This window comes from Phytophthora infestans, genomic scaffold (assembly GCF_000142945.1).
Source record: "Phytophthora infestans T30-4 supercont1.14 genomic scaffold, whole genome shotgun sequence".
NCBI lineage: Eukaryota > Oomycota > Peronosporomycetes > Peronosporales > Peronosporaceae > Phytophthora > Phytophthora infestans.
In genome coordinates, this window is record NW_003303745.1 from 474,193 (window position 1) to 544,127 (window position 69,935).

Genomic DNA, 69,935 nt, shown 5'->3' on the forward strand with positions numbered 1-69,935 from the left:
CCGCACGTAGCCGCTACAAAGGTTATACACACATTGGTCCACAATACAATGCATGATAACTCACGTTGAAAAGCATCCCAGTTCAGCTACCACGTAAGTTGCGGCCACAATGTCGTCAAGGTCATCGCCTACCAGATCGTAGTCCCTCTCCTGGTCTCGGGATTTAGCGTACTCAACTAGAGCAGCGTTTACGCGCAGCAGCAGCTTACGTGTGATCACGTAGCTGGCATCAGTAATGACAGCGCTCCTAGAGCGCTGCAAGACAGTAGGTGCCCTCGCCAGCATGTAGCTCTTTTCGTAACGCACAATATATTTTGATGTCGTCCTACCGATGACATCCAGGTCATAGGTATGCATCATCCACGTGAGGAAAGCTCCCAAATCTATAGGACAGTCGCCATGACGCTCTTCAATAGACCACCTCACCGAAAAGTCAGAGATGCAGCGTCTTGAGGAGGGTGACGACGGTGTTCGACGCAAGGATAACCAACCGTACATTCCGGCGGAGACCACAGACCTGCTTCGTCGCTTGTGTATCATTGTACACTGCGGCCCCCAAAGACATCGAGGCAGAGATGCAATGCTAGCACACCCCCATTCGCATTTGCCAGTGTGTTGACAGGTTCCTGGTAAGCTGACTCATGTGACATTATGTTAAAGGGAGGAAGGTAGTTGCCAAGGCCCTGGAGCAAAACCTACCGATGTAGTGAACGAAATCAAGCTCTCCATTGGGACGTTCTGTATTTAGAGGAAGCCTACGGTGACATGCAGTACATACTTGCGCTCAATGATGATGCTAGTCACTACTGCGAGCTCGTCAAATGTGAGACCCCTACAAGTACAGTGGTTGCTGATGCTATTATGGATTGGCACAGCTGATTTGGAGCTCCTAAAGACTGGATTAGTAACCAAGGGTTCCATTTCAAAAATGAAGGGATCAACGATCTATGCAGCAGGTTGAAGTGCAAACAGTGTTTTTGACCAGCTGCCTATGGATCAGCAGGTCTGTGGAACGAGTGAATGGAGTCGTCCTGCAAGTTCTACGTGTACTCATTCAAGACTACATGCTCAGCTACAGAAATTGGTCAAGGCTCATTCCAATCATACAGGTCAGTCTAAACCACGCGGATGCACCGTCGTTGGCAGACAAGACGCCGGGCGAGCTCTTCGCCGGACTTGAGCCTCCGTCGCCACTGCAAGCTGTATACACGGGACCAGAGGCGGCTCCTTGTATACAGCCAGCTCGTAATACGACCGAGATCGAGTCGTGTTTGACTGAACTACGCACTAGTGTCAGCGACATGCTCCGGGTGATTGCAAGGCGCACGCCTCAAGCAGACCTTGCTGAACAAGAAGAAGGAGCGAGATAACAACGTGGTCAGCTTCAACGTGGGCGACTATGTAATTCGATCACGTGTGGATGAGAAAGGACAGAGCAAACTAATCGTTACATGGATGGAGCCCTACGCTGTCACTGGAGTACCGTACAATGTCTTCAAGGTGAAGCAGCTTGTAGCTGGCGTTGAGCTTGAGGTACATCCCTCGCGGCTCAATCTCTTTGCCGCCAAGGATCTCGAGGTGACTGATGAACCCCTTGAACACGTGGCTGCTCAGGGTATTATTATTCGCGTGAGTTTCTGCGGCACCAGTAGGATGACAAGAGCCGATCATACGAGATCCTTATGGCTTGGAGGCAATAGAGGACTCGTGAGAGCCTCTAGCAGCACCGCACAACGACGTGAGTACGTTGGGGGCAAGGGTACGTTGCTGCAGCTAAATACTCTAAGCTTGAACGCCATCTCAAAGTGTCAGAAGTGCCAGTAAAAAGGCGCTAAAATTAAAGTGTAAACATGTATATATCTCAGTATAATGACTATACATCACTGATTAATGTTTACCCTTCGTACTGGGGTTGTTTCTGTCAATTTCCGTCGGTTTTGCATAGTAAGGTATACTTCAACTCCAACGTGTTGAAGTTGGTCGCATAAAGCGGACCGAATGATTAGTTCAGTGATTCTGCATGCTGAAACAATCGATTACCGAGTGGTGAGTCATTTGTATTAAAAGGTCTACAAGCATAATATGTCCGAGTGGTCGGATTGGGCTTGAGAGGGGGCTGTAGTGGGTGGCGGCTTGAAAGCCACCCCCGACCACGCTTTACAGTCAGAAATGACGAATGATCGGATTACCAGCAGGTGGTTGCAGTCAGCCACCAGCGTGCCAGGTTGTTGCAGTCTACAACCGCAAGTTGCAGCTTCGTCATCTCAAGCTGGCGAAGGTTCTGGCAGGGGGAGCTTCTACTAGAGGCAGAGCTATCACTGGGACGCTGGTGATAGCTATGTAGATCTGTGAGCCGTATGCATGTTTCTTTATCACTTTTATATTTACTACGATGAGCACAAAACATTCGGCCAAAACGTCAGGAAGTGCCAACTTTATTCAACTGTGCTGTGTTTTCAGCTGCGACCTACTACAAGCTCTTCCATTTCGTTTCTTAAACGCGGACTCCCTTGGAATGGGGGTGGGGATCTTAACAGTCATAATAGCGAAATCTAGACGGTATTCTTGACGGAGAAGTCGCTTAACAGGAATTTGCTAATCTTATTAATATTTCATCGCATAAATCGGTGTTCGACTAATGTGTTTCTCTGCAGCAGTAATCTTCACCGATTTCCATATTCTTAATATTTTGGCTTGCCTCTAGATTTTCATCTTCGAAGTATGTTGGTTTGCCTCTGGTTTGCAGAGCTAAACATGAGCCTGACAAGGCTGAGAGTGTACGATGACGACGTGTGCCGTGAAGCACGAGAAGGTCACCGTGGAGACGGGTGACACGTCGTCGTTGACAATCCAAGAAAAGAAGGGAAACGGAGCCGGCGAACGGCTGTGAGTCCAGCACGATAGTGCCAGAGGTTTGGCGATCCGCAACGTGAGTGGGACTGTGCGTCTGAACAGGTTCTGGCGACCGATGAGGCGGATGTCGAGAGTGTGCCGAAGTTCGATGAGCGCCGATCAGTGGCGGAAACCACAGGAGGGTGACCTGCTGACCACGGACTCTGAAATCTGCTCAGTGAGAAGCAAGCTCACTTTAATATTTCCTTGGAGGGAAGGAAGCAACAGAGGGAGAGCGAGTGCAGACGGGACCGGCTTAGATGATGGAGTTGACTACTGCGGGTGACGAGAACGAGGCGAATGAGACGGTGGTAGACGTACTACCGGGTGACGATGGACACCGGAAGGGCGTGCAGTACAGTGGGCTGGGGTGGGTTTCAAGGCGGCGTGTGGTGTCTTGCGGTGGTGAATCTAGTGCTGTGTGGATCTGGAGTTGTGACCGAGGAGAGGGCATCGCGCGTGGGACCTTGGAGGTGGTCGACGGCGGATTCATGCGGACAGTGGTTGTTGTGGAGAGAACTCCGTAGAGGATCAATGATAACAAGAAGAAGTGCGCATTTTAGCGCTTTAGTTGAGGTTTTTATAATAGGATGAGAGTCCGATTACTTTGCGGTGGCGTACAGCTGTGTTGGTTCGACGAATAGCTTAGACGAACTGGGGCAAGATCGTGCACCAAGCACAGTCGCTCACGCTCCGCTTGCAAGCAGGCGTTACGAAAACCTGCCAATAACATGTCAGATATCTGATGAGAGCTTACATGTATCAAATTGATTTTGTCGGTATTGCTGTGTTGCTGAAGGTCAATTAAGGAAGGACATCGATTAGGAAAATATGGATTGGGTGTATATCGCAGCTAGTTACTGAACGGCTGCTTATTAGGTAATGGCAGTAACCGCAATTGTTCTGTAATTTACGGAGAAGAACGAGTGACTTACACCCAACAGTACGGCCTTCTCACACCAAAAACGGGTGGGCACCCATAGACTGTGCAAACAAAACACGCTGTGCAGGAATCCCAAATAGATTTGCATTTCTTTGCACGCTGCCACTTCTGCGCAGACGCGCCACAGGGTCAAATAAAACCCAATCAGAACACAACTAGAGATGTGGAAGATAGCCCAATCATAGCCAGACACTGCAGCCCAATCAAAGTTCCCGCATTTTCTTGATTCAAAAAAATTGAAATTCATCGTGCACTTCACCAGCTACTCGACCCCGCTTGGCAGGATGCCGAAGCGGATCGACTGAAAGGACGTGGCGCTTGGCATCTCTGCCCTGGACGCGGAGGGGGCGCTGAGCGCCTTGAAGACGTACGAGGTGACCAAGTGCAACCAACTGGCGTGCATGGTGTGCCCAGAAGACGCCACATACAAGATGCGCTACCGCCTACTGAAGTGTGCGTCGGAATCGTGTGCTACGTCGATTTCCTCGCATGAACAGGCTTGCTTGTGGCGAGGATAGACTTTATCGTGCATGACGAACGACATGGTGTCGATTTTCCAGGTGGGGGAGCACGTTACAGCAGCCGGATCCCCTAGAAAGAAGCGTTTGACGCCCAGCCAGAAGCCTATGTTAGGGAGCTGACTATACACGCTTCGACCAATGAGAATTTGGCACGCTATGACGCCGAAGTTTGATATGGTGCTCCAGGGCCGTACAAAACTTCGTGTAGCACTACTCGCGAACGCACTTGACGCGAAACGATCGCGTGGATGGTCTACGTAAGTGGATCCACGAGCGTGTATTCACTGGGAACGAAGCCTTGAATCAGTCTTTCACTTATGCGTGGGACCCTGACGTCGATGGTAAGCCTGTGGTAGGCAACGGTTCTGAGGAGCGGCCTTTCATCGTCGGCTAGCAGAAGACCAGTAGGGAGGATCTGAGCTCGCGGAGCGGGCATCGTGGTGGCCGCCAACTGGTATTGTCCCTGCGTTGACATCTTGAGATCCAGCACTTGCGCGCGAGCTATTAAACTAGCGCCGGGGCGCCATTTGCACTGTATGAGCTCATTCAGTAATTGGCCATCCGAGGACTTTCATATCATTGACGAAATAGTGTATGTTTTTCGCTTTGACACTATGTCAAATAAAAATACCGATCTTTAAGAAGAACCCTTCGATGGTATTCATACCCAACCTCGTCAGCAAGACGATCACCCACGAAATTTGAGCGATCTCGCAATTTTGTAACTGCTGGGCCTTCTTTTCAGCATGACGAACTTTGATAATCGAATCTTTCCAGACTGTCTTCCATTTTGAAGACTTGTTTAGAGAAAATCCGCGCATGTAAAGTATATGAACAAGATATCACTACACGATACCGTTGAGGTACAAAGTCGTACTTTTTTTTTAAGCGCTGGATATATATTCGGTACTTCTTTTTGAACCAGATCTTGTTACCGTACGAGACCGGGATCTGGGCTCCAGCGTCGACTGTAGCTATCATACGGCACAGCACCTTTACCTGCGTCTTATTCTGTATTTCCACGAATTCTACGTTGGGGCGGCACGAAAGCTGCAAGAATCTTGTGGTAGCTTCAGCAGCCAACGCATTGATATACACAAAGTTTCCACGCGTGGTTTTTTCGTTCAACATCGTGGTGAAGCCGCTATCTACTTCATGGCCTCATCGGGTTGGCCCCGGGTTTATTTTTGCGCCCTTCGCCAACTTCGTTCTCATGCCAAGGATTCACTTCAGGTCCTTCATTGTCTTCGCCTTCTAGGTGTGCGCAGGATAGATGCTGGCGCCGCTGCGAGTTGGGGCACGTATATTCTAATAGCGTTTCTTTCTTGATTTACTAACGTGGTAGTCAGCTTTTCTCAACTTGCGTCTGTGATACTGTGCCTCGCGCTGTGCGAGCGTCGGGACCGCCAAAATCTCACGTAGAGATATAAGCTGAGATGGAGTGGGCTGACTAGATTCTTCCTGTCGCTCTGTCTGCTCAAGTTGGTCTGGAGAGTCTGGTTCGCTGTCTTTAGCCTTTTCCTCGGATTCCAAGTGTTCATCCACCACATCCACCTCACCTCCACCTTCTTCGACTTGTTTAACTTCGGAATTAAGACCGCTAGCCTTCTTTTTGTAAAACTTTGTCGTGTTCATAGAAATGAGAACGACGGTGTTCATCCTGTACAAGTCACCCGAAGCGTCATCTTCCACACTAGCTCGCTGCAAGATTTCCTCCGATGGATGGCCTTGCGCAGGGGTGGCATCCGCCTTGTGTGGAGCGCTAGGAGCCACCAAACAGCCAGAGGGAGTCGTGGGTCGCTTACTGAGTGCGGCCATCTTGGTGCTCGTCTTATTCTTGGTTTTAGCGGCTGCTACGGTGACTGGCGCATTTTCCTCGTATGATTCTTCTTCCTCGGACTCGTGGGCATCGGTGAAACCGTGATCAACGGCCGCAGCAACCGTGATCAACCGTAGTGACAGCGATCGGGGCCACCGCCTTGTCGGGCGAATCGCTTACGCGCGTAGCAAAGCAGTCCGGTAGCCACTGGGGTCGCCGGCTACGTACATTTGAGTGTAGTAGGTGATCGTGTCCCCAGCGTACAGCTTTATAGGCGGAAGCTGCGCGGAGGACAGCCCGAACATGGCGGTGTGTAGGGTGCGGTGACTGGAGTCTTGAGGCCAGGAGCCAGTATTTGCTTCCAAACAACAAGCAAGTTTTGGGTCACATTCAAGTAGCACACATCCTCCGAGCACGTACTGCATTTGGCTGACGCGGGTGCGTCAGCCCCATTAGCCCCAGGGTCTGGGTCTATCAGAAAGGCCCGGTAGGTTGCCCCGCCCCTGTTTTTTTGTGTTGGAATCTTATGTGTTGGTCAAATCGGTTCGTGTGAAAATAAGGTTTTCTCTTTACGGTGGTCTGTGCGTAATACGAGCCCTTCCTATAGGTACGGTATAGACAGCCAATGATTTGGCTGGAACGGAGCAGGTGATATTTTGGGAGTGTTGTAGGCCATCGAGATCCACTCCACGTCCAGCTCCACGAGAAGCGGCAATAGAATCGTCTCGATAATGATCACGTCCAGACTCACAAGAAGTACCACCAACTCGGGGATGTTCAAGTCCAGGGGCAACAGCAGCAACACCCCTATGTATACTACCACGATCAGATGTAGGAGCGACACAATTCGAAGTACTAGAAGCGATGTCACCCCTCTCCGAATCGCCATGGCCAGGTTCTCCCGCTGAGGCGCCACCCCCAAGTCCACCAGAAGAACAATCAGGGTCTCCGCAAATGACACCCTCACCACATCCAGCCACAATAGCCATCCCAAATATGATCTGCTGCAGGAGCAGCGCTTTTGTTAAAGGTGGCAACAGCACAACTACTGTTTCCAGGTCTTCTATCACATCCAACAGCACAATTCGCACCGGTAACACTCTCGAATGCTTTGGTGGCGCCAGCGTTATGACGGGCTGTACCAAATGCGCCATGGTCGTGCACGGCAACATCGCCATTATATATAAACTTTTATCAGCCGCCTCCCCAGCTGTAACGCTTCTTCCAATCTCCTCCTCGGCTTAAATACTAACGCCAGATTCAGTACTGACTGGTGTGTGATGTACAGACTCCTGGCGCTCTCCACAAAGATCAGCTTCAGCGGACGGCAGCAAGGTCATATACTCCGCAATAACACCCTCCTCTCCCAATACGTAGTCAACCTCATCATACCAGTCCCTCCTGGGCGAGCATACCTTTAGCGGCTATCAAGACATCACCCGGAGGGCGGCTTCTCGTGCCATCCTGCAGCACGAAACATACGCCAAGCTTCCTTGAACAAGTAATTACTGTAATATCCACCATCAGCATGTTTCTCGTCTCGCTGGCGCTTCGGGAGACTTCGCTGGGGTAGTTCCGGATTACGCTTCACGTCGCGCGCCATTATCCTGGTTTCGCGGAATGGAAAAGAGAGAGGGAATGCAAACGGGTGCGGGGAAGGGGGCCACAAATTCAATATCGAGGAAAGAGGGACACAGCCTTGTTTGTCATATTCATTGACAATAGTTTGTTATATGCAACAGTTGAGGTAATCAAGTTTTACAATTTAGCAATTTGTTTAATAAAAACAAGACATTTACCCGTACTGTAATTCTGTAAATATGGGTAAATATCTCGAAGTTTCTTTGAAGTATACTAAGCTAGTAGCACTCAAGGGATCCACACGTAAACTTGCTGTTTGAGTTCTTTACCTGGTCGTTTCGCGGACGGCGCAATACTTGGCCGTGTGGTGGACAGCTGCCCTGGAAAGGTGGTCCACATAAAGAGGTGTTTATTTACACGCACACAGAAGAGCACTTCCACGGAATTAGCCATTATAATAGCAACCATGAATTGAAGCTTTGGGACCAGTCTTTGTTCAAATTTTGAATTTCAGCCAATCGATCTACTACGTAGATCGGGGTATTGTTTTGAAAACAATTTTGTTTGTTTGTGACTCTGTCGACTTCCGAAAGAGAGCACCGTGGTTTTTAGAATCGGGCCTTCTGCTCCCTTCTGCACACAAACAACTTCATGTGTATGCAATACAAAACTCAACTGGTTTGCGAACGAGTTATTGTGCTTTCTACTCAAAACTTGACTGCCTGATTTATTAATCACCCGCGCTGAATGGCCTATGAATCGTTCATCCTACCATACATCATACGGAAACATTACATGCGACAGGTTTCCACACACTGCATGGTCAGAGCAGAGCGCATCGGCAACGTTTCCCGTGTCAGCAAACGGTAATGGATCTCCGATCTAACGTCTCGCCTGGTAGCGCAAGAGGACCCCCACCAGCGGGTGCTGCATCAGCTGATGGTGCACGCTGTGGTGGTCGAACACGTATATCGCCACATTCGGCCCGTGTATCTCCATATCCTGAGCGTATTCGGACGCCAACGGAGACTACACCGCCCCACCCAGGTCCAATACGACGGCGTACACCTCCAGACCGAGAAGCACTGCCAGCGACCACGACTAGAGCATACTCAACCCCGGGTCCAGTGTCATCTGCAGCCCAACGAGCATCACTTCTTGGAGCAGCAAGATCACCTGGTGAATCAGCTCAAGCTCGACCTTCTCCAGCCCCTGGTACAGCTAGACAGCCGCGGACTCCACGTTTCACACGACGTCGAGCATCACCCCGAGCTGCATCTCCTGTTGGTTAACCTGAGCAGCAGATACCAGCATCCCCAGCGGACGCTACTTCGCATCAATATCAGGTTGTGGTTCAACCTAAGTTGCAGCTGGTGAGGTTTGACCAATCCTATCTAAGTGTTGATTTTTCAGACTATCCGTCAATCACCCTCGGTATCCAATTTTCACTGGAATTGACAATAATGGGTCGCGATAACGCCTAGCCATAGATCTTAGCAGGCGCTAGAGGTTACAGACCACGTATCGCTGTTCGCAAAGATGAACCATTGGCAAGCTACGTGGTACGCGTCGTCATGTAGCTACAGGAAGTATGGTTTCCTCGTACACGAGCTTACGAGTTTCGTTTAATAACGTGTTTTAGATTGCAGTCATACGAGCTCGACTGCCCATATCGAAATAATGTACTCGAATCTTCGCTGCATAGGGTAAATCAGCAGCTGATGACCAGCTTCGCTAACGAGCTGCAAACTGCGCTAGGGTTTCTTCACACGAGCTCACACTTTAGACATGGCGGCCTCCAAATTCGATGCTAACTCCTGCGTACGAGGATTTTTGCGCGCCGTATCGAGCAGTTTCTTTAGCGCCTCGTCAGTGTAGAATGTTTGCAGAATCTTGAGCATAGACGCTTGGTTGTCGGGGTACATGGTGTTGAAATCATCGAAATACTGCTTCCAAAACGTGAAATCTGCACTGGAAAGGAGGTCGTCTGATACATTGTCGATTCGCTCCAGGTGCATGGTGTCGTCAGGATGTTTGACAAACCGAATAGCATTACTCTTTCCAGGCCTTTTTAAAACTGACACATAGAAAGCGCTTTGAGGAGTCTTCTTGCCGATCAACCAAAGATTCAAAGTCGTTCTGCCTGCAACTCCTTCGCAAGCGTTTCTGTTCTCGGGTTCTTCATCGCTTCGTCAACTATCTTCGCCACACCATTATCTTGATCATAATATCTATGAATTGAAGTCAGCATACTCTCTTTTTTCCGGGGGTTTTGGTCGTTGAATGACTTCATGTAGTTGAGCCAAGTCTTAAACAACGGGCTGTCTAGAACTGTGTCTCCTGTCTTGTCAAGATTGAACGCTTTGAAGACATACGTGGGAGATTCATTGCTGCTCAGCAGCTTTTTTATCTGCTCCACCTGCAGCTTTGACGCTAGTTCTTTAGTCGATTGAACTTTCTTCGCAGCTTCCAGTACTCCAAACAAAGCATCGTCGCCGTAATGAGCTGCAATCGGAAATACCATCGAAGTTTCCTTTCCCGGATGCTTGACATTAAAGTGATTTATGTACTTGGTCCAAGCGACAAACTGCGGATTCGTCAGTAGATCATCCACTTTCTCGTCGAGCATAAACAATTTGAAAACAGTCTCTGGGGTTTTGTCGTCTTTCAGCCACCACTGAATGTGTTCCTTCCTTAGTTTAGTGGCGAGAGCCTTAGTGGTCGAGACTTTTTTCGCCAGCGCAAGGGCTTCTGACAGGCCTGCGTCGCTGTAAACAGTCAATAAAGACGGGTTCATCGATTCTTGCTTCGTAGGGTTCTTTGCGTTGAAATCGTCCACGTACTGCACCCAAGTGTGAAAGCTTGGTTGATCGAACAGCGTGCCTTCAACTTTTAGGAAGATTAAGAGCTTAACTTTGTTCAATTCAAGCAGCTTAAACACTTTTCCTGTTGATTTCCCTTTGTTGAGCCACCTTCGGATATCGGGAGTTTGATGCTTGGTATTCTTTAGTGGGCTGCACATGTGATAGCGTTTCGTCGGGAATATTATCCTGGGTCGGCTTTGGGTTCTCGGTTATTTTCCTCACGAGAGAATTAATCCATTCCTGTGTTTTCTTGAGGCCGAGAGAGCTGAAATATCCTCTTTCGTCGTCACTCACAACCCTCAGGTAGCGGTTGATCTGATTTTTCGACACTGCGCGATTCAAGCTTCGGACCTTCGATGCAGCATCAACATTTAAGAAGAAGGAAGCTGCAAACAGCGGCATAGCCTGGTGTAGCAAATGCATGATGAAGACACTGTCGAGGCTTGCTGGCAAATTAAAAAGTGACAAGCCCCACTTCAAGTGACAGACCAATGGTCAACACTGTTCGTCCAACAGTGAAGTACCCAAGATTAGTCACGTGGAGCTTCAAGTGCGCGATCTTATCTTGTGACAAATCAATTGCCGTGTCCAGTTAATAAAAGTAGGCACTGGATCAGAACCGAAAATATATTAACTTACTCATTTTATTATCCTAACTCTGCACCGGATATCTTGTCCACGATGTGATCATGTTAAATATGTAGCTAAAGCTGGTAGTGTATGTCCAATGATTTGACAAAATCACTCCGTGAATGAAAAGATATCCATTTTAATATACCATGGTTTTCGATTATTATCCAGATGTACGATCTCAGCCCTAGGCGACTTCGGTTACGGTCCGTAAGTGAAAAATTAACGGGGCTCTATCACCCAGTTTAAAGAAGGGTAAAGCCCAAACCAGCTCTTTTCCTGGGCTTTAACCTCACAAGTTCGAGTGCGCCTTTGCTGTGCTTATTCCAGTGAAGTCTTCGTCCTCTGCACACAGCCCGGTATATGATTCGGACGAAAATCAAAAATCACCATAAAAAGGACGTACCTCGGACGAAGTTCCAGTGTCAATAATCTCACTCGTCTATTTTAAGGAAACTGACTCCATTATTAAAAGCTCGCCTAAAAGAAAACTTTTAAGGCATTATTCTATTTTTTAGCACTGACTGACGGACTTACTGTCCCCATTTTCGCGGATGCATTGGAAGTGCACTGTTTTGTGCTACAGAATTGAAGTGGGCTGATAAGTGCCCATCATCTAGTTTAGTAAAAACGGACATGAAACTGTTCTAAAATGCACTAACTGCTATAATAAATAACATAGTTTTCTATCCTGTTAGCCCCTTTCTCTTATGTTGTAGGGTACAGCATAAGCGAAATATACCCTAGTTGACTTCGTGTCGTATCATATATACGTCCAAAACATTAACCGAATCCGTGCATGAACAGTATTTTAATACACTTGCTATTTATATTAAAATACTGTTCATGCACGGATTTAGTAAATTAAGATATGTTGTAAGGTATAAAACGTCCAAATGCAGGTTTATCTCGAGGGGGTTCGGTTAAACTAGATATAAAAAGATTACCAAATGAGTGGCCGGTAGCCACCAAAGTGTTCATTCTTCAAAACGACGGCTACACCAAAGATGGCTGCTCCGGCTGGAGAATCCCCCCCCGGCATAAGCTCACAAAAGAAGAGCGGCGACGATGCCTCGAGAGGCACATGCGACAAATTCGGCGGGCAGATGGAATTACAATTGCGAAGGATGAGGGTCCTCAGAAGAAGGCTCCCAGAAAGAAGACAACAAAGCGCACAGCATCTGCCATGGGGTAGCCTAGAACAAAGGATCTTTACCGGACCGTGGTCCATCTGGTGGGGAGCTGGAGTGTGTGGGGGATGCCGAAGAGAGGGCAAGAGCTTCTGGAGAAGCTCCTGACGCCATGGAGACAGCACCAGCAGCGCAGATAGCGTCCCATTTGTCAGACGATCGTGTTGACTACGCCGTGGTTGCTGCCGTATTTGATGACATCGTCGACTATGTTGAAACTACGGAGGCTGCGACACTAGTGAGGCCAATGGCAAGTGCTGAGGATGCTTCTCGTCCAGGCAGGACCAGGTCGCCACCTGAACCTGCGTCAAGAAAGTGGTGCCGTGCTATACTGTAGGAAGACAGCGACGGTGACGGCGACATCGACAGCGAGGTGAGTTATGTTGGCATCGACAGTATAAGGATGCACATGAAGAGTAATATCCAACATATCACTAGCCCAAGAACGGCTGCATGCACAAATTGTGTGTAGGTTCTTGCCATTGAAGAAAACGCGACAGACGGAGGCGCTGCCTACGCGATTCGAGGCCGATCCAAATTTGATGGAAGGTGGAGCAGATAGGTGTACTGGTCTCAATTTAGACGAGGACGCTGAATTACAGGAAGAACCGGTATGCACAGGACGAGTCCTTGAACGGAGACTGGGATCTCAGCGATCTCAGTGACGGAGAGGGCGAGATGGTGCACGAAGAACTCCCCGACTCAAGTTGGGCGTCAGTTGCGAGGACAATGATCTCATGAAGGAAATGCGGCACATTGGCCCTGTTCAGCAAATCCTGGAACCTGAAACATGGAGAAAAGGTTCCAAGGGTCGGCCAAGGGTCCAGTTTAGCTCCGTGTTCAGTATATTTCTCGTTGGAATCTGCAGCTTTCGAGACGGCCAGTTCGCGATAAGATCTTGCAGTAGCGACCCTTCGCCAGTCCTCGTTTGGCCTCGTGCTTGTGAGGCCAACTCCGAGGTAAGTGCACTGAGACCAAGCTGCTGCTGCCAAAGAATGACGCTATTGTGCTTTATGTTTCTTCCTTGTGTGTAGCCACCATGGATACAGATATAATAGTAATGCTCTTCGTGTTGGTCAACACGATGACCAAGACGACGGCTCCGTTTGACTTTCCAAAGTGGAGAGCAGCTGCTGTTCAGCACGACATGGAGACGGAGAATCTAGTGTTGATGGAGCTTCTCACTCGTGCGTATCGTGACTGTGTTGCTAAGCCGCGTAGTCGTCACTGGGCTACGATGCTATTTTCGTCACGGCTGTACTTTGACACTAGCGTGAAAGGTCTTTTTCGGATGGATAGCAGCAGTTTCGCGGCTTTGCATCAAGCGATCTGCCCGCACTTAGTTGTTCACAGAGATGCTTCTGACGTCGTTGATCCGCCCATGCGTCTGTCGGTTTTCCTGTACTTAAGTGCGCAAGCCGCATCCGTGCGTGCAACAGCGGACAAATTTGCTATCGGTCCCTCGACTGTATCAGGAATCGTGAAGGAGGTGGCTGGAGTCATATGCCGCGTGTTAGGTGGCCTGATCGCATTCCCAGCACTACGTTTGTGTGCTTCACATTTTGCACAGTCTTGTGGGGTTCCGCAGAGCGCCGGGTGTATTGAAGGATCACACATACCGGTTAGTAAGCCAGCTGAACATGGAGAGATGTATTTCAATAGGAAATGCTGGTACAGTATTGTGCTACAAGCAGTAGTCGACTGGCGTGGTCGATTCTGTGACCTCGATTGCAAGTGGCCCGGTCGAGATGGGAATAGCCGTGTATTCAGGCGCAGTTATTTGGCTGGAGCATTCCCAATAGTTTCGGCAGCTTCCGAGACTGTTTCAATACCTACTGGCGTTGAAGCTCTTGCACAAGTGCCGTATTTTTTACTTGGTGATTCTGGATACCAAAACACGCAGTACATGGTGACTACATTTGAAATTGCTGAAACCGAGAGCAGTGACGTATGCAAGTCGCTCAACAAAAAGCTAGCCCATGCGCGATATCGAGTAGAGTGCGCTTTCGGGCGGCTTAAATGCCGCTGGCGTATTTTGCTGAAAGGCATTGGACAAGACATTGAAGGCGCCCCTGATATTGTCGATGCACTTTGTATCGTACAGAACGTTTTAATGGAACATTTACCTTTACGGATGAAGAGGAGAAAAAAATACTAGCGAAATATGAGAGCCGCTTCCCCCAGCCGCGGGTCGTAGTTGAAAGCGAAGTCAGTGGAAATTTGCGAGATGAATTAAAAAAGTGGCACGCATTTGAAAAACAGAGATAGCAGTATCCCCGAACTCAATTAAGACAGCTTCATCACACTAGTTGTTAGTCTTGGCAAGTGTTAAAATAAGAGCCTTCATTAGTTGCATGGTCTCGTTGTGTTGCTCACGACGCTCGCGCATTTCTTCACGCTGCAGCTTCTCTGTTTGGACCAGGAACGCCTTGGATCTCTCCTCCAGCATGCTGCGTACTTCATCCAGCTTCGTATCTCGCTTCCGTTTGTTTGTTGATTTGCCAGTGTTGTGCGGGTCGTTATTATCGCTAGCACATTTCTCAAACAAATCACCTGCCTCGCCGCTCGCTGTCGCAGGTAAGGCATCGGCCTCTGCGAATCGAGGGCGGGCAATAAAGGTGGCCGGTAAGGGTACCGTGTCGGGCTTCTCGCTCAAGAACATGTTTAACTTTTCGTAAACCTCTTGGGCTACGTTAGGACTTTTTACACGATGCCGAGTACTAAACATTAGTGCAAACAGCTGCATAGTTAGAAGGTTTATATGTTATGTAGCTAGATCGCACGTACCGTAATTCCCGCTTCTCCTTTTTAGACAGCTCAAACCAGGCTTGCCGGTTCTCCCGACTATGCGGTTTGCGTTGACGTCGCTGATGAAGCGATACATCTCGCGCAACGCCTGAAACTTGTCTTCCACTGCCTTTATAGAGCGCTTTGTACTAGTGCCCCCCCCCCGCCTTGAGCGCTTCATAGATCCGGCTGTTGTACAGCGCCGTCTTCTCGTCCTTACGGCGCCCTTCCTTGCGCACTTCGTGCCAAGCCTGCGCTAGCGCAAGCGTGTCTGCGTCAGTACACTTCCGCTTCGTGAATACTACAGGCTCTACAGGACGCGTCTCGGTCTCTGCTGGTTCAGCGGGATCCGCACTTGGCTGGCGGGTGGCCGATTTCTTCTGCATGCTTAAAGCTAAGAGGGATGCTTGGGGGGCTGGAGAAAATCTGGTTGTGAGGAAGGATCGCGATATTTACTTTTGGAAGTTCCAGATTCCAGTGAGCTCCTTTGGTCCCTGGGAAAATGTCATTCAAGTGAGGAATACTTGGAACTTTTTGTGTTTTTTTCGCTGTTCCAGAGGTTTGCTGAGCACGTTTTGCCTGGAATCTGGAACAATGTCAATATTTTTTTTTCAGATACCAGATTCCAGGCGTTGTGTGAACAGCACCATTGGATGGGAGTATGGTTAGTTTTGCTGTTCATATGCAACATATGAGCGATACATTTTCCATTCGGTCAACATACGAGCTAACATAACTACTGTTTATTGTATTTGTGTGTGTAGATCCGAGTAAATTTGGATCTGACCCGACCTACAACGATCGTTTTGATGGTGAATTCGGTCCAAGTGAGAGTATTCTCAGCGTTGCCGAAGATCCACTTGCTCTCCTGTTCTATTTTATTCCACCAAAGCTATGGTCTCAGATGGCTGTAGAAAGTAACTATTATCGGGAGAAGGCGGTACCTGCACGAGCGCCAGCAGCTCGGACGCAACAGCGACAACGTGGAGGCGACGTTGAAGACCTTGGAGACATCCGTCGTCGCTTGGCACGCGCCACTGATATCGAATTACGTGAGATTCTACGCGTCAAGGCTCTCCTCATCGCGAGGATGTTGGTGTCGATTCGGAAAGGTGTTGTTGCACATTGGTCCACGAGCCAAGTCGGCGCACTGTCTTTCCACCGTTTCGGGCTGTTCATGGCCAAGCACCGCTTCTTCCACATTATGGGGCACTTACATTTTTCAAACAACAAGTCGCCTCAAGCCCGCCAAGCCCGGATGTGGAAAACTCGACCTGTTGTGAACGTGCTACAACATACATTTGCGTGTGGATACAAACTACCGCCAGTGATTTGCTTTGACGAGGCCACGCTTCCGCTGCGTTCTCGGTGCAACCCTACACGTCAGTTCAACAAGAACAAGCTTCATCGATGGGGGATGAAGGTATTCGTCGCTGCATGCGCGAAAACGGCTTACTGCATGAGGTGGGTGTACAATGTATCGTGGCAATCTTCGGCTCGTCACATTTTTTTTGTTTTGGCTTATGTGGTTATGTTAACATAACTAACTCCCACTTACTGCTGATCCAACATAAAGTAACGTATGTTATTATTCGGTAGGCTCGAAATTTTCTGCGGAGCCAAGACTAATCTACGCGCACATGTACTACCAGACAACAATACCGGCAAAGCAGCGGCTATTCGGAATATGTACGCACTGATACCACCGTCGCCAACGGCTTCGTGGCGTCTAGTAGTGCCTGGCAGGTTTACACGTCCGTCAAAGTGGCACTAAAGCTGCGGCGCCGCCGCATGTACATCACGGGCATAATTTAGACTGACCGAGCGGGTTACGCTAAGGAAATGGTCACCGCGAAGAAGTACAAAACGGTGAACAAGCGCTGGATCATGCAGCTAGCCCAGGGCACTATCAAACTGGTACAAAATAAGCAATTCTCTCAGCTTACAGTCGCTATGTGGATGGATCATAACTCTGGCCACCTCCTTTCCAGCGGTGGCAGCCGAATGGCGGCTACAGTCGGTGAGTATTGTTTTATTGGTGGTCTATTCATTGACTTTGACTAAGATGATATTATGCATGTATTTCAGTGAGGCGTATTGAAGGCTAAATAAAGCCCCTGCCAGCGATAGATCTGGTCCGTGACTACCATCGATGAATGGGGGGGGGTCGACGTTCACGACCAGTTCCGGATACAGCTCTACAGTGTACAGTGCGTACAAGTCGCGCAAATACTACCGAACCTTGTTCCCGGGGCTGTTCGACATGGCCCTCGTAAACGCCTTCAACGTGTATCGCTACCTCACAAAGATGAGCGACAAGAGGCCGCCGAATCCCTTTTCTTTTTTTGAAGAGCTGATGAGGCAGTTGGTGGCGATCGATCCGCCGAGGCTTTAGCGTCATCGAGGTAAGAGCTTATGGTGACTACCTAGTTAACATAAGCAGAACGATCACCCAACTTATGTTGTTACTTATGTTGCTACTATGTGCCAAACAGGAAGCAACAAATGCGCGTGAGCGGACGGCACCACCACCAGCGAGGGAAGGAGCAAGCTCACGAGCAGAAAGTGACCCTGTTGTTGACGGGGAGCACCGTCTCGAAGAGAAACCGGACAACCGGACAGTGTTGAATGAGATAAGGGCATGAAGCGGCGCCAACGGCTATGCAAGGTGTGCGCCCTCTATAAGGTCCATCCCCAGGAAGTTCAGTAAGTATTAGTGTCCAGAATGCTCCAATGGCAACCGACGGTGCGCGCAACGCGAGCCAGACGTCTATCTAACAATCTAGTGTGGATGGTGCTACAGGAAATACTTATGCAACGTTGGAAGAGATGAAAGGGATACCTGCTTTCTCATCTAGCACATCGAGTGATAGTATGGGAACGAGATTCTCCCTGCGCTTCTGCTGGCGCACAAGACGCGCGAGCGTCCACCTGCATCACGTCCATTTTAAGAAGTGAAGGAGGAATTTTCAGGAGGAAGACGACGGTAGTGCGAACGAGGACGACGCCAATAACAGTGAAGGTGGCAACGACAATAGAGAGGTAGGCACAGCCGTGTACCGGTAGGTATATGTTCTATCTACGTCGACAACAACATGCAATCAATTGAAACCGTCACTTGGCTTTCACATCATTGGCCATAAAAAACAATTCGAAGCTGTTGCATTGTACCTGCAGCAGCTGGACGTGTGCAATGTTGCAAAATAGGGTCTTTCTGATAGACAGTACAGCTTTATGTTGGTAAAGGGATCATTAGCATTTTCGCTTACTCATTTATCTACCTTAGACGACTTTATGCTGGAGAAGCCTTCGCTATACCCACCAGTCTATCCCAATGTGTTCCCTCAACCCTCTATTCAAAACTCGGACTTAATCGACGATGCCTACAAATTCTTATATAAGAAAACATGGGATGCAAAAATATACCCTCGTAAATTAGCCTGGGAGCTAAGGGGTTAATCATGCTGAGAGCACATTGGTCCTACTTATCTTCGCCAGAGAAAACCTCCAGATATGAAGCTCGCTTGCATTACATGTATCAACTAACGTTAGTAATGACCAGTCGCGCTCACTTGCGATTTAAAGATTGGATGCACTGGAGAGTGCAATCGTCGGCTCGCTGCTGGTGAGCTCGGCGCTGGGCCCGCCCCCGCAAATACCACGCGGATTTGCTGCGGCTACGTGACCTCGCACCCGGTCACCTCCGTTGGAAGGCCGCTACTACGGCATTTTGTTGGTACTTCAATTAGCAGCATAGAAAAACTAAGTTATATATAAGAATAATTAGTGCATTTAGAACCGTTTTATGTACGTTATTTAGTCCCTTTCAGTTACAGTATCTAAGGTAATTAATGCTAGGTCACAGCGTAAGGACTAAGGCTGAGTAGATTGCTCCGGTAATTGGATAATTTACATTCTTATTTTTGAAGACGAGCGTTGGGCACTCTATTTGTGTGTTGGTTCCGCCACGAAAAAGCACATTCATTTTAATCCCTTCGCGTCCTGAAAAACACATAAATATGCTAAAAAGTGAATCGAAAAAAGTGTTTTTGAGCTTACCAGAAACCAGGCTACGGTACTTGACGTGGGGGGGGGCGCGCCACGAAAAATTAAGAGTCTTGTCATCATCTAAGTCAAAAACGAAATGACTTTTATCTATGTTGTATTATAGATCGGGGTCAATGAGACCGTCGTCGAATTGACGCTTTAGACACCCTAGATGCTCCGCAGCAGACGCGTGGGTGACGCGCTGCTTTTCACTGCTGACTTGCTTTTTGACCTTGAGGCGGAGGTAAACAATGTCGTGTCGGTCTGCGAAATCTTGGATTCGACGAGGTATAACTACATTGGTAAAGTGTTTTACCATTAATTTGGAGCGATTTGCTGAGCACTGTCCTCAACCAAAGTCACCGCAATATCTTATAGCAATCGCGATGACATTTTCACCCCCGCTTTGCGTAAGCGATCCTACTTAGACAATATGATAGGGTACAGCCAGGCCCAATGTTCACCCAGTTTAGGACCCCTCCCGGCAACTGCCTTCACGACAAATTGGCGACGGTACTAGCTCTACTGCGTGCGAGTTTTCGCTAGCGCTTTCCCTCAAGTTGCACCGGAGCATGGCGCTTGCTCCACCAGTCTCGGGCCTTGTTCAGGTTGACGCGGCGGTCATCAGAGCGGAAGTAGGCGCGAAAGGCTTCGATGGCTTTGGCAGGGAGGCCCTTCGCTCAGTGTAATGCTGCTGTCACAGCCATCCACTCCACAAACTTGACTCTGTCACTGACAGCAACAACATGCTGCAGAGAACGCTTTCCATCCGTGTTCATGGGCAATGCTAAAATACGTATAACTGGCAGTTATTAACTGCACAGGATCTCGACACCGACTGAGTGTGAACAACTGAACGACTAAATGTGGTGTATGACTAAAAGTGGTGCACGACTAAAAGTGGTAATAGTACTATCTTGTCCTTTATAAGTAGGAAGTACGACTACATTCGAACCACGACTGAGTAGCGAAAACGGTGTAACAAACTACATCTACTTTGATAGGTCTCCCCTGGTAGAATATCCTTCATGCAGATGAAGCTTTCGGATGTAATACATCCTCATTACCTCCGACAAAAATAAAAATAGGTTTCCGAAGTATAGATAAAAATACATCTCACCCCTCTCTGGGAATATGGAATACAAATTGCGAAAAATGAGTGTTCTGAGATGTTTAGCAGTAGGAAAGTCACTATTGTGCAGCACATTCAAAGTAGACAAGCAATGGCTTGCACCCTTCCTTCTTGATAGCTCGTCTCGTAGTTCTCTCAGCATCGTTCTTAGCCCCTAAACACTTCTGTCCGACACTTCCTGTCGCTCACTAATAGTATCTGGAGATAGGAACGCCACTTCGGCGTTTGTAGTTGTATCAGCGTTGAAGTCTCCATGGACGCTTGTATTGTCGATGATCAGCAAGCACTTGCGGTGCTGTGTCTTGAGCTTGCATCTTGGTGGCGCTCGCTTGAAAAATTGAAAAAACGAGAGAGACTCTGGGAGGACCGCAAACGCAAGGAAATGGAATGGTGCGCGGCTTCAGTAAATGTACCATTTCGAAAGTACACCTGGCTCCACAGCAAGAATACACTTATATGCCCCCCTTCCCCGCTATGACTACTGAAAGGTTTATCTGGGCTTTTAACCCTTTCACTACCAGATATTTTTAGGGGTCCGTCTGGTACCCATACATCGTCCAAGGAGCGACAAGTACAAATTAAAAATTAACCTATTGGCGATCAGCTGCGTTCAACGTGTTCGTATGCAGAGTAACTTACGGTACTCCTCAAAATTCAAAATTTCAAGCTCGTGATGGTCATTGGAGAAGCCCCCTCGCGGACCTGCCGCTACTGCGACGACGAGCCGTGTGAGTGGATCCAGTACAGCAGGGACATCATAGGAAGCAGACTACGCATGCTCTCGTGCAGTCACAGACGTTGAGCCTCTCGCCAAGTGACACGAACGCTAAGCCAGCACTACTACTACAAGAAGTAAGACCATTTATCGAAGAAGACACGGATTCGCCTTCCTTTTTGTGTGGAACGTGGAATCTAGCGGCTCAACAGCACTATCAGGTATATTAAACGGTTATTACTCTGTTTCCTTAGGTAGCTCAAGCTCATTCAGATATGTGATCGTTCTGTTCTTTTTCAGCCGTGTGTGTACTATCGGATCACCTCCCGCGGCGGAACAAACGGCATCCAGCGCTGAGCGAACCGTGAGCGAGGTTGATTTCAGTGCGTGGCGGTAGTGGAGGGCACTAAAACATGCCACGTGAAACCCCCTATGACAGCCCGTACATCCAAACAGAGCTTTCTTCGTGAAGCCCCGCAGTGATCATAGATAACACGTAAGTTTTCCAGTCGAATACCGTCGAGCGCTTGGCGTTATTGCGTGGACGCTATCATCGGCCCCCACGACGTCTGCTATTGGCTTGCTAGGTGACGGCTCACAGCGACGCTCTTTTGCGAGCATGGCTCTCTGCACAGCTGTCAGTTGCTCGGCCACTCTCTGCTTGAGGTCGCGGAGCTTCACCCGCGCTGCTTTAGGTCCTGCAACCTTTTTGAATAGTGAAAACGCATTGATGAGCGCTAAATCCAAGGACCACGTCAAAATACTCATTGGTAGTCGCTGCTCCTTCCGGCGAATTGGATTGGTGCTCCTAATTTGATCTACTCGGTCCACACCGTTCATGAACAAATTGTACGCGACCACCATTGCTGGGACGTGGAATGTTTTGCGATGCAGCACGCTGTCTAGTGTCCAACGTCGCAGCGGGGCAAGCCCACGACACAGCCATATTGCTTCATCAGAGTCACCTGATAGTACACGCTGAGAAAGTGTACCAGCCAAGTCGTTCATGTAGAAAACTACGGTAAGCTTGTCTCGAAAGACGATATATCCCGCATTAGGAGCGATAGCCATCGGTGCTATATACTGCGTCCTCTGGTGCGGCAGTAATTTCTTCTGAGCTCTTTTATGCTTCTCTTGTTGTCTCTGCCAGTCCGATGGCACGTCTACCGACGCAACCATCTCCCATGAACCCCGTTCAGCTTTGTCAATCCTAATTTTCGCCGCTTCTAATTCCATTGCATTCCACTTACCCTGCAGTGATATTCGCACCGTACCCAACATCTTCATTTAACCATCAGTAAATGCCGATGGCGTCTTTGCCAAATTGTGTCTCGTATAGAAATTATCACAAACTAGCAGCCGGTGGCCACTCGCTGCCTGATGTGTTTTCGTGAGATGGCCACACATTGCGATCCAGAGAGCGCTAGCATCTGTTCGATCCATGGGAATGTCGGCACGCTCGAGCGTCCTGAATAGTGCCGAGTGTAGTCCAGGAAACAACCCGACGTATCTCTCTGCAGGAGACGTTCTCGTTCGGTTACCAGATCCGTTATCCCACACTGAGTACGCATATAAACTCTCCCATCCCACCACAGCGTAAAAGCGCACACCATATTTATCTGGCTTCGAAGGCATGAATGGCTTCGCAGCCGATCGAGCTTTGGTGCGAACTGTGTTCTCGTCGAGGCTCACAGCCCCTACGGGTACTGCAATTGCAGCAAACTTTTCCTGGATCTGAGCCATAAGCCGCCGGCTGTGCCATAGTGGATCCTGTTCTCGCCGGTCAACAGGGACACTATCTGGTGCGTGAACCTGAAAGCGCGCTCTAATGCTCTCAAATCAATTTCATGGCATGATCAACGCGAAGTCGGATTGGCCCATAAATAAATTACGCGACCAGAGCTTCTTGATCTCTGTTACAGGGCTGAAACTCGTGGCTATATCCAATCTTAGATAGGCATCAAGCTCGTAGACAGTGGCTTCAGGTTTCCCTTTATCTTTTAGCATTGCGTTGGTCCAGCTGTGTAGCGAATCTCTGAATTCTCTCGTGAAGAAAAGCGAGAAAAGACCCAGCTCACCGCGGTTTTTGTAGGCAGCACTCACTTCTCCGCTCCGTATAATGTGTAGCCCGCTGTGCTGAATGATTCCATCTACATACGCGTTGCCAGTTCTGCCAGATATCGGCATCGTTTCCTCAGCTGATGACGCTGATTCGCTATTTGATTCTGTTGCGATGTCCACCTCCTCGTTTGACAGGACGGCAGCAGCGCTGTCTTCCACCTCCTCAATATCAGAAGTCTCGAATTCCCAGTCGGCTTCATCGTCGTTGTTGCTCAGTAATTCAGATATGTCCATTGCTAGAAGAGTGCAAAATAACGATTGACAGTGAGAGAAGTAACAATTGGTGGCAACCTTGGGGCCACAAACTATTATGTCTTAAGCAGTAATGCTACGGAGATGTCTTGATACGGGTCCGGTGAGGACCTGTTAGTCCTTGTGAGCTGTAGACCTAAACCCCGATGGGGGAGTTTTTACCAATCAGTAATGCTTGTGTATCCAGTTACAGTTCTGCTGCGGACATGTAACAGCGCACAATTTTGTCGGTAGTGAAAGGGTTAAAAACTTCAAAATAATAAGCTGTACATGTACCTTTTCTGAACGCAGTACCCCTCTTTCCCAGACGATAAAGCCTGGGTGGGTAGGAGCTACCCTTGAAAAGTCCTTCACCCAAAAACCAGTGCCCGGCTCGTGAACAGAAAAAAATGTGGCCCACCTTACGTGAGGTGGGTGTATTTTTTTCGATGTAAAGGTCACTCATATAAGACCGAGCCTCACACTTTGGTGCCAGCGTCATGCGGAAAGACGACCAAGTAGACTTCGCATTGCTCGCCGACGTGAGCAGATTCCTGGCGGCCTGCAACGCTACAGCCCCGTCAGTAGACCCGTATCACAAAGCACCAGCGTCTGCCAGCGACGATGGCTTGGTACTGGCCTCCCACCAGCTCCTTACCGAGACTGAGACGCTTCTCTCGTCCCTAGAGACCCCGCAAGAACAGGCAGCTCCAAACGCTCGCTGCCATCGCCCTGACGAACGCATGCGCATCATTGAGCACAAAGAAGCAGCCAGCACAGACCAAGTATCGGCTGACCGAAGACGCGAGCATCGTAACGTGCAGGCAGCCAAGCGCCGATCGAAATACCGACAGAAGCTTAAAGACGAGAAGAAGACGCTAGAACGAGAAGAAGTGGAGCTGTCGAGTAAGTTAAACAAGCTAAAAAGAGCCCATGAGGAAGAGAAGATGAGGTATGTGGACACCATCTCGTTGAGTGTGTGGAGAGCCATAGCTACGAGGCAGAAGGAGAAGCGTCTTGAGGCTGAGAACACTCAGAGACAGCTGCGAGCTCAAGTGATCGGACGAGCGAGGATGATCCACCAGTTGAAGGCGCTGCTGCAATGTCCCTATATAGAGGACAGTAACAAGTTATGTGGACAGGCCGACGGTGATGGCTCTGTGCTGTTCAAGACTTTTGTTAGTGAGTTGGATGCCATATACGCACAGACAGACCAGGTCTTGCGAGACGTCAAGTTTCAAAAATCCCGTAAGTTGACGTTCAAACCGACGCGGACGACAAAACAGGGGGTAGAGCTGTTCGAGAGCGCACACTCGTCCGAAGTCCCGTTTAAGTACGAAGACACCAGTCGTGCTGTGTCTCTGATCTTGATGACAGACCCGGACGTAGCGCCATATACCCAACAGGCCCAAGAACCAAAGGGTACAGTCACAGTGAAATACTACGTCAAGTGTTCATTAGAGAGAGGCGAGGTCGCTAAGCTGAAGGTCTACGTAGCAGTGCGAAGAGTCATTGAAGCTGATCGTCTGGTCTTCGTGTGGCGTTCTCTTACAGAGGGTCAAGAGCATCTAGCTGGATACCATACAGACGAAACGGGGTGGTTCGTTCTACGGCCACAATTGATAAACGACGTGTCGTCGACGGTGCTGGAGAACTACGTACGCTTCATACCCATGACTGTCGGTGATACAGCAAGTAGCACAATGGATACGGATCGATTCGCGACGGTAGTTGCCAAGACCGGGGAGGAAGAAGTCAACGAGATGATGCAAATGCTGGAGAAAATGCTGCTTGGAGGCGACTGATGCCACCCTGAAGCAATTGTGACACTATAAGAGAGGCGAATTACTCGATGAGATCAAGGGGTACGATACAGTAGATATCCGTAACATGGAAGGAATCAAATAAACGAGCATGAAAGGAGTTTTGCACTGAATGCGAAGCGGTTCCTGTAATGTTGGATCAGCACTTTTTACCAGCATCATAAGAGTGTTGATGACACTTTGCCAGCATTCATTGCTGTTGATGACGATCATACTACGTAAATTAATCTATCGGATTTATAAACAAATCGGTGTAATTTTTGTATTTTAAATGCTTAACCGGTGTTTTAATGACTCAATCGGTGTACACTAAACAGGTACTAGCTTTTTTATTTTAAGCGGTGTGCCTTTCATCCAATGTCTGTCGCAGCTTCTTCGCGACCCCATAAAGTCTGCTTCACACTTTTTTTTTGCATATGTCTGTTGTAAGTCTTGGTGCAAAGCTGACCCAAACGGTTCTTACATCTACGTCGGTGAAACCAGAATCTGACTCGTCAACAAGGAATCAATAGGCCGACAGCGAGCATTTTAAGAGCGATGACGAGAGAGCAATCGACTTTGTGAAAAATGAAAGCTTGTGGCCTGAATCTGAGGTGCCCCCCCCCTCTCCCTGTAAAAAAGGCAAAAAAAGAAACGTTAGAGCAGCGTTAATATGGCCTTATATAAAATACGATAAGGCCCAGAAATGCTTCGACGGCATGAACTAAGATACGTTATACACTCAGAATCAAGATACTCTAAACACTCAGAACCCTATTTCCAGTGTTGAGACAGCTCATTAATTTATTGTAGCTCCAATACCAATTACTTATTTTCACAGTGTCAGCTATGATAAGCAATACTTCGAAGTAGACAAAAATACGATAATCGGCAGCAGCATTGTCTCGAAGATCGTGTCGGGGAACTCTTTGTTTGGCCACAGATTTTTCGGGGTGTTTTCCGATGGCGTACATGACGCAAACCACAATTCCCTGCCATCCGATAAACGCGTTATATAGAGTCGCCCGCTGTTTCGTATGGGCTTGACGATCCTCATTGAGAACGCTTGAATAAGATATTAACTTCTCCAAAGCAATGTATATTGACGAAATGGCGACTTGTTATCTTGATAGCACTTCCGATTCTGAGAACTCACAGGACCATGACATCCGTTTCCATGATACCAAAAGTAAATATAATATTATAGAGGCTTGGGGCAATTTGGTGTTGTCTCAAATGATTCGCGCGTGACGAATCAAAATGAGAACATCGAGCACAGCATCCAAGTACTGTACACGTACTGATACATGTGCCAATTTCCCACTCGCCAATTCTCCAGCAAAAAAAAACATCAAGACTTGACGAAGTTTTCTCGACCCATGCGTTGCCTCCCTCTACTCGTGTTGCTGGATGCAGGATTTTTCTTTGTCTATGTCGATGCTGCCGTAACGGCTGTGAGCTTTGAAACCACGAGCGTTTTCTGTCACCCGACCAAGCGGTTTCTAAGGACTGACAAGCTGTCAGTGACAACGCGCGTAACGGGAACGACGACGAGAGAGGATTCACGGCCAGTACAGCCCTTGAGAAGGTTGAGTCTCTGTTGGGGCCAACGAAACTCTCCCCGAGTGAGCAACAGATTTTGCAGATTCGAGGATGGCTCGACAAAGGAGGGTCCTTAGATGAGACCTTTGAGAAACTTCGGCTCCACAAGATTCCAGGCACAGTTTTTGGGAATCCACATTTCGACGATTTAGCGAAGGCCATGGACGATTTCAATGCGCAGAACCCTACCAAGTTAAAATCCTTGATCCCGACTTTAACGAGAAATTACTTAGGTCCGAAAGACCTATCAAAAATTCTCGAAGATGCGAAGACGGTTCCTACCACAGAAGGACCGAGCAAATTCAGATAGCGGTAAGTCCCCCAAAAAGTCTTCGGCTGGTTCGTGCTAGACACCAAAGTGGCTGTCGTACTTACAAGCCCGGAGTTTATCGCTTGGACTAAGTACCTAGATGAATTTAATGCCAAGTACCCTGAAGCCAAAGCTTCCATGGTCCCTGCTTTAACAGCTCATTACGGCGATCATGCTGTGTTCTGGACGCTTGAAGCTGCAACGAAAGTTTCATCCACCGAGAAACTCGCTGGAAAGCTACAAGCTGAGCAAAATCGGGGCTGGCGGAGCAACCAGGAATCTCCCACGGACGTCTTTCATTACCTTGGTCTGGATAGAGGGAGGGATACCGTCCTAAGCAGCCCGAAGTTCAGCGATTGGCTCAAGTATTTCAACACCTTCAACCACGAGAACTCCAGCAAGAAAGAGAAGCTGCTCGACCCTTTTCAGATATATTTCTAAGCTGGCGGCGTGACCAAGATAGCTGACGATGCGATGAAGAATCCAAGTACCAGGGAGATCGGGAGACAGTTGAAGGTCGAACAACTCGACCGATGGCTCGGCCTTGAGTACGACCCGGAAGACGTTTTTCATTCGCTCTTCTTAAACAAGCCTGGTATGCCCTCGTCAGATAGAATGGCTCCCGACGGCACATTTTATACTGTGCGTCTTAACACCGTGCCAGATAATCTCCTTTCCAGCCTGGATTTTGAACTTTGGGTTAAGTATCTACGAGACTTTAACGCGAAGTACCCCCACCGGCAAACGACAATGAGTAAGGTCTTCGGAGCTCATTTCACCGACGACGCAGCGGCGAGGATGGTCGATGCGGCACGGAATATACCACCCCATAGGGACTACTTAGTACTCTCTAGCTTGGAAACAGGAAGCTGTCCATGTCCAAAGGATGACGTTATCACAAAATATTGGGTTTTATTCATTGTCTTCAAGAAGTAAAGAGTCCATCATGCGGGCAATCTCGGCGCCGTCTTCTTCAACTGAAGTCACAACGAACTTGGTGAATTGGTATCCACCTATTGCGTCGTTTGAAGTATTCGTCACATCCATTGGGATAAACCGCACAAAGGTCTGCATGACGACCCGTAAAAGCGGTTCCTCCGAGTTATTAGGACGCACAATACACCACCCAGTCTCATCCGAATGGATGCCGGTGAACTCCCCTTCTCCCTCGGACAACGCTCGCCACACTACAACCATCCGCTCTTTCTCTACATATCTACGCATTACAAAGTGAACTATCATATGTACGGACTGCCCCGAGTCTCTCGAGACTTGCACGTGTGACTTGACTGCCAGCGTGTTCGCTGGGTCCTTCACGTCGTAGTGATGCCACTCTCTCTGTCGATACAAGCGAATCATGGACTGCCACATCGTGTCGCACGTCTGCTCGAAGCTGATGGGGATCAGCAGCACGTCCAGAGTATCTATGTACTCCACGTCTCTATCCCGTCTTCGCTGTGGCCCCAGTCTGTACGACATTGTCGGCTTCTCCTCAGCTCCGCACGCTCGGAAAACCTCGTCCGTTCGAGGATACATCAGTTCTAAATCGTTAAGAAACTCGTCAAAGAGGATTGAATCTTCCGTATCAAGTTTGAGAGGACTCCGCTTGTCCTGCTCAATGTGTGGCGTATTTTTCGACCCGTTCAAGTTCTCTCGAATCATCTGAGTGATCTCCTCGATCACTTTGGCGCGATTCTCGACGGCATTCTGCAGTCTTCGTTGCTGTTGTTCGGCCACCAATCGTCCTTCTTTTTGTCGTATAGCAATGGCCTTCCATGTAGACGTCGCTAGCGTTTTATCTCCGAGGGCTTTTGCTCGCTTTCGAGCGCACTGAAGCTCTTCCAGCTCGTCGAAAAGAAATTTTTCTTCGTCTTCTAGTGTTGCCCGCTCACTTTTTAGTTTCTTTTGATACTTCAGTCGCCTCTTTGCTGCTTGTGTGTTTCTGGTTCCCCTCACTTGCGCGGCTGTTGAACAGGTCGAGTTTGCAGGTTCGTTCGGGGGGAATAGTAGGGCCTCAGTCTCCGAGAAGAGCTGGTCGCTGTCTAGCAAGAGACTGCTAGAGATATCTGGCTCTTGGGACTCTATCGAAGCCTCGTAGTCGTCTAGGAACCCCGTCAATTCGGCCAGGATGGTCGCATCGTCCTGGTCGAACATTTGTTGTGTTTAAATAACAATAAAATGTGAAATAACGCTTGAAAAAAACTGAAACTAACGCTATTTCACTAACTGACTTCCAAAAAAAATGACACTTCCGAAGATCATTCTTGAGTTGCTACAAGCACATCAAGAGATAAATTCAATGTTGCACGAACACATCTATCCCGAGTGTGTTATCGGAGTCTGACTCAATGGACGGCAACATAGGCGTTGACGACGAGTCTACATGGACTGATCTGAACGTGTTCCTACACGAGTGCGACGTCCCTGAGCTGCAAACTACAGCGTCCGCCACTACGGATTTGTTGCAGGACAGTGATCAACTCTTAGCGGAGACCGAAGCGTTATTAGCGTCCTATGACACAAAAAATGTATTCGTGCAACAAGACCATGCCCAAACTTCACCTATAAAGACGACCAAAAGTCCAGAGGAGCTACGTCGTGAGCTTAAAAATGCGCTAGCAGCCAAGAGACGTCACCGGTATCGGGTGAAGCTCAAGAACGAGCGTCAGACGCTTCAGGAACAGGAGAAAACCTTGTCAGAAGAGTTTAAGACTTTACAACGAGCAAAAAAGAAGAGCAAGACCATACAAGCGAGTACAATTGCATCACCTTTGTGGAAGGATATCGCCTCGCGACAAATGGACGGTCGCCTGGTGGCTGAAGAGCAAGAGCGACGTCTAAAAAACGCCGTGGCGAGTCGAACGAAGGTGATTCAAGAAGTCAACGGCTTGATGCGACACCAACTGTGTAGTGCGAATGGGCCTAACCTGGATAAAGTGACGAAGACGTCGACTGACGTGGAACTTGAACCCGATGACGTAGCTCTGTTCGAGGAATATTTACAGGATATGGACATGGTATACAAGCAGACAGACGAGGCTTTCGGAGCTTCAGGAGTCGAGGAGAACCCAACAACATCATACAAAGTGGATCCAATCTGGAAACAAGACGGAGATCTAGAATACTTTGAAAATCTAGATGTGTCGTTAATTCCATCAAGCTTCGAGAAAACGAGCAGGGCCATGTGGCAAGCCCTGCTCCACGTTCATAGTCAAAAAGACCGACGGCACTACGGCAGTGTCACTGATCCGGACGATACTATCGCTGTGAAGTGTCTGATCCCATCGCCAACGGACACTAACGAACGTGTGGACATGTTGATCCACTTGGTACTGAAGAGGTTTATAGAAGCGCACCGAATGGTCATCGTCTGGCGTGCCTTGACGGAGGGTGACGCCGAATTTTCGGGCATGCATTCCGACGAGTATGGGTGGTGTGTTGTGCGGCCAATTAACGCAGTAGGCCACGGAGTTGCAACGACTGTTGTCCAAACATTCACACGCTTCATTCCAATGACCATCGCTACAAAATTCAGTAATAAGGCACATGCAGATCAATTCGCCAAGTTGGTTGTGACTTCAGGCGAAGAGGACGGATCGGAAATTACACGCATGATGGCGTCACTCTTGATCGAAGACAAAATAGGAAAGTCAGGTTGTCCAAGAGGGAAAGAGGAAAACTATTCATGCACCCGATGAGTTGCGAAACGCAGCTGAGTTAGCAAACCGTTCCGTAATCGATTTTAATCTCTGATTAAAAACGTACCGCACAGTCCAACGTGGCGAGCGGCGACTACTGCTGTAGTATTATAATTGATTAAACGACTACATGTAGAGCACGTGCCGTTTTGCGGGCGTATTTTTGTTTTAACGTGCACTTCCGAGCTCATGTTTGCTTGGCAACACACCGATAATGCTACATCGATAGGGGTATGAACAAGTTAGAGCTGTTCGTAGCGATAACGACCATGTTTACATGGCTACCTCACCTCTTTCTGTACAGGACAAAGCCATCCCGTAATCAGTTTTCGACCCTTGACGTTGTCTTTCATTTACTGTTCTTCATCATGGAGATGATCTCGGACGAAGCTTTCCTCAGAGACGTCGATGGCTTCCTCACTTCATGCGAATCGCCATTGTGCTCTCTTACGGACACTAACGAATCATCGGCCAATATTGAGCTTAAGATTAGCCCATCTTCTCCTCAAAAGATCCCGGGTGTAATGTCCAAGCGTGAGCTTGAAAGGGCAAAAGATCGAGAGCGACGGAAAATGTATCGTGCACGTCGACGCTTGGAGCGGCAGATCTTGGAGCGCCAGGTGAAAGAACTGTCCGGCCAGGTGTGGAGGCTGCAACACGCACGACAAGCAAATTGCTCCTTGTCTGCAGTCACGTCGAAGGCAATCGTGGAGGAGCAGCTGGAAGCACTTCAAGTAGCTCAGCTAAAGCAGAAGTGCCTGAAAGATGCGGTAGAGTCTGGTTCTCGACTGATTCAGGAGTTGCACCAGCAGGTGGACAGCGAAGAATACCTGTCGAATCAAGTGAACTTTGATAAAGAAAAGCACGTCCTCCTTGGGAGCTCCGACGTGAATATCTTCAAGATGTATCTTTAAGAGCTCGATGCGGTGTATGCACAGACCGACCAGGTCTTTCAGACACATACATTGGATTCAGTATCGTTTAACACGCTCTTGAAGACAGGACCCTTCGAATACGCTAACAAACGAGACCTGCCATTCGATTTCACGCTCGCAAGCGAAGTTCTATGGCAACTAGCACACGTTCTCCTTCGTAAAGAAGATTGCGTGCTCTACGAACGTCTAGAAGACGTGAGCAACACGATTGCACTCAAGCTTCACCTTACGAGGTGGTTGCTTTGTGGTCGATCGGTGTCGGTGGTTCAGAGTATGGTGGGTCGTCGCTACTGTGAGGAGAACCGAATGGTGCTAGTCTGGCGATCATTCACGGAAGGAGAGGGGGCATTTAACGGTCTGCACTCAGATGAAACAGGCTGGTGTATTGTTCAGCCCTCAAAAACGGGGAAAGGGACTGTGATCGCCATTAACATCCGCCATAAGACGATGCATGTCAACTATAATGAACTCGACAAGGAAACGTTCTCTTGGATGCTACACTCTCTGGGATCCGAGGATTTTCTTGAAATCACAAATTCTCTAGAGTTTGTTTTATCCAATCAAGCGCGATGCTAAGGACCAAATAATCCAAAAAAAAATATTTCACAAGAATTTGACATTTTACGCAACCGTTCGAGTGCATTCTCATCTCACACTTCAAGTGAGGTTAAGTTGCCGTCGTCATCGATCTCCAGACCGTCCGTTGCAAGTGCGTCATCCAGAATCAGTCGTTCCATCATGAGTTCGATTTCCCGGTTGTCTTCGGCTCCTGTCTTCACCAACAGCTCCACGAATTGGTCCAGTTTGTCATCCTTGTCTTCCTGGTAATGCATAGGAACCATTCAAGTACACGCCTGCACCAGTGTCGTAGCAGACTCCGCAGACAAATCCGGATTGCTATCTGGAGAGTGCACAATGCACCATCCGGTCTCATCCGAATTCATCCCGGAAAACTCGCTGTCTGCTTCACACAGACCTCTCCACACTACAACCAACCGGTTAGTCTCAACATAACGTCGTGCAACTTGATACGTGCGCAGCTTGAGCATTTCACCATTCTCTCTTTGATACGGACAGCAGAATTGTAACGCCAACGAGTTCTCCGGATCGGGTAAGCCCTCATACACAAGTCTCCCTTCCTGTCGATGCGGCACCGATAGCAACTCCCATACGGCGTCACATGTTCTCTGGAAACCGAAGGGCACTCTACCCACTCCGATAGTCTCAAAGTACTCGGTATTACCGTTCATCTTCCTAGTTGGCTCTCCACTTAAAAATCCCGCCGGGCGTTGGAGTGACTCCCACTTCTTTAAAAACGTCGTCTAGTCGTTCATATAAAGCATTGAGGTTCTCAAAGTAGGCGTTGTACAGGGTGGTGTCCTTTTTCCCGAATTTTGCTTTCTTTTCCAAAATTTCAGGAATCTCCACTGTCGTTTTTTCGACTTCTCGAGCTCTTTTTCTTAATACCGACTCCAAGTCTTGGATCATGACAGCTCGAGTGCTTACTGCGGCTTGGGATTTCTTTCTGAGCGCTTCTGACTCCTTTCTACTCTCGTATTGTCGCATGGCAATAGCTCGCCACGCTCCGAGGGCCAGCGAATCGTTTGGGGAACTCTGCGTCTCCTTTTGAGTCTTAAGTTGCTTCAACCTTTTCAGGTGCTGGCTTAGGTGACCTAAGTTAGGTCTGCATCTTGTTGCCGTAAAGTAGCTCTTTCCACCAAGAGTCGCGCGCGATACGCGTCTCTTCGCTGACCGGCCTTCATCCTCGCCATGTCACGCTTGTTTTCGGACTCGGTTTTAGTGGTTTGTTTACTCCGAATTAGTGACTGAAGCAACGCGTCCGTGTCCGCGATAAGCTGCTCGCCGTCCACTTCGTCGAGCTTAAGCGGGACAGCGGTAGCGTGTTCATGGGGTGAGTCCCCCACGGCATGAAGTAACTCGTCGTCAGCCATAAGAGTTCCGAGAATGAGAGAAATGAGGTGAGCACTTCAGCAATCTCTGATTTCGGTACGTAAGTAACGTACCAAATTGAGCTTTATTGACCAATCGAAATACTCAAGAGCGATACTTTTTTTCATAAACAATATAGTCTAAGAAAACTTTTTTTGAAAAACATTTCTGGTTTAATCTTCAAAATGAAAAAAAAATAGATCTAGAAAATTAGGTAGTATTACCCATGGCCGTGATCTAGAAATAGCTAAGTACCCCAGGATACCGTTGAGTGGTGGCTTACATTTAGCTCTCATCAATTTCCAATATTAGCTACTTCACAACAACGATGTACTCGTCGTTGGGGAAATTTTTCTTGATTGAGATAGGCCATGCACGCTTTCTAGGCCCATTCGTCAATCGAGTGGCTACAACGAAGATCACTGTCTCCATTGACAACCTCCATAATTAGACAGCAATCACATTCATGCGTCCGCGAAGGTTCATCCGTCTGCTATTTGTCGTTTACTGGTCTGCCCAAGTAGCCCAATGCTGTATCCACGATTCTCTCGATCACAAGTTTGTCGTCGGTGCTCAAAGCTACCACGACAGTCATCCGTTCATAGTGAACGAGCGCAAGCGGAGACTCCGTGATACCAGCGAGCATGTAGAAACAACTTCCATCACAGCCTCGAATACCCGAACATTAACATCGACAGCGTTCCAACCCATTCGTATAACACCCTACTACGACAACACCACTCTTAATTCTCTGTCTGATGCCACCCAAAACACCGTTTTTGAAGTCGTTGAAGAGGCCATCCAGCGTATCAGTCGAGCTCTTCAGGTCGTCCCTGTCAGTGGGAATCTATTCGCAGAGCGCTTTTGCACAGCCACATTTGCCACCACCCCTCCTGTATGTTACACAATCGCAGCCAACGAGGTTTGCTTGGAAATGCCGATACCGGATGCGCACTTTGCGTCCACGAGATACTGTGGTTCATGCACAAAAAGTGGTTGTTCTAACTGCAAGATGTCTCCAGCAGGAACGGGAGTTCCAAACACGGATTTCCTTATTTACGTGCGAGCTGAGAGCACTGCTAGTTGCCAAAGCGGTAGCACGTTAGCGTACGCTTCAACCTGTCAGAAAGACCAGTACGACCGCCCTACGTTCGGGATGGTCAACTTTTGCCCGAACAAACTCAGCACTGCAGCCGCTGACTTCGAACGTCAAGTATCGACAGCTCTACATGAATTTTCGCATGCTCTTGGCTTCTCCTCTCGCTTTTTCCCATTCATGCGGAATGAAGACGGCACCCCACGTACCTCGAGAGATGCCAACGGGAACCCCCCAACATACACATCCGGAACTTGTCCAAATGGTAGGAACATCGACTTCTACGTGGAACCTTCCAAGACTATTATCAAGTACTCAACGGAGAGGAATCACGTAGTGGCGAAAATGGTGACACCACGTGTGCGAGCGTTCGTCCGAGACCACTTTAACTGTTCTACTCTGGAAGGTGCCGAGATTGAGTCGCAAGATGGTGGTTGTATTGGCTCTCATTGGGAAGAACGATTGTTCGAACCAGAGTTCATGACCCCCGTGGATAGCTACCACAACGTCTTCAGTGCTCTCACACTCGCGTTCTTCGCAGATTCCGGTTGGTATCGAGTCAACGCTTCGACTTCGGAAATAATGCATTTTGGCAGGAAGAAAGGCTGCTCCTTTGCAACGGACAAATGTGTGGATCCAGCGACTGAAATACCGATAGCTGATGACTTTTGTACCTTAACGACAGCTCAGGGTTGCTCGGCTGACGCTAGGTCACGCTCGGCCTGTTCCTTGAGTTCTACGAGCCAATCAATCCCTGCCGAATACCAATACTTCACTGGTAGTCATTCGAAAGGCGGACTCAATACCTTTGCAGACTTTTGTCCGATGAATGTGGGGTATAGGGCGGGTGACTGCTCCATCTCTTCGAATCTCCTTAAGCTTGGATCGACCAGTGTCAACGCCTATGGGGAAACGTATTGCCCTACTTGTAAGTGCACGTCGACTTCTCTACGTAGTGCCGACTCCACTGGATGGGGCATCAACCCACCTCGACAGTCAAGGTGCTATGCGATGCGATGTATTGCAACTATCGATACAAGTTCCAAACGTACTTCCACAGTGGTCGAGCTCACGGTTCCTAGAAGTAAAACAAACGACGTCATATCCGTCTACTGCACTAGAAAAGGAGACAAGCTCTCAGTATCCGGATTCTCCGGTGATATCACGTGTCCAGACCCGCTCGTTGTATGCGAATACGACGATCCTAGTCGTGTGTTACTAACAGACATCGATAGCAGCGGTGGTTCCACCAGCGCCCCTGTCAGTAACACTTCTACTCAAACTAGTACTTCCAGCAGCTCTCAGGGTGGAAGTAGAGCACCAGTCAGCTCTGGAGGCTCAAGGGACTCGGGTAACAAGGCCCCAGCGAGTGCCGATGCGTCAAAGAATTCTCAGAGCTATAGTGATGACGGCTCCGGGAGTGTTTCCAATTCAAGAGGCAACAGCAGACCCGGTTCAGGATCCACATCGAAAGCAGGTAGCAATAGCATTACGACAGGCAAGATTGTCAGTGGTGTTGCCGTGCATCAATGGGCTTCACTTTGGATGCTGCTGGGAAGCTGTCTTGCGGCTGCAATAGCTCTGTAAAGTTTCTGTAAAATCAGATACTTGTCCATAAAGTAAACCTGTTTTACATGGGCAATTTAAATAATTTAGATTTATTAATGTATCTGAGATGAAATTCACCTCGTTAGCGATATATCTGTCATTCTACCGCTGACGAGGTCTGTATTTAGACACGAGTTATATTCGCTTCTCCAAGATTAGCTGCCCCGCTAGCTGTTCACAAAAATGGACGATCAAGAGCATAGATGATAAAAAGAAAGTCTGAGACTCTCACTTTATAATTCGCCTTGTTAGCTGTACGCGCCGCTGACGACTGGAAAACAAGGTAGCGGTCGTGATGATGCAATTTTGTCAACCCGCCACCCTCCTTCGGTTACTATTTGTCGTTTACTGGTCTGCCCAAGTAACCCAATGCTGTATCCACGATTCTCTCGATCACAAGTTTGTCGTCGGTGCTCAAAGCTACCACGACAGTCACCCGTTCATAATGTACGATCGCAAACGGAGACTCCGTGATACCAGCGAGCATGTAGAATCAAGTACCATCACAGCCTCGAATACCCGAACATTAACATCGACAGCGTTCCAACCCATTCGTATAACACCCTATTACGACAACACCAGTTTCAATTCTGTGTCTGATGCCACCCGAAACATCGTTGTCAAAGTCGTTGAAGAGGCCATTCAGCGTATCAGTCGAGCTCTCCAGGTCGTCCCTGTCAGTGGCAATCTATTCGCAGAGCGCTTTTGCACAGCCACATTTTCCACCACCCCTCCAGTATGCCAATCCATCGCTGAGAACCAGTTGTGTCTTGAAATGCCAATACCCGCTGACCACTTCACGTCGTTCAGATACTGCGACAAATGTACTTCGAATGCGTGCTCGACGGATGCTTGTATCGTAACTCCAGCTGGCACAGGTGTCCCCAATACCGATTTCCTCATCTATGTTCGAGTACAAGACACTGCTAGCTGCAAGAGTAGTAACACAATGGCGTATGCGTCCACATGTCAGCATGACCAGTACGACCGTCCTACATTCGGGATGGTTAACTTCTGTCCACAGAAACTCAATACTTCGGATTCAGCTTTCGACCGTCAGGTATCCACAGCTCTTCATGAGCTCACACACGCACTCGGCTTCTCATCCCGGTTCTTCCCGTTAATGCGTAAGGAGGATGGAAGCCCGAGAACCCCACGAGATGAGCAGGGCAACCCACCGATCTTTAATGCAGGGACATGTCCGAACCGACAGGAGATCCACTACTACGTGGAGCCTTCTAACACTACGATCAAGTACTCAACCGAGAGGGATCATGTTGTCGCCAAACTAGTGACTCCACGCGTCCGTGCGTTTGTTCGTGATCATTTCAACTGCTCAACACTGGAAGGTGCCGAGATTGAGTCTCAAGACAGCGGCTGTCTTGGTTCTCATTGGGAAGAACGATTGTTCGAGCCGGAGTTAATGACCCCCGTGGACAGCTATCACAACGTCTTCAGTGCTCTCACACTCGCGTTCTTCGCAGATTCCGGCTGGTATCGAGTCAATGCATCCATGTCGGAGGTTATGCATTATGGTCGAAGCAAAGGTTGTTCCTTTGCGACGGAAAAATGCATCGATCCAGTGACGCAAGCTCCGATAGCAGCAGATCATTTCTGTACTTCTTCGACGGACTTTCAGGGTTGTTCAGTCGACGCTACGTCTCGCGCTGTATGTTCCCTAAACACTAAAAGCCAAGCCATTCCGACCGAGTATCAGTATTTTCCCGGTAACCCAAGAAAAGGAGGAACTAATACCTTCGCCGATTATTGCCCGTTAGTTGTGGGCAACACGGCTGGCGACTGCTCCCTTTCCGCCAACCTTCTGCAACTTGGTGAGACTAACGTCAACGCGTTTGGTGAGACGTACTGTCCCACTTGTAAATGCACACAAACGTCACTCCGTAGCGATGATTCTGCACAATTCTGGACGGTGAGTTCGCCAAGACAAAGTGGTTGCTACGCCATGCGATGTTTCTCTAATGCGAACGCAAGTATGTTTGTACAACTCACGATTCCACGGAGTTGGACGCAAGATACTGTAAGTCTAAACTGCACTGGCAAGGGGGAGAAATTATCCGTGCCAGGCTTTTCTGGACATATCACATGTCCAGACCCGCTGGTTGTGTGTGAAGGAGACGATGCAAACAGTGATCTGCTAGCATTCGACGACACTCCAGCTACCACTAACACGAGCAGCGGAACAGGCAGCGGGACAGTCACGACACGAACAGAGACCAATAGCGTTGGATCTCACCAGAGAGCATCGTTTTGGGCGTTGCTTAGTGCATTATGGCTTACCGTTGCAAACATTATGCATGTGAACCGCATTGGACGTGGGTAAGTTCCACTTATAAACGGTCAACAAATATACCTTCCGGTGAACGGTCAATTGCGAGAATCCCTTCACTCATCGCCAGATAGCTGATCAAGGCGCACAAACATTCACGTCACGTAACCACGACGCAAAAACCAAATAGTTCTGAAGTGATGGTGAGGGAGCTTACTAGAATCTGCTGCTGGATTGGCGGAGCTCTGCTTTGCTGTTGTTGATATTATCATTCTTAAAAAAAACAGTACCCAGTCAATACCACGCTCACCGATGCAGCATTTCTTAAAGGGAAATCTGCGTAGAGACTGTTGACGACTTTAGCGATTCATCTCGGCTGCACAGTTACCGGTAGAGGAAAATGAATGGATTCAACGAAGCCAAAAAAAAAACCTAAAGAAACCGTGCCTATTTTAATTTTGAATTGCTAGGGCTTCAGGGATAGTAACACCAGAATAATTATTACTCCTACTTATGGCATTCCTGAAAAAAAAACAAGAACTGTAGTGTGGGGGTATTAAATACGACAAATTTTGCTGCCTCGATATTTCTGTGGAATAGAGACAGCTCCTTCGATACATTGCACCTTCGTCTACCGTTAAGCAAGCCCCGACCTATGAAATGAAAAAAAATATTGTGTAGGGACCGCCTAGAATTTCAAGTGGTAATAATGAGTCACGAGAGTTTAGTCACGCTTCTGGTCTATGTCACATAGTACTTCAAGTATGCATGCACCTACAATAATTCCACGATGACTTTGATAGTATCAACATCGACGTTGGCACATACCGGTAGGGGGCACGTAAAAGTTCCTCAGCTGCCTAAACTGTATTGCAATAGTCTCACCCTTTCCCTCAGTTACAAAATATGCAAACGGCTGTAGCTCTGCAATAGAACCGCTACACTTTGCATTTACTAGTGAAGTACCGCTAACTCATTGCCAGCAAGTCGTCATTATCTTCATTTTTTTCTCTTTTATCTGTGGTTCTCCACGAAGTGGATGTTTTAAAATCATAATGACGTTCAATGTAAGGTGAATCCACTGTTCTAGTTTTGGCTAAGAAAGGTCTTCCCCAATTAATAAAGCTAGATTACAATCATCGAGCTTGTTAAAAGCCATCATGGAAATCACTCCGTCGCCTACAGTACCCAACCTTAATTAGCTGGGTATTAATACCTCTGTCTGATGCTGTGAGCCTGACACAGCTACCTTACAACACCATCTGGAGCTTGACTGCAATTACAGGGACATTCCGGATTTAAATACTTATTGGTTATCGTTCTTGTGGTAGTTGAGTAGAACGATCCCAGTCGAATGACAGTTCTGCACTCAAAACGCTGATACAGGCGCCACTTGGATACCGGTAATGAAAAACTGGCTACCTGTTGATCATGGTACGGGCCATTCCGTCATCACGGAAATTCATCCGACCAAACTATGAAATCGCAAGCACGAATGAGTGAATGATTCTGTCGTTCAGTTTTAAAAAAAATTCGTCCACTCACACACAACCTCAATCAGAATGGCCTCAGACGCAGAGATACTGAAGAATTGTCAGCTTTCCTACAACGATGTGGTATCGTCTCGAGTTGACCCCATCATTCCTGAATTTTGGACCGTCCCCAATGGTATCGAGAGCGAGAGCAGCTTAAGCACCTCGGCGGACGCAGCAATGGCTCGCAAGCGCAGAATTCGGCGAGAGAAGGAGATCATCCGGAAGCAGAGATATCACCGACGACTCAAGCAAGAACGAGAAACTTTGCGGCAAATGGAGAAAACTATGACGGCTCGATTACTGAGAATGAAGGGAACGAAACCACTAGCGCAGCAAACCTATGATAATGCACAGCAAAGCAGGTTTAATCACGTCAACTGGGCTCTGAAAGACTCCGCTGTACGCGAGCGGGAAGAGCGCCTTCGAGCAGTAAAGAGCAGCAACGTCTAGTTAAAGCTGTCTGTACACAAGCCGCTTACTTGGCGAGTCTGAAGAGCTTACTTCCGTCAGGCTTTGCAGCGATTATTGAAGGAAATAACTAGCTCGGTAACTTTGAGCCTTCGTTACATTTCAATCTTGAAATGTTCTTCTTAAAATGAAATATACAACGGTTTTCTTCGTATACTTTATGAGTAGGAAGTAGATTGAAACCTGTGAGCAGTCGTAGAGGTTTTCACTGTAAATTATCTTCATCATCTCCAAATGCGTAACATATGACTGGCTGATCGACTCAGTTCTGTCCGTACCCCCATCAATCTTACAATCATCGCCAGTAGCAACAGAAGTTACCTTAATCCAGGAAGTATTAACCTCCCTCAACGCTACGGGGTAATGTGGAGTATCAGCAAGCCGGTGCGAAGGTTGATATCCTCAACTCCGATCAAGATTGCAGTCTCAACGACAACGAACAATAAACACTCCGACAAACAGGTTCTGAGAAAGAATGAACATACGAGGGAAGAAATGTTCTCGTGATTTGGTGGGAGCCAAATAGAGAGCTCTAGTCAATACTATCCGTAGTTGTTTCATTTGGAGAAATGCGGCTTTCCAACAATGTCACGTTGGGGCAAATTGATTGAGTTGCATTTTGCCACACCTGGGCGAGGCGTGGCGGGTTAGCTGCGAAAAGAAAGCGAAAGTGAGCTGGAAGCAACTGAGCTTCTCGAGCTCCTTCAGAACTAAATATAACTAACTGCGACATCGGGAAAATACGCCTTCGTCGGCAGCTTGCACATCTCATGTTGCCGTTGCCTCCGCAACCAGCAATTTCCAACAATGTCACGTTGGGGCAAATTGATTGAGTTGCATTTTGCCACACCTGGGCGAGGCGTGGCGGCGGCCCCATCATGAGATTGCCGCGAGTTAAGCCGTGGGTGTGGTCGCCTTTTTTGTTAGCACATGTAGCGTGAAAGTTCCGCAGACCCCTTGGCGGAAAGCACTGGATACCCCTCGAACGCGTTGGACAACCAACGACCCATAAGTTTGATGACAAGCCGATCGGCGCCCGCGTTGAGCAACGCTGTGGCGCCTCCTATTCGAACAGAATGAGTGGAAAATCGTGCCGGATCAAAGCCGGCTTTTCTTGCCGCATTTTTAATGATCGCAGCGATCTCCGTTGATGTGATTCCACCCTTTCTCACTGACAAGGCTGGATCGTTTGCACTCGTGCCCAGCACTGCTGCAGCTTTATGGACCCATCGCGCTGCTCGAACCGGACAGATCAGCGGATCCTTTGACTTGCTGTGGTAACGCATTTCCTCACAGCCGAATTGGTTGTTTTTGGCTCCATTGAGAGAGATGCCAACTACCATGGCTCGCTTAGGTGCTACTAAACGTTCGTGATTGTCGTAAAACTTAATTGCCTCGAGTCGAAGAATATAGTTGTGAAATTGCCGCCCAATGAATAGATATTCAGAACGTCTCAGCAGGAAGAAATATTCGAGTAGAAGACCACCCCATAAAAGTTAGTGTCGAGTCTGCGTGAGGTCAAGTTCTTCGAAAATGAGACGAAGCAGGCGTGCTGTCAGAGGCTGCTGCTTAACGACAGGATTGGTAAATCGCCGAATTCCTCGAAGTAAAATCGCATGACTGGCATTCACACCAGGGTCATATCCTGCCGTATTGCGATGAAACCAGCGTACCGCACACAATTTCGAACAAATCGTTGAATATGTGTTTCCTTGCTGAGAGCGATTCATTCCGTACTGCCAGAGATAAACAGCGAACGCACCCAATTGCTCCGCGTTCTTGTCTATCGAGTCCTTACTGAGCCACGGGTTAAGTCCCATTATTTTACACCAATACGTCCATTGAGACCACGCTCTTGTGTAATGTTTCCTCGACGACTGTGCTAAAGCCCCTGCGCGGAGTAATGCTCCCAAAGACGCGAGAGATTTCGCGAGTCGTGAGGGATCTGAGCCTGTTGCCAACCACAAGACATGTTAGAAAATTTTGTCGCCAGTAGTGGTGACTGCCACACCCTGCTGCCTGCGTCGGCCATGTCGTTGTCTACACCAGCCACGTGTTCGGCGGTGGAATAAAATCCATGCTTTACTTCGGACAGACTTAGAATGCGCAGGGGCATTTGCGCGAAACGATTGCGACTTGCTCTGCGGTTACTCCACGAAACAGCTGCTATGTTATCAATCCAGAATCGGACATGAGCGTCACTATCTTGACTCGGACGACTCCACAGATGCCCCCACACCAATGCAGCAAACACAGCACTCATCAATTCACGGACATTGATCCCGAAATCTCCGTCCCCTGATCTGTTGAAGTCTTCAATAAGTTGAAGTTCCTCATAATTAAACTCCACTTGTAAAAACTGCTGTCTTGCTGGAAAAAGTGCGCACAATCCGCGATCACTAGCATCCATTTGGATGTGGTAATCGGGTTCATGTCGCCGTACAAAACGAGCGAGGGGGATGGCATTAAGAGCCCCTGTTGATAAGACTAACTCGAACCAGCGTAGGTCATCTTTAGCCCCAGCTGAAACTAAAATGACACCAAAGCGTGGTGCTCGACGGGTTAAATCGGCAATTCGTTGGAAGAAAGGTGCAGCTGCTCGCACACATGTAACCACATGTCGGAGGCTACCCATGAGCTTCTGCAATTGAGTTCGGGTGGCCTTGAGTCGACGAGCCATTTCACGAACCCGACGAAGCGCTTTTGTTATCTTCTCCTCGGGCATTGATACTGTCAGCTTCTGCAGATCCCATTCCAGTCCTAATGCCCTGCCACGTGAAAACTAAGGAGAGAACTTTTTCTCGTTGCATGCGTTTGGCCCTAGAACTGTTATCATTGCAGTTCTCAGTGCAAATTCCGCGTCACACAGCCGCGAACCGATGTCGGGCTCGATGGCGATATGATCATCGCACCAAGCTCTTGAATCGAAGTTTTGGCTTTGTTTAAGTGATTGATGTCCACTTGGTGGTGCTGAATTAGCGTATAAGTGCTTAATTCCTGCACCAGCGTACCAGTACGAAGCAGGAGAGTTTTTCCATCCAAAGGGACAGTAAAAATCGATCACCAAGATGTCGAGCTCTGGAAACGTCCCTGCAAACCGGCCAACCTCGTCCGCCGCAATTGGGATGTTCCTGAACGCACCATTTACGTCACCTGTTAACATCCTCTGCTGTCCTGGCAATGATTGTGCTACATCCAATATCCGATTAGATAGTGCATCAGGCCCATCGTAAGTGATTGAGATTTCTTGATCAGCAATTGTGTTGTCATTCACTGAGCTGCCCACTGGAAACGACAAATCGTGAATTATACGAGCGTCAACGCTTAATTCGACGTCACCCTTCGATACAGCCCCAAACGGGCTGCAAGTCACGCCTTCCAGTGTAGAAAGTAAGTCAAGATCGAGTAGTAAATACCGATCGGCGTCCTGTCCAGCTCGGAGGTTTTTCACAATCGTGTTCAGCGCCCTGCGAGCCGATCCATGATTTGGAGGCGGCTTGTCTTGCTTGCCAAATGCTTTCTTCCAATGCGGTATAACACCGTGATCCACGATGGCTCGCCAATGCGAGTTATATTCGTAGCTGACCCAGGCAGGATGATAGCTTGGTATTTCGAGATTTTTGTTTGGTCTTGAATCGGCAGGACTTTCACCACGTAGAAGGCGAACAAATTCTGGCAAATTCATTTTGGTTCGACGAATAAACTCACTGTATACCGCCTGCTTGTTCCGATCCAACAGATACGTCGTTTTCCCATTGCATTGCATTGAAACTGGTGCTGGATCCGGTGGAGAGAGACCACTGCGAATTAACTGTTGCGCTAAAACTGCTGAAGCAGTTTTTAAGTGAATTTCCGCCAAACGGCGACGTGCCAACAAAGTTTGAGAGAACCTGCGCTGTCGTAGCAGCCTCACTATATCCGGCGTACTTTGAGTACTAGGACAATGCAGACTATCTGTCGGCACATGTCCATCAAGGTTTTTATCACAAACAGCAGCGTGTCGAGCATTTGACTTGTGTAATTCATGTGCACCGCAAAATGCAGGTGGCATCGTCGCCGTAGCGTTGTCATTCTCGTCCAATTCTTCGCATGAGGGGAAGCTTGAAACCTCCGCTGCCCATGCAGATAAAATATGGTCTCTCTTGCCGTCTATACCTCCTTGAGAAGATGCCATGGCACGAATTCGAATTGCAGCTGCGTCTAACGTGGGCTCAGGTGGTTTAGAGAATGCTACTGCGCGGGTACTAACCATACTATCGCACGAGGGGGAGTCGAGAGAATCCGCTGCCCGTGGTTGTAGCTTGAACAACGCAGTTAATTCGGTTGTGTCTCCTAATTTCTTACTCGAGGGGAAGCACTTGGACTTCGCTGCTCGCATAAGAGAGTTGAGGCTGTGGTGAGCTTCTATAGAACTACAAGAGGGGGAGACTGTCGTGCTCGCTGCCCCTGTAGCCAAAACCGATACCACATCCTTTGAGCACCAGCTTTGAGCACTAGAGTGAGGTGTACTGCTGGCAGTACCGGAAGAAATAATTTCAAAGTAATCGGTGTCGTCGACCAGTGAAAGGTCAAAGCTTGCGGCCTCCGCCAGTATACACCGTCACTGCATGTCACTTGATATTCCTCCAAATTTCTTAGCATTAAATTCACGAACCGTCTGAGGTAATACTGCTGGCTTAAAATGGCAGCGATTTGTGTCGACACAGGCTCCGTTTTCGCCTCGACACCCTTCCTTGGAAAGAAAACGAAGGCAGATCTCTTTTCCGCCTTGTTTAGGAAGGGCCTTTCGGATCTCCAGAGGAATTGAGCGTGAGGGACGCTTCTCGAACTTGCCTGGTCGTTTTGCCGCGGGAGGTTGGCCACGTTGACCGTCGGAAAACGCAGCTTGTCCCCGTGTAGATTGTAGCTCTTGCCGCATTATAAACTGATGGACTCGCATGAAAGACTCGTGAGCAATACTGAAATGCGACTTGACCCCTGCTGCTTTATCCCAATCTTCATCAGACACATAGACACGAAACAACCCCAAACGGTCATCAATCCAAGCTGCAACTTCTGCTAGAGCTAGCACTGAAGTTGGTGCGTCACTAACACGTAACTCAGCGAGAAACGTTAATGCGGAGTGGAATAGCTCCTGGACAAGAGGCTTGAAACATTGAAGAGCAACGTTGTGAAGAACTTCAACTGTACCAATCAAAGTAGAAAACTCTGTCGGGTCAATAGGTCTTGGAAGTCCATTTTTCCGTGAGAAATTGCTCATGTCATGCTTCCAAACTCCCGCACGTTTTTCTTGCTCAGTAACTCGAACGAAATGTCGGATGGAGAGCCCTCTCGTACCGAAGTCCCATCCAAACAGGCCACGCAGAATAGCAGGGTGTGGAAAGAAACCAAATTTTCTCCAGTGAATTTGAACAAACTCCACAAAGCGCTGTGCTGTCATAGACACGTACTTACCGTTGATGAGAGAGTGATATATTCCTGTTTGCGTTCCAGTTGGCTGGAATTGACACTTGTCTTGAGTCTCCGCTATATGCGGTCGCGAAACCGCGGTTGGATCGACAACTGGCACTGTTCGATGTAGCGAGATTAATTGATCGACATCTTTCTGTAGCTGTCCATCTCCATCACAACGAACCCCACGTCGCTGCATACGATCTTCAGCGCAGCTGCCGGTGTTGGCAGCGCTGTTCACACGTCTGCGTTTTGACGCCGACTCCGCTGGAGGCCTGTCCAGTCGCACCGACCCCTGGGGCTCGCTATCGTCCTCCGAGTCACTAAGACCATCACTGAACACAGGCTCGCTCTGCGGATTTAGCTCACGACGATTCGATCTGGACCGGTCCTGACTGTTGTCGTCTTCGCTGGGTAAGCTGAAAATGCTATCGCCTAATTTAATTTCGGGTGGTGCCGTGCGCTTTCCGTCTTTGTAGTAGACGTAATCAAGGATGTGTTGAATGGTCACTTGATACACTTTGAAACTTGTAACATCAAGGAGTGGCACCAGTTTTGACTCATCGATGGAAGTGCTGCCAACTTCAGCGAGCAGAGCTGTCGAGTCCCGAACAGCTGGCTGGCCAACTCCGTTAAACTTGTTGTAGATCTTCTCGTGTCTCTGCTTGAGTTCAAGTGGCATAATCAGACCCACGCCACGACCACCACAAGGCCGCAACACATAAATCTCAACAGCAACATCCTGAATCGAGTTTGGCTTATGTGCAACCTGTAGTTCGACCCCGTCAAAGTTAACATCAAGGGTTCCTCGAAGCGACTCTTCATCCCAGTCATAACCAACGACTAATCCGTAGTCCCAAATTCGGGCCTTCCCTGGGGGCACCCTTGGCGTGCAGATAGCGCTTCCCACGAAGGTACCCACTCCATCTAGGGCCTCCTGTGTTGTCACCACTCTCGGAGCTATCTCTGCGTGAACAAGTTCGACAGTCTCAGTCTGACTGTCTGCCCATCGACCACTCGGAACGAGCTTGACCTTGATCTTTCCTCCACGTGTCGCCTGACCTTCCGAGACCCCGTAGGTGAAACCAATGAGGCTGAAGGCGCCCGGAAGAAGGTAAAAATAGGTACTGCTCATGAAGGGCTGATGAGCTTGTCCAGAAAGGTTTTCTTGGAGGTTGTTAGCTGCGAAAAGAAAGCGAAAGTGAGCTGGAAGCAACTGAGCTTCTCGAGCTCCTACAGAACTAAATATAACTAACTGCGACATCGGGAAAATACGCCTTCGTCGGCAACTTGCACATCTCATGTTGCAGTATTGGAAATCTACGCCACCGTCTTATTATCCCGGCCACCAAACCTTGGACGGACTTTGCGCTATAATTAAGATGTTTTGCCGCTCTAAAACCTATATCGACATTTAGATATATAGGGTAAAAATGGGTGCTGAGTCCGAATCTGACGTCGGATTCTGCAAATTCGAAGCCCTTCCCCTTCATTCTGGCTGTCGAAAAGACCCACTATTTGTTGGGGAATTCTTTGCAATTAATAGCCTGCCACGTACAGCGTTTCTGTCTCTACGATTGGCTTAAGCAGGATAGCAGCCGGAGATTCCCAATCATTTTGGATAAATTTCAATAAATGACGCCCATCGTGTTTTTTACCATCATGGTTAACATGATACAGCTGGTGCTACAATTCCTTTAATATAGCATAGATCAGTCAGTCGTTCAGCTCGATCTGAGATAATCAAATTGATTCATACCTGCAATATCTTATACATTTGCAGTACGACTACTGCAATGATATTTTTGATATGTAACAGCAACAGCACGGTGGTTACCGATAGACGATGGACTCGGCCTATAGCTTTCCTCACAGACGCCCGTATTGGCTCAAACCTGGCGCTACATGAAGCTAGCATTCCACTTAGCATACTGGAGAAAGATGAGGACTTAAATTTGCGCTGAGCTTAAGTTATGATAGGTCAAGTATGTAAGGACTTATACCTTACATTATTTCGCTATAGAGATAATAAATTACGTGCTCAATTTAGACTATACCGCTCTCATGTAAGACGCGCTGCATGCCTGAGCAGTTTCTTAAGACAGGCATCTAACAAAGGAGGGTAAGCACGTCTTAAGCTCTCATCAGGAAGACGAGATATTATCAAATTCATTTGGGCCACCTGACTTTTTTATTTTCCGTCCAAGCCTTTTTGGCCGGGACAATACCCCGCTTCAGACGCCTAGGCTTTCAAAACAAATAAACAGCCCACTGGGCATTGTATTCGCATATAAAGCCTAGGCTTACAATTGCAGACATAAACTAAAAATCAGAAGAACAGCATCGACAGCATGTCGATTATCCTACACATGCATCCCATTCACCTTCAGCGAAAAGTAGAAGCCAATTTGTGCGAGGTGCACCGTGTCCGTGCGGTTGTCAACAGTGTACATGTACTCTGAGACGACTTTGCAGTCTTCATCCAGAGTCTCGACTTCAATATTCCAGTGGTGCATGTGTGCTGCAGCAAAAAGCTCGAGCTCTCCTGGTAGCGTCTCTCCGTTCTTCAGCGAGGTGATATAGTCAGTATCAAACAGACCGTCCAAATCCTGTAAGTTGCTCATGTATTCAGTGAGCACGTCAATGGACTCGTGAAGTTGCTCACCGCTACTGTATCGCAGACAGCAGAACAAGCTGGTTCGCATGTCCTCAAGGAGGTACCAGGCAGGTCGAGCAACACACAGCTCTTCACGATTGTCATTCTCATCCACTATGTGCTGATAACGTAGATGCCACTCGTTCATGCCAACTGACGGGCTTAAGAGATCGCAGAGAGGCGGATGCAGATCTTTAACGTCGAACTCCATCTTTGGCACCAGGCCACATAGCGAAAACGCTTTCGAAATCTCAGTGGGTTTTTGTAGCAATCCAGTCCAAAACCCACTGGGAAACCTTGTCGTATCGCGGAACTTTGGGGTTCCCTGGTTTTGTTTGAGGTCGTTTGTCGCCCAAAGCCGAGCTAATGTAGTCGTCGTATTGGTCCCTGTAGAAAGCCTAAAAGCTTCTGTTAACAGCAACATCGAGGGGCTGGAGGAGGTTGGTAAGGTTGGGTGGTACCAATAAAACGAAAATATTGTACTGTCGGTGCTTCTTCTCGTCATAAAACTTGACGTGACACGCGTACGAGTCGATCACGAAGAGTACAGGCTTTCGGTAAAACTGAATTTCTTTTCTGGTACAGATTACGTTTTGGGCGATCTCAAGAAGTATGGTTTCACTCACTTCCCCGTTGGGCTCACATCCAAAAGTATTCACTCTGGAACCGACGGTTTATTCTTCAGCTCAGAGAAAAGTACGTGAGGGCTCAGGAATCGACCATCTCCAGTAATGGCAAAAGTTGCAGTGAACCGTTTGTGGTTACTTCCTCCCTTACGCAGCAGAACTTCTCTCACACCACGGGTTGTAATAGTCGACTTCGGCTCGGTCTCGAAATATCTCGGGACTCGGTCCATGTTGATGACGTTACAAGGCTGTATATTGTGTTGTTCGATCAGTTGTTGTGCATTTGTGATAAAATCAAGACAAATTTGGCTGACATTCTCTGGAAGAGTTCTTGCACTGGTCTGCCTCCTGGATACAAGGTTGCAACGGTCTTTAAATCGGGCCAGCCAGTCCGAGGACGCTTGGAACTCGCAACGATCTTCTTCTGGGGCCGAGGCCATCATGGCACGATAGATGTTGAGTGCATGGAGTTGTATGTACTTGTCTTTCACACGCGAGCTCTTACGGTTTCGTGCTATCACCCAGTCGTGAACTTGTTGCTCTAGTGCGTGGTGCTCTGGTTTTCTGCCTGCTCCTGGCATCCTTCGTCGTGAACGGGTAGCGAGTTGGCGGTTCCTCGATGCGCTGACCAGCGAGTCTTTGCGGTCCCACCAGTTTCTGACCATGGACGGCGTCACCTTGTGCTTCTTAGCGAGCGCGTGGAAGCCAGAACCGTCAACACCGGCCCTGTATTCACTAATTTCACTTAGCTTGAACTGCAGACTGTAGCTGGTTCGCTTCTCGGCTGTCATGGTGGACAGAAAATGAAAAATGGCTGACTGTTCTGGAGCGGTTTCAGCTTCAATCTCCAGTCGATTAGTTGGTCATGAAGCATTTAAACTGCTACGGGTATGAAATCCAGTTGGTTATGGCTCGCTACCTATACCTTCCAGCTGGGTAGGCGCTCTATTTGACTGGGCGTACTACACGAGTTTCGGCTATCCTCATAATCAACGTTTTTATTCGATTTAAAAGCCTAGGCGTCTGAAGCGGGGTAAGACGGTAGTATTGTATAAAACCGACCATGTTTGCCCATTTTGTCTAAAAGCTCCGTGAGAACCACTATGTCAATAGTGGTTCTTTTTGCAGGTGAAATACATGTAGCAGTGAGGAGCCAGTCAGCAACCAATAGGAGGACAAAAGTTTATTCTGCATATTTGAACCAAGGAGGTCGTGCCATTTTGTGTAGAATGATCCTACAAGAGACTACTTGTTCACTTTTATACAAATGTTTTTTTTTAATAGTCCAGATCGTACTTAAGTGACCGTAAAGCGTGCTTAGGTGGATATTTTTTTCAAGCCAACAATAACAGATCCGCGTCATTGGGGATGTTATTTATTCAAAAGACCGCCCATGCAAATTTTGAGTAGAGCGCACAATACAACGTCACCAATGTGTCTTAGGGCGCCTCGATGACGTAACAGCACCTTCAATAGGATTACTGTCTGATAAAGCATCTAAATCACCTTATGCCAGCGTTATTTTATTCACCGTGAGCTCCCCTTAACGTAGACGAGAAGAGAGCCTTAAACGAATATAAGCGTTTGTTCACTTCAACACCTTATGACGCTTTACCGCATAACCCTTCTCGTAAGACACTTATTTTGATTGGGTTGTGTTTTTGGCTTGGATAAATGCGAATGATAATCTTGTTCACCGCATGCCCAACAGCCGAAATCGTATTAGGATATGTGGCGAAGTGCTTTTCAAGAAATAAGAATACGAGAAGTGACAGTCGGACACTTATATGGATTAATGACAGTGTCGAACCGAGTACGACGATTTGGACCCAGGGAAAGTGCATCGGGCAGAAGCTGTATTGAATTGAGCAAGGGCGACGATTCTCACTAGAATTTAAGTTGAAGATCACAAGATCACGGATCTGGATACCATGAGATCTGAGATCCAAGTGAGAGAGTGAGGAATCGAGGTAATCGGGGCTGAGATCTAAGATCATCAGGATCCAGGTGTATCCATGCTCCCGAATTATTCCTGATCTGGCGTATACCTGATCGAGGGGGGGGGGTATTAGTGATCGACCAAACATCAATGATTGGGCCACGGATCTGGGGAGCCCGGTGCTGATACAATTGGGGAGATGGGCCAAGGAGAGAAAGGACAGGTATTCAGGTCTGGCAAATAATTTGGTGAGATAAAGACAGAGAAGATAGAGACCCAGGCTGGTGTAGGCTTAAATCAGAACTCTATTATCTTCGGGTTACGTAAGTGCGTTCCTGCCCTCAAGAATCGGAGCTACATTGCTGTACGAGCACGGTGAAGGTTAGTAATAGCGGATTTAGTGCTGGTAGTAATAACCGGATAATATGTTGGCCAGATCCTACCATCTGGTGGCCCTCTTTAGCAAAACTGGGACCCTGGAATCTGAAAAACAAAACCGTTTTAAAGGCTACTTTCGCCGTTATTGCATGTAAGCCACCTGGAACCGCAAACATAATACTTCTTCGGTCTGGAGAAGAATTAATAGTAATTAAAAAAAACGTATGTGTGATTGGTTAATGTTCGTTTTGAGATCCATATTATTGGTTAAAATATGTACACCTGACGATTTGTGTGCAGCAGGTTTTGGCACAAAAATAGATCCAACTACTTCTAGTACTTTATGACCAGATCATACTCCTCTTCCTCTTTCGATAGCATATTTTAAGTTTTGATTCCTTATATGTTTCATGGCAAAGCAAAAAAACTTTCCCCTTTTTGAAGTGGTTCTTTAAATGGTCGTGTAATGGCAGTAACGGAGGAAGCCCCATTAAAAAACGCCATCATGCTGAGAACGAAGATCAAGACCAACCACGCTTTCGTTGCAGCAGTACAGCAGAAGCTGTCGCGGATTTAAAGAGCTGTTATATTTTTCCAGACCAGACAAATAAATATCAATTCTTGGAATGTATTTAGCAGGTAGCAAGTACTCAAACACACCCAACAAAGAATTGCTGCTCCATGTTTCCCTCTTACTGTCAGTCGCCCCGCCACCACTTGAGCCGAGTCTCTGTTTGTGTCTATGCTGCTGGCTGAGGCCGTACTACTGCCTCTTCCCATAACGGGAGTGCACAGTATCATTAATGTACGTATTCGCGCCGAATGATATTAAATCTATATAGGACTAATGCTGGTGCTCTACGTGTATCGCGTTAGGTATTCTAAATAAAAAACAAAGTAATGATTTGGATTTCGCTACGAGAGGGGTTAGTCCCTGCAGATCATTGTTCGGGCGAGCCCAACAGCTACTACTTGCGGCGTACGCAATGGAAGAAGAAGTCACTGCTGAGTTAGCTCTACCTGTCGAATGCGTGATGCTAGCAATAGAACGGAGCTCACACTGGACGAAGATGCAGTTTAGCGGCGCTTGAGCACGCTGTTTACCCGCATTTTTCAGCGGCTAGGCACCTGATGCCGTATTGCCTCCATACGTTTGGCAGCTTTTCTTTTCCTTTGCGCGCACGCTACAACGCTCGAAATAACAGCCGATCGCTTTACTATGGGATCATCGACGGTATCGGGCATCGTATGAGAAGTGGCAGCTATCATTTACGGAGTTACGATTTCTGATAGCGTTCTCCGAAAGGAAGATATGTGCGTTTCATTTTGCCGAGCAGTGTCAAACTTCACAAATTGCTGGTTGCATTGACGGCACACATGTACCGGTGGGCAAACCTACAAATCCTGAAGACACATACTATAATTAAAAATGCTGATACAGCTTAGTTATTCCGGATGTGGTGGATTGGAGAGGGCGCTCTTGCGATCTCGATTGCAAGTGGGCCAGGACGCGTGAGCGATAGCCGAGCGCCCAGGAACAGCGCACTTGTCACATCCTTTCCGGCCATCTCAATCAATTTAAGTGCTGTGTGCCTACCGACCGGAGAGGAAGCAAATGCAAACGTACGTGTAATTTGCTGGGTGATTCAGGCAACCAAACACATATACTTTTTTTACAACGCTCGAGCTGTCTGAGCTACAAGGTGTTATTTCCCAGAGGCTCAAAGATCGCCTGATTCATGCTCGGTACCGAGTTGAATGTGCATTTGGACAACTCAAATGCGGGTGAAGGGTTTTACTCGGTGGCATTCTGTAAGACATTCGTATTGCGCCGTACCTTGGATATGCACTTTGCATTGTACAAAACTTCTTGATTGACCGGAACAATACATACGACATGGACTAAAAAAAATACAACGCGTTTTAAGAAAATTGAAGAGACGTTCCCACAACCAGACACCGAGCCAGAAGAAGCCGCAGATCCAAATTTAAGAGAAAAGCTGAAGCAATGGTATTCATATCAATACTCGGTAAGGAAACTAAATTCATCTACTTCTTACTTCTTACTTGGCTCAATGGTCACCTTAAACGCACTTGGAAAGCCTCTCAGCAGTCGCATGCGCTCCAAGCGCTGGCGGCGTCTCTCCTGCAGTTCTTCCTCATGAAGTTGTTTGGCTTGTGCAGTTACCGCATCCGATCTCCCCTCCAGCACCTCCCTGAAGTGCTCCTACTTGTCAGCGCACCTCTTTTGGTTGTTCTTCTTTCTCGTGGCATAGGCATCGCTCTCAGCGATATCGTCTCCAGTGACACGCGTAGTCGCACTAAACGTTGACTGTAGTGGAGCAGTATCTGCTTGATCAGATAGAAAACTATCTAGCTCGCTGATGTTGTGGCTTTTGATACGACGATATTCCCTGTCCCATTGAATTGTATAGCATATTACTAGATAGCAAAGTCTGTTTCAAAGTAGGATTTACATGTGTACCTCAGCTGGCGCTTCTCCTTCCTCGAAAGATCAAGTTAGCCGGGTTTGCCGGTGCTGCCTTGGATTCGGTCTACGTTGAAGTCGCAAATGAAGTGATACGTCTCTTTGCGTGTCTGCAGTTTGTCCTCGATTGCGGTTTTGGAGCGTTGTGTCCCCGTGACAACATTTTTGTAGGCAACGATCATACGCAAGCTATGCAAGCTTGCCTACTCACCATCTCGGCGCCCGCTTTTGTGTACCGCACGCCACGAGCGCTCCAGAATGATGGTGATCTCCTCTGTCCAGTTACGCTTGCTACCATTTATAAGCACCGGTGTGTAGCAGGTGAACGAGGTGCATGCTCGGTTTCTCCCTCCATCTTGTTAGGGCATAATTTAGATGGATATTCGATATCGCGAGCTCGAGGTTTCAGTGGCCTGTTAGGGCCGCAGAAAATTTGTCACTAAGGTGGGGGTATTATTGAAACGTTTTTCGCGGTTTCAGGTGAAAAGGGACACGCTGAAGACGATTGTACCTGGACCCTAAAACAATGTCACTAAAAACTTTCAGGTTTCAGATTCCAAGCGTTCGAAGATGATCAGTGAGCTTTTTTTTTGCGCGTGTAGATCCGTAAGGTTAATCGGATTTACTACTTGGCCGGGTATACCTAAGAGGCTATTAACTCTCAAGATCCTGCGCAAGTACGACGAAAAGAAACTTAAAAACCAAGGGACACCCACCGCAAGCCAACGCTACGGCCATCGCAGATCAAGACCGCCAGATCGTACTAGCTCAAAAGCCCTGCTTGAGATTTGAACCCTACACTGGACGTAGAGGGAATATCTTTCAATCCTACTCCACCCCATCTCCGATTCTTGCCAAGACTCTCCAGCTTGTACCACTTGAACTTCGCTAGAGTTACCAGAGTAGCAAGATCATGCCCTACCGACTGGTACACAAGATGAGAAAAAGTTCGCCCGATCAGAAATCATCGGGGGCCACCTCTGTTGTCGATGTATGCGTACTGGTGGGAAGTCGAATCCAACATTCTCGCAGCTTTTGCTGATCCCGCTACACCACAGACACATTATACAAGTCATCGAGGTAGGTGGTGTGTGGTCTGATACTATTGGCACTGTCAGCAATAGGAGCAAGTGAACAATAAAGCTTGAAGCATGCATTTAGCTCGCTGTGTGAGCAATTTAGCTGAGCGCATTCGACAGGGGTTATACGGTAAGCACCTTTCCATATTTCACCGTGTTGCAATAGAGGTGCAGCAACGACTTCGGCCAACCAAGGGCTACATTTCTTACACATTTTCGCCAAATCTACGTACCGATTGAAGTCTAACCCCTTAAACAGAGTGCATTTACTGTGCTTAGCCTGATACCTGTGCTGGGCCTGATACCGAGTATGAAACCATGAGCGCTACGCGAGCCACACACCTATTATAATATAGTTAATAAAATGATTCAAAGAATCTAAGTTGGCAGATCAGCTCCTAACCGAACGGCTAGATCGTGCAGATATCGCTTCGCAAAAGGAAAAAAATTACAATTCAGAGCTCCATTCTACACATTTCTGTCGCTTCATTACCGACAGCTACGGCATTTGCTGTTAGCGTCGCCAACGTTTTACTTCCAGACTTCTTGTCATCCTTTCCGTTCCAATTGTTTTCTAAAACAATTATTAAAAAATCGTAATAGTGATTGTCATCCTCCACACATAGCATAGAGGATTACCTTCATGTGAAAGTAGGCTACCGCAAGGCAAACACATTTCGATGGCACGGAAGAAGGCTTCACACTTACTCTCCTGCTCGAAGCGTTCATACAAAGAAAGCCTCGTGGACCAACATCGATGCCTGACTTACGCTTATTGCTGCTGCCCGTTTCTACATCCCAATGTGTCGCCATGTGATCGCTGTGGTAGCGGAGAACATGCTTGTTGGCATGGTGATCCGCCAGCTCCTGCAGCTGCGAATACCTTTGGAATCATTATATTTCGTAATAGTTTCCCAATCAGAGCGAGTAGAGTGACACGGTGTTGATGTTACGATTGCAAGGACGAAAGAATGCCTGGGGCGGATGGTGGGGGAGGCCCGAGGAATGATACGCATTGGTTCGACAGGATTTCAAAATATGAGCATGCGTTCTGAGGGAATCACCGTGGCGCTCAAGGGATGATAATTGAAAGGTTATTTAGACTTTCGCAGTTGCTCCCAACACATGCCAATTCTCTGTTACAGAGATCAAACTACAGGCGTTCAGCAAATCGAACCACACGTTTTGCCAAAATGGATGAAAACCACAGTAACTATTAAAATTGTTTAAGCAATTCACGTTTTTAGCCAAACACAGTACCGACATCCTCCGCTTTTTACTGACAAGCATGTTGGGGTACAAAACAAAGGTAAAAAAGGTGATGTTTGCCGCGCGTTGTGAATCACGAGAAAGTCGTCAATGGTGTCGTGCTCGTCAGCTACCATGCCGATTCTACCATCTACAAGACTAAAGCTAGCCAATTCCGAGATAATCTCTCTCGCTACAATCTCTACTTCTGGCACTACGAGTCCTGCTTTCTTGTATTCAGCCTTTACAGTCCTTGCATCTATAGCTTTTAAGGGCAACATCACGGAGGAAACAGGTACTCCCTCCCCCCGCAACTCGTTCACCCAGGCTACCAACTCCTCCTCAGCCTCGGCGGTGAGGGCAGTACCTGTGCCGAGCTGCCGAGCCTTCTTCTTGGCTCGTCCTCGAGCCGTCTTGCACGCTAATTCGATATTTTTACGCTTATCACGCCACTGATACAACAGCTTGCGTCGCTGCTCTTGCGCAAACGCATCTAGATCACTATAGAAAGCTGCCATAACAGCATTGATGTTGCCGCACTGCCGCCAGGCATCGAGCGCTGCTAGCTTTTCGGCTGCAGTAACAGAGGCGCGGTGGCGCCCCGGTGGCATCTTGAGAAGTGAGTGGCGCACAGCCGATTTATGTTTTCCCGTCCCCATTTTATGTGTTGTCAGTGGACTGCGGTAGCGGTATTTGATTGGCTTAAATCGTTTGTCAGTAATAAGCGACCGTCAGTAATCCGTCACAAGATAAAATGCATGATTTCGGAGCTTCAACGTGACAACGCTTAACTGGCTACTGATTTTAATAAACCATTGGTGCAGCATCTCAAGTGCCGTGCCCCAGCTTGCATTTTGCCAGCAAGCATCGAAAAACTCATTAAGGAAGTAAAGAGCTAAATCCGAGGAGAAATACCGGACAAAACGCTAACACAATGCAGTGGGGCTACTAAAGAGCAACACAGATGCTACCGAGCTACAGACTTTAAATTCACAGGTGGCTCGAAGAATGATAATCTACAGGAAAAGTCCATGAGATGCTTGAGCCTAACAAGCTTATGCTTCCAACACGGCTTTCGGTCCTCCGTAATTCAACACGTGGGTGCAGTACGTGGACAATTTCAGCGCAAATAACCAATTGACACATGATCCCAACTCTGATAACTGTTTACAGAGATGTAGATCTGTCAGCAAGGGTCCTTAAGCTGGCAAAATAATTTTCAACTACAGAGGCAATCGTCACCAAACGAGGGGGGGGGGGCAAAACCAGAGGTGTTCAACGACGGCAAAAACCCGATCTTGGTTTTGGAATTGTCCATGATCGACGACGACGTGGATATGAACCACTAACGAATCCGCTTTTTGTCGCTTGAACCAAGTACGTAAATGAGTTTAATGACCAAAATCCCACAAGTGAAACTTCGATTGTGCCTCATTACGGCGCTTTGTTTGGCGTGCTGGAAGAGTTCAATCGACCGGAAAAATAGCGTGTAAACTGCAGGCCGAGCAGATAAAGAGGCTGTTGCGCAGTAATTAAGCTTCCACGTATGCCTTCAAGGCGTTCAATCTTGATAAGACAGAAGATAAAGCCTCAGATAGTCCATCGTTCAAGACTTAGTTCAACTACATGAACACAGCAATCTGTCTTTCTTTCTGGCAAGAATCGCACACAGGAAGGGATTGTGCTGCCTCTAATATTTTGAAATTGTCGACATCACAATGTACTAAGGATAGTTGACGAAGCGAAAAAAAATCCAATAACTTTAAAACCCGCGAAGCCGACCGACACCGACGCTGGCTTGAACTTAAAACTGCTGACAGACCTAGTGAGCCATGAAAACTGCTGAAAACCTAGTGTTTGGTGTGGACGGTGCTGACAGATGTGACAACCTAGTGATCTTTACCAGGCGTTGGTGCTAAGGAACTCGTCCAACTCCGCCAAAAGTGACGCGTGTGACGTGATTGATTTCATCATTGTGGTTGTGACCTGCAAAATGAAGAGTGGTCCAAACATCAACTGCCACCATAATTTTGGACTCGATACTGTGGTCTGATTACGATGCGATGCGGAGCGTAATTGTAGGCAGACGATTATTGTCATCTCGAGATTGGCGATGGGTGATCGCCTAAATCAACCTTATTATAGCTGACATGACCGGATTCTTGCATGCCGATTCATGCTTCAGTGACGATGGTGAGGCGTAACCACAAGGTGTCGTTTAACTGGTTTCGATGCAATGTCCAGTCAGCAGATGCCCGCGGCGGCTATGCGGAAGACGAAGAAGTATTATAATAAGAACCCGAAGATAAAATACCTTTTCACAAACCGTTTTGAGAAGGCAAAATAGCAGAATAGGCCCCATTCTGTATTGCTGTGTCCAAATTTTGGACACAGGTACTCACCCAAAGTTTGAAATCTGGACTGAGTTATCTTTTCCAGGCCTAACACGTAAAAAGCGTATTCAAAGAGCTCGGAAAAATATTAAAACCTAGTGAAAAATACTGACCCACCTAGTGAGACTCAATCCTACTGAAAACCTAGTGACCATTATAACAACCTAGTGACACTCTACCACAAACCGACTTCTGTAGCCACCAGCGGTATGTACGCCGGGTACAGATATTCAGGTGAAATTTATGTACCAATAAATCAAACTCACGCCTTCGAGGTGGAGCTCAACGTCGATGAAGATGGAGACTTTGACTTGAGCGGCGACACTGAAACGCAGCATGACTCAGATATGACATCTAACGACTTAACATCATCGCCTCATCACAATACGAAACGAAAGCGCTCTCGAAAGCGATCAACATCGAAGAACGAAAGAAGCAGTAAGCCCACCTTAAGAGACAATGAGACGAAACGTCGCCGTGTGTATCGCCAACGACTAAAGCGTGAGCGCGATTCGCTGCAGCATCAAGTGACTGTGATGACCAATCAAGTGGCCAGGCTGACGCAACGTCTTATCAAGACGACGAGCGAGACAAATATGGTGAGCTCTGCCTCAACTTGGAAGGCTCTGGCCAGATACCAACTAGACAAGCGGCAGCAAGCAAGTGAGGTACAGAGTCGGCTGGTAACTGCCGTTAGCGCTCAAGCCTCACTCATCCAAGAGCTTAAGGTGATCGTGCTGAATCATCTCGATATATCTCCTGTCGTTGACGAGAGAGTCCTTAACGCCCCTGTGGTAAATGGGCGCAAGGATGAAATACTTTTTGGAACGCAATTATCGGAGCTAGACGCGAATTACGCACGTACAGCGGCCGTTCTTCGTGCTGGTGGGGTCGATACAATGTCTGTCGGGCTTACAAAGTCCACATTCAAAAATTCAAGCGACGGCAGAGTCAGCTACTTCCAATACCGAGGCAAGATCCACTCGTCACTAAGCTTAAAGCAAGCCTGCAAGAACTTCTGGACTTTAGCTCACATTAGGCATCGACGACAAGATCGAAAGGTCTACGATCGAGCGCACGAGCTCGACAATACGTTTGCCGTGAAATTTCGGACCGCCGTACAGCTACTAAGCGGGTCTGTGTCTCTCCTTCAGCGTTTGACGGTTCGACGATTCGTGGCTGATGATCACATGGTACTCGTCTGGAAAGTGTTTGTCGAGGGCGAAGGTGCGTACTCTGGGATGCATGCAAATGACTCGGGATGGTGCCGACTCCGACCAAAATCAAATGTCCCAGAAGGCGGCACTATCATGGAGCTCTGTGTACATCAGGCGCCAATGCATTTTGGGCTAAACCCTATCGGCGATGAAGAGGCCAACTTTCATGAGGCAGTCGTCAAGGTCAGCAAGGAAAACGAAGAAAAGCTACTCACTGGGATGGAGCTTCAAAGCCTGGTAGTTGGTAACCCCAAGTTTGGTACCATTTGCTTTAAAAGGCGTTGCAGGCCAACCAAAGGCATTATGCATATCTCTCCGACAAGTTTAATCAAATCTAGCCCGGATTCATCACCGACATACTCAAGTTAAGACAAATTACTCTTCTAACTGTTCACAGTTTTTCGATAAAATTCCTGAGCTTGGAGCTTCAACGTAACAAAGCACAGCTGCTGAATAAACCGTTGGTCCAGTACTGCAGCTGCCGTGTCACAGTTTGCATTTTGCGTCAAAAATCTGCATCCTTTACACCGGGTTATCCTACACTTCGCAATTCTCTTCCTTTTTATCTTAAATTCTGCATCGACAATTGACCAACTATCCCAAGGTTCAATGGTGCAGTTTCAGAAATTCAGATCAATAAACACTTGAGAGCTGTGGTTGAAGAGAATTTAGTAGCGCTCTCACCCTCGACAAAGCCAAGGCAAGGATTAAATCCCTCATTTAGATTTACGCGAAACTAAAGCCTGCCCAAGAAAATATTCCGGACAAAACGGTGGCACGTGTGCACAACGTAGTGAAGCCACTAAAGAGCAACACATGTGCTACCGAGCTACAGACTGCACAGATTCAAAGTTGGGTTGACGAAGGGAAATTTACCTTTAAGGTTGGTGCTTTCAACGTTTGAAAAGCTTGAAGACATAGTTTTCAGTTCAATACGTGGATAATTTTAACAAGAATCGATGATCCCGACTTTAAGGACTGCTTACAGTGACGTAGGTCTGTCAAGGGCTCTTGAGCTGGCAAAACATTTTCAACTACAGACAATCGCGGGGCACCTAAAATGTATTTTAAAATGAACTAATCGCACTAAAACAAGATAATTGAAGTACCAGCGATACCCCTGCGCCGGTCCTGATATAAAACCCATTTTGGAAGTCTTCATTGATTCAACGGTCCACGTGCTTGGGCGATTTTTGGAAGTCTTTCACTTGCATTTTAAACAACCATTATAATCACCAGCCGCGGTTCGCTTCGCTCGCGACTTAAAAATTCGATGTACTGGAGAGCGTAAAGATCGGCTCCCGGGTGAGCACGGCGCTGGGCCCGCCTCCGCAATACTGCGTGGGTTTGCCACCAAGTAGGGCCAAATAATTTCGTTATTATGTACAGAATAGAAAAACTAAGCTATTTCTTAGAACAATGAGAACATTTTAGAGCACTTTTTAGGTATGGTTTTACCGCAATCGCGGCTCAAACAAATTACTTCGCACTTTAGTAACCTTCGGGATATTTCATTCAAAATGACCGGCTTTTAGCAGTTCTCATCGATTCAGTATGCTCGATTTAAAAAAATGGCAGGTATTGTAGTTTTTACAAAATGGACAGCTAAGTACTAGTATCCATTATTTTGGTCTTTGATCTGTTCACGTCATGTTATGACTAATAAGCGTGAGCTGTCTAATGAATCGCTACCAGGAATATATTTATCGGGTTCCCTGCCAGGCGACAAAGGAGGCCATACGAAAGCGAAAGTAGCACCATAGACTGCAGAATGAACGCGAATCTCTCCGTCAATTAGTGAGCGGGCTCTTAATCTAGTTACAGGAACTACGTCCAAGCAATGGGATCTGTACTAGCGCACAAGACATCAAGTCACTGGTCATCGTGAGGAACTCGCTTCTTCGACGACAGCTACGATTCAAATCGGAGACTGAGCAGATGCACCTCTTCAGGGCCGCTATCCTGCAAGCCAAGCACATCGATAAGCTGCCAGGTATGCACACAGCTTCCCAGTAGCTCGACAACTCGACTTCAACTTGAAGCTGTCTCTAAATGTCTCTCTTTTCGACAGTGCTCTTGTGCAATGCGTGCCTTCCTGTTACGCTAAGTTGACAGCGATTTACGCGGATTTGCTCTCGTCACTGCATTACCGCGAATTAGGAAGAAAGCTCAAGTACCGGATCGGTTTCCAGAGCTTTCAACTACGAGCAGACACAGCCGATCATGCGGAAACTGATCAAGCTGCTTCACAGGCAGCCATGAGCTCTGCGATTATGATTAAGGTTTTGTCGCGTTCGGCCATTCACTATTATTATTAATAATGGTGGAGTGATAGTGTCACCGCGCAGTGGAACGCGTTCGCCGTTTTAGAGAGAGCAATCGCACTCTCGTAGTTTGAAAAACGCTGTCAGATGGTAATTATCTTTGACGGTTTGAGGTCTGAGGAAACAGGTTGGCTCTGCCTTCAGCCGTCGGCAGATGAAGACTTGACGATGGCCAGAGTTTACGTTCGATAAACTCCATTCCTTTTGTTGTCCCAAGGGCAGAGGCAGATACTGGTTGGCGGCAAATTTGCTCAATTAAGAGGATATGCTCGAGATCTCTACCGCGCAAGACAGGATGTTGCACGTTGGGAGGGATCGATATTTAGCTTCCACAGAATGCGTTGAACTACTGATATACTTCAGTATTTGAATATACCCATACCGGTAGTAGTACTCCAGACGACCCACAACTCAGTTTTACTTATTGAGGAAGAGATAAACACTAAACGTATGCATACTGTAGCGCGATTGCCGTGTAAAAGGGTGCTATAATTCTCCTATGGCGGTTAGACTGGAAGTGATCTAGCGAATGAGTTTGGGCAGATCACTTATGCCGTCCAAAGACGGCAATTCTGGCACTTCCCCTTTAATTCGAAGTGCCCATCGACATATCCGGCCCGAGATAGCAATCTTATTAATACTACTTTCTATTTCGACGGCGTTCAGCAAATCGGATCCGATATAGTGGATCTCGGATCATCCGCTTTGCCAAAATGGATGAAAACCACAATACAGTTTACATGTAATATTTCTGGCTCGCTTCAGGCTGAAGTTCAGCAGGCTACATCTTCGGCTATCCAATCTTTAAGATCGCAGTGGCGAGATTGGCAACATTCACTCTCACAATCGCCATCTTCGTTCAGCGCTCACCATGGCCATGAAAGCTGCGTGCGCGGCCGAGGTCCATAAGGCACTGGCCACAAGTAGCCCCTCGAAGGCTGGAGTGCTACACGAGCACGGAGAGAGTGACGGTCTCGCTGTTCCTAGAAATCTCGCACCGTCGGTGGTAAGCTCATGTTTTTCTACTGATATCAACGCCAACAGTAGCGTCGGTGTGGTTGTTCAACGCAAGACTCGACGAGAGAAGGAAGCCATTCGAAAGCGGATTTACCACCAGAGACTCAAGGACGAACGCGAGACACTGCGGCAAACCGTTGAAGACCTAAAGCTGAAGCTTGAAGAACTAAAGCAAGGCAAACAGACGACCAGTCTGGGCCCTTTCGACTCTGTTTGGAGAGATTTGGCCATGGAAGAGCGTGAAAAGCTGCTACAATCTGAAGCTGAGCAACGACAACTAATTGATGCAGCTGAAGCGAAGGCCTTCTGCATAATGGAGCTGTGTAAGCAGGTACCTGCTTCAATGGTCAAGAGCGTTTCATCGCCGACTACAGTGGACTCCGACGTTTCGGTTCTACCGACTATCCCGCCATTCGACTATACCATGTTCCGAGGCCATCTGCGACGGGTTCAAGAAGCTTACGCTTTAACTGATTGCGTTCTGAATTTCGACTCAATGGTAGATGGCGTTTCTATGTCGAATATACGACGTGAGGTTGACAACGAAGTCGAGTACATCGAACTTCGACAGAAATACTCGGAGCCGTTTAGCTATGCGCAGACCCAACGAACAATGTGGAAGTTGGGTGAAATGCATCATCGACAGCATGACCGAAAGGATTTTAGACAAGTTGCAGACTCAGGGGATATCAGAGTGATCAGGTATCGTACTGTTCAGACGTTGGCGACTGGTCCAACCGTATCAGTGCTGAAGAGGTATGTTGCGCAACGGTTTGTGGAGGAAACTCGGACGGTGTTCATCTGGAAAACACACACTGAAGGGGAAGGAGCTCTTCGAGGCATGCACTCAGACGACACAGGTTGGATCTGTGTCCAACCGGCGACTGATGAAAACGTCACCGACGTTATGGTTTGTAGTCGTCAGGCCCCCGTGAGGTTCGGTATTTCGACTTCCACTGATGCACAAATTGAGGCGTTCCATCAAATACTGCAGAGCAATATCCATGAGGATATGGTAGAGATAACGAGTGCTTTGGACAAGCTGTTACTTGAAGACACACTCGCTGGCGTAGACATGTCACACGTTAATTGAGCTGATGTGGGTCATACGTGCAGTGGATGTAGGAAGCCAAGGCACCCCTCCCCCTTTCGCACACTTTCGGAGCTTGTGACCGCTACAGACATCCATTTGGCGCGAAACTTGGCTCATTCGAAAGCTCGATGTCGGAAAATAAGCTCCAAAATGAATGAGATGCATCGCAAACGTTTTATTGCGAGAGGTGTATTCATTAAAAACAAACTTCAGGGTTAAAGGGGCTAAGACTCGGTCTTATATCTGCCCACAATAGCCGGATGGGATGCCTACAATTTCGAGAATCCGCAGGACTTCCAACCCGGTGTTATAGACAGGTGGCTCGTGTCGGCGGTGTGTGCTGCTGTATACTTGGTGGTTCAAATGGCCTTCTATTTGGGTATGTTTTATCCTATAGAAGCTTTACTATGATACGCTATTAAACGGTTCTTAATGGAGTCCGTCTTTCTGTATGGCTGAGGGTTTGCCTTTCGTTGAATTTGCTCCTCCGTCCGCTGAAGATACTCTTCGAATGCGCTTCGGTGGGTCATCCTGTTTGTATTGTCGAATATATATGTTGCATTTTGGTCCATTGCAGCCAGTTTCCTGGCTGCTGTGAATGCCGCTAGCTTCGGTTTTCTCCACTGTATCCTGAAGAATGAGGCTAGTGCACTGAGATTACGGCAGTCGTTGTAGTCGGCCTTATCTTCTGAGTCTTTTCTGCGCATGCTGGAGGCTCGTGAATTGATGGTATCAATCAATAGGATAATTCTCTGAGGCTCATCTTGACGACAAATGGCTTGTCCTGCTTGTTCGAGGACGAGTAGATCAAGTTTTGAGCGGGATTGCTGGTGGTTAAATGTGTTGCTACCAGCTACATGGAGCTTCCACACGTCATCTCTTTCTAAATGGTATACTAGCCATCCTCCTTGGGACTCTTTTCCGGGAGGTTTTCGTGCGTAGTAACGGATTAGCCAGGTTTCCAGATGTTCCATATCCATTTCAGGGTGAACAGATATCATGATTCTATGGCATAGTTCCAGACACACACCCAATATCCGCTTTGATGGTTGCGCCTTCCATGAGCTAGCTACCGCCATGACTTGGTACGTGCCAGCTCCCCAGACTATGGAGGCTGTTTCGCTTTTTGATGTGTGTATTTCGTTGAAAATATGACGATTTCGTAGTCTCCATAGTATGACTGGGGTTGGTGTTGTCCATATTAACCATAATATCTCCATTGCTTTGTCGTGACATGTTGTCCATCGCGTTATGCATTGCTGAGCTACGGACAGGAATTCTGCTGTCGCTGTTGGTGACTTCCTTGACGCAACGTGCTCCAGTAATGCCTTTCTTTTCGTCAAGGTAGTCGGAACTCCGAGCCATTGATCAAGCCATCTTTTCCAAGCACGTTGTGCTTTATCGCAGCTCCATACTATGTGGTCTATCGTTTCAGTGGTGCAAGGTGATATATAGACGATTGGACTTGAGATGAGCGGGATTTGTGTATCCCAAGACCGTGCCACACAACGTCCCAGTGGGACGAGAAGGGGTGTCAACCCTACAGGTCATCCCAATATCCCGCAAACTAGATCGCTGATTGGTCCATCCCTCTTTTGGGACGATATAAGACTGAGCCTAACTTCTGAAAGGACACATTTAATCGGAGCATTTTAAACCAATTACAACCCTCTCCCATCCAACATTCTAGCTCCCTCCCCCAGAATATGAGTCTGGTGCGAGAGCATACGCTTTTCCAGCCGCAAATATACACTTTTTGGTGAACGGTAGACACAATTTGACACGCCCAAACACTTATGCCTCGAACTTTAATAAATATTTATAATGACAGACGCTAGTTTTACCTTCACCACCCCCGTGTGTGTGGTGGATGGGACCTTGCCCGACGATTTGCCGGTACGCTTGGCGGGAGACATGTGTCGCGAAGGGGTTCTTGACCGAGTCGCTGTCGCCGCTGGTATCGAGGTCGCCCTCTCTTCTCATTCCTTTCGCCGAGGCGGAGCGCAGCACGTCAACGGTTGTGACGGCCTCACGCATCGCTGGATTTGTACGGCCGCCCCGCTCCCTTCACTCGATAGCGCTGGAAATCTTCCTCTGGTGGCTCCAGCATGCCCCAGTATTTTCTCTTCCAAGTAAAGAGCTTCGGTCGGGCTATTCCGAGATGGCGCACAGCATCCGCAGTTGACCACTCGGGGTGACGCTTCCGGGACTGAATGGTCGCCCACCGGTCCCTCACTCTCGTCTTCTGGGTCATTTCGTTGGGATGCCGAGGGGGGAGAAGTAAGGAAATTGAATGTTTCTTTAAAGTGAACCGGTCCGAATGATTTATTTTTATAGTGACCGGTCCTATTCGGTTAAGCACTTTAAATTTCTAATACTATCACACAATGCAGCTCCTCATAACTAAGTGACAGTGCTAAAATAATGTGCCAAGTTCTAGATGGGCAGCGGTTCACAATAATGCGATCTAGTCAATTTATTGTGGACCGAGAGCTCACAATTACTTGTCCGTACGGCAACATGTACTAGTAGACTAGCAACTCGTAACAAAGGTTTGATTTTATCGAGCGTGATGCCACGCTTAGGTAAGACTACAGCTAGTACAAGATTTTTTCACGAAAGAATTTAAAGCAATGTGTCCTTTCAACTAAGGAAATGTTATTCGTATGCTGAACTCAGCGCAGTACGTATTGAACATCTAGCGCGGGGGATGCTAGCGGAGGTCTACCACGCGTATGCCTCAAGGGCAGGGTCACCGTTAGTGTCGGGTACTGAGGGGTGATGTTCCACATATCGAACTGGTAATTACCCGGAAGGTGCGTATCCCATGTCTCGGGGTTTACTCCCACCGCACCATGGCTCTATGCTAAGCGTGTAGTGCATATCTAGAACTCCGCGGTACACAACAGCTCGAAGGGCTGCGGCAAGCTGCTGGATACACTTACGTACGTTGTATAGTACGTGGAAAAAAACACATCAGGTAAATGCTGTTCTCAAACCCACTGGTAGCAACTAGTCCATTTACTTGAGCCTTCTCCGCGTCTCCCATCACAGCATCGATACGCAGTGCTACACCCAATCGCTCCCGAAAACCCTGACGAAACTACCAACAGCCTCATAGTACTCACGCTCAGTTCGCTGGCTTACAATAAACATACTGGCTAGGTGGTAGATTCTTCGCCGGTCAGTAAAGCCACAGGTAATAACTGGATACCCCAGGTCACTGAGTTTGAAAGTTGCATTGAGGTGAAAAATCAAGAAGTTCTCCTTCTGCTGTAGCGCCAGAATAGTTTGCATGAGTTTCAGACTGATTATACCCAAAATCAAAGGTTCATCGTCCTCGCCATTTCCCACAAACGGAGATCCCCTTTCGTCCTGTCCATTTCCAAAACCGAACGCCGACTCTGGGTCAATATCGGCTCTGAATGCTTTCGAAATGACCAGCTCGCGTGTCTTAAGTATTGAGTTCTTCGACCCGTGCAGACATCGATTGTAACGAACGTTTCGCTGGACCTGGGCGCACGATGGAAATCCTAGCGCTGGGGAAGGAATCTCCGATGCTCGCAGAAGATTACTCCATATTAAGCGTGGTGGTACTGCGCTCTCATCTATGCGTTGGATGTACTCCCGTATTTCAGGAGTAACGCGTGGGCGTGGCCCTATAGCACACGGCGTATCGCCTCGTGAATGCTTCTCAGTGTTCTCGAGGACGACCCACGTCGACGAGACTTCGCAGCGTTGAACTTTCCATTGCACCGCACACTTCTTCGGCAACCCCGATCCTCCGCAAGTCGGACTCTTACATTGCAGGCAGCGCTCGGCCATTTCGTGGTCGCCTGCGCAAATCATGCACCTTATTGTTCTCACTGAAAAATGTTCGAGCAGCAAAAATGACCCCATCGATACGTGACGAAGTCGGACTCGACATGAAGCTCGGCACGCTTGGTCCAGAAGAGTTTTGGGGACATCGTGCAGACGTTTGGGTGGTGGTCCGGTAGGAGAGTATCTGACCCTTTAGGCTGAGGTTCAGAATTATTCGCCAGACGGAGTAGTAGAGACAAATTCAGCGTAAGCGGGCTTAAGTTTTTTATATCCCTACAAATCTGCTCTTTAGGACAAATAATAAAAATTATGATTAGCACCAAACGTTTTCCCATGCAAATTTAATACCTTTTCTATCGATTTGGTGGTTGGCATTATTATGTTCGATGTGTAACAAGTCTCCTGTCGCCTGCTTGCCGGCGGAAAGTATAACTGCTTGTGCCTGCTGCGCTGTTTCGCCAAGGTCCGTGTTCTTGGCCTCGTCCGTTACGTAACTCAACACCGTACTAGCCGCCTAAGCAGCCGGACTCACGTCCTGTTTATTAATACACTCGTACTTATGGAGACTCTTCGTATCTCCTCGTACTCGTTCTCGTTCTCGTCCTCGTTCTGGTTCTCGTCCTCGTCCTCGTTCTCGTTTTAATGCCACTACTGTCCGTACAGTTCGTCAGCAAGCTGCCCAGGGCCCGTGCCAGCACCTTCACGCACTCCGAAACCTTAAGCGTTCCGTAGTGTCGTCGTTCGTGCTCGCACCGCCGTAAGTCTCCACCTGTCACCGCCTCGCCCGTCTAGTCGCAACACCTGTACACACACAGCAACGCGTCCGTCACCGCCTTCGTACTCGTCTCGGTGCTCGTCAAGTCACTCAACTCGTCCTTCTTGGCCTCTTCCTTCTTTTCGTCACACAGACCACTCGTTGTCGACTTTAACTCGCTCCGTTCGCTTTCACTTGCTCGCTTCGTGGCAAGTTTGGCACTGAGCGATTGCGCCAGCCGCCCCGGTGCACTCGTTACGCTCTTGGGCACTAAATCGCCCTTCGTGGGTTCACCGTCTTTGTCCCTTCCTGGCGACTGCTCAGCTAAAGGTCTCGAATGAGCGGTGCACGTCGCTCGGCACGGCTCAGTAGGCCGTGGTCAGTTACTGACGCCTGCTGCCCATCAGATCTTTGTTGCTCTTCCTCGCCGTCCCAACTTCCGTCTAGAGTGCCGTGTTGCTCTTTAGTGACACGCCACTGTTCGCCACCGCTCTGTTCAGGGTGTGATTGGGAAATCACCCTGTTACAAATGGTTGCACCGAACTGTGGAGCGGTAATTATGAACGGGCGGTTCAAAATTAATTGACAAAGTCAGGTAAATGTGAACTAGCGGTTCATAATTAATTGACAAAGTCAGGTAAATGTGAGCGTTTCGCCCGTTTTGTGCAGGCTCCGTGCATAAAGTG

At 48.0% G+C, this 69,935-nt stretch overlaps 14 protein-coding genes across 14 annotated transcripts; 8 read left to right on the forward strand and 6 right to left on the reverse strand.

Moving 5' to 3' along the window:
• Window positions 1-3,152: 3,152 nt before the first annotated feature.
• Window positions 3,153-3,648, forward strand: PITG_09110 (uncharacterized protein; the record flags this gene model as incomplete). Its single annotated transcript, XM_002903389.1, has 1 exon — window positions 3,153-3,648. The coding sequence occupies one exon, from the start codon at window positions 3,153-3,155 to the stop codon at window positions 3,417-3,419; it is 267 nt and encodes an 88-aa protein (XP_002903435.1).
• A 7,041-nt stretch (window positions 3,649-10,689) lies between these two features.
• PITG_09111 (secreted RxLR effector peptide protein, putative) lies at window positions 10,690-11,043 on the reverse strand (the record flags this gene model as incomplete). Its single annotated transcript, XM_002903390.2, has 1 exon — window positions 10,690-11,043. The coding sequence occupies one exon, from the start codon at window positions 11,041-11,043 to the stop codon at window positions 10,690-10,692; it is 354 nt and encodes a 117-aa protein (XP_002903436.1).
• A 12,930-nt stretch (window positions 11,044-23,973) lies between these two features.
• PITG_09114 (uncharacterized protein) lies at window positions 23,974-25,278 on the forward strand (the record flags this gene model as incomplete). The annotated part of the gene is made up of 1 exon (XM_002903391.1): window positions 23,974-25,278. The coding sequence occupies one exon, from the start codon at window positions 23,974-23,976 to the stop codon at window positions 25,276-25,278; it is 1,305 nt and encodes a 434-aa protein (XP_002903437.1).
• Window positions 25,279-28,099: 2,821 nt separating this feature from the next.
• Window positions 28,100-28,666, reverse strand: PITG_09115 (uncharacterized protein; the record flags this gene model as incomplete). The annotated part of the gene is made up of 3 exons (XM_002903392.1): window positions 28,100-28,180; window positions 28,229-28,438; window positions 28,505-28,666. The coding sequence occupies 3 exons, from the start codon at window positions 28,664-28,666 to the stop codon at window positions 28,100-28,102; spliced, it is 453 nt and encodes a 150-aa protein (XP_002903438.1).
• A 1,319-nt stretch (window positions 28,667-29,985) lies between these two features.
• Window positions 29,986-31,799, forward strand: PITG_09116 (uncharacterized protein; the record flags this gene model as incomplete). The annotated part of the gene is made up of 2 exons (XM_002903393.1): window positions 29,986-30,752; window positions 31,190-31,799. The coding sequence occupies 2 exons, from the start codon at window positions 29,986-29,988 to the stop codon at window positions 31,797-31,799; spliced, it is 1,377 nt and encodes a 458-aa protein (XP_002903439.1).
• Window positions 31,800-32,470: 671 nt separating this feature from the next.
• On the reverse strand, window positions 32,471-33,698 carry PITG_09117 (uncharacterized protein; the record flags this gene model as incomplete). The annotated part of the gene is made up of 3 exons (XM_002903394.1): window positions 32,471-32,632; window positions 32,735-33,082; window positions 33,138-33,698. 3 exons carry the CDS (start codon window positions 33,384-33,386, stop codon window positions 32,471-32,473), a joined length of 759 nt encoding a protein of 252 aa, XP_002903440.1.
• A 1,006-nt stretch (window positions 33,699-34,704) lies between these two features.
• On the forward strand, window positions 34,705-36,101 carry PITG_09118 (leishmanolysin-like peptidase; the record flags this gene model as incomplete). The annotated part of the gene is made up of 2 exons (XM_002903395.1): window positions 34,705-35,973; window positions 36,075-36,101. 2 exons carry the CDS (start codon window positions 34,705-34,707, stop codon window positions 36,099-36,101), a joined length of 1,296 nt encoding a protein of 431 aa, XP_002903441.1.
• A 1,148-nt stretch (window positions 36,102-37,249) lies between these two features.
• PITG_09119 (leishmanolysin-like peptidase) lies at window positions 37,250-38,633 on the forward strand (the record flags this gene model as incomplete). Its single annotated transcript, XM_002903396.1, has 2 exons — window positions 37,250-38,579; window positions 38,623-38,633. 2 exons carry the CDS (start codon window positions 37,250-37,252, stop codon window positions 38,631-38,633), a joined length of 1,341 nt encoding a protein of 446 aa, XP_002903442.1.
• A 1,800-nt stretch (window positions 38,634-40,433) lies between these two features.
• PITG_09120 (uncharacterized protein) lies at window positions 40,434-40,914 on the forward strand (the record flags this gene model as incomplete). The annotated part of the gene is made up of 1 exon (XM_002903397.1): window positions 40,434-40,914. One exon carries the CDS (start codon window positions 40,474-40,476, stop codon window positions 40,744-40,746), a length of 273 nt encoding a protein of 90 aa, XP_002903443.1.
• A 913-nt stretch (window positions 40,915-41,827) lies between these two features.
• Window positions 41,828-42,494, reverse strand: PITG_09121 (uncharacterized protein; the record flags this gene model as incomplete). Its single annotated transcript, XM_002903398.1, has 3 exons — window positions 41,828-41,872; window positions 41,991-42,124; window positions 42,305-42,494. 3 exons carry the CDS (start codon window positions 42,492-42,494, stop codon window positions 41,828-41,830), a joined length of 369 nt encoding a protein of 122 aa, XP_002903444.1.
• An 89-nt stretch (window positions 42,495-42,583) lies between these two features.
• PITG_23316 (cleavage induced predicted protein) lies at window positions 42,584-44,530 on the reverse strand (the record flags this gene model as incomplete). Its single annotated transcript, XM_002903399.1, has 2 exons — window positions 42,584-43,532; window positions 43,677-44,530. 2 exons carry the CDS (start codon window positions 44,528-44,530, stop codon window positions 42,647-42,649), a joined length of 1,740 nt encoding a protein of 579 aa, XP_002903445.1.
• Window positions 44,531-45,364: 834 nt separating this feature from the next.
• Window positions 45,365-50,288, reverse strand: PITG_09123 (uncharacterized protein; the record flags this gene model as incomplete). Its single annotated transcript, XM_002903400.1, has 6 exons — window positions 45,365-45,744; window positions 46,219-46,261; window positions 46,400-47,397; window positions 47,874-47,901; window positions 48,600-49,258; window positions 49,649-50,288. 6 exons carry the CDS (start codon window positions 50,286-50,288, stop codon window positions 45,365-45,367), a joined length of 2,748 nt encoding a protein of 915 aa, XP_002903446.1.
• Window positions 50,289-59,314: 9,026 nt separating this feature from the next.
• PITG_09124 (uncharacterized protein) lies at window positions 59,315-61,100 on the forward strand (the record flags this gene model as incomplete). Its single annotated transcript, XM_002903401.1, has 2 exons — window positions 59,315-60,498; window positions 60,964-61,100. 2 exons carry the CDS (start codon window positions 59,619-59,621, stop codon window positions 61,098-61,100), a joined length of 1,017 nt encoding a protein of 338 aa, XP_002903447.1.
• Window positions 61,101-63,434: 2,334 nt separating this feature from the next.
• On the forward strand, window positions 63,435-64,673 carry PITG_09125 (uncharacterized protein; the record flags this gene model as incomplete). Its single annotated transcript, XM_002903402.1, has 2 exons — window positions 63,435-63,911; window positions 64,575-64,673. 2 exons carry the CDS (start codon window positions 63,435-63,437, stop codon window positions 64,671-64,673), a joined length of 576 nt encoding a protein of 191 aa, XP_002903448.1.
• Window positions 64,674-69,935: the final 5,262 nt, after the last annotated feature.